The sequence below is a fragment of the Bufo gargarizans genome, chromosome 9 (genome assembly GCF_014858855.1).
Source record: "Bufo gargarizans isolate SCDJY-AF-19 chromosome 9, ASM1485885v1, whole genome shotgun sequence".
Taxonomy (NCBI): domain Eukaryota; kingdom Metazoa; phylum Chordata; class Amphibia; order Anura; family Bufonidae; genus Bufo; species Bufo gargarizans.
In genome coordinates, this window is record NC_058088.1 from 149,767,367 (window position 1) to 149,839,455 (window position 72,089).

Consider the following 72,089-nt stretch of genomic DNA (forward strand, 5'->3'; position numbering starts at 1 on the left):
CTTTCACAGGTCCTAAAGATAGAACAGGAGACCGGCAGCTGCGCGAACAATTGGAGGAGGTGAGTTAATTTTTTATTTATTTTTTTAACCCTCATTGGCACTTCCCACTGCGCCACCAATGTATATTATACTGGGGGGGTCCGCACTGAATGTATATTATACTGGGGGGGGGTGGCCGCACTGAATGTATATTATACTGGGGGGGGTGGCCGCACTGAATGTATATTATACTGGGGGGGGGGGGTGGCCGCACTGAATGTATATTATACTGGGGGGGGGGGGGGGTGGCCGCACTGAATGTATATTATACTGGGGGGGGGGGGCGCACTGCGCCACCAATGTTAATACAAATGCAGGAGGTGGGTGCCGGAGTGAAATAGCCGGCACCCGACCTCTATGATAGGGGGCTGCGATCAGCGGCAGTTAACCCCTAAGGTCCCGCTCCCTGTCATAGAGGTCGGGTGCCGGCTATTTGATTCCGGCACCCGCCTGCTGTATTTGCGCATGCGCGGGCGTGCGCGTACTTGTAGGAATGGAGAGGCGGCCCGAGTACTTGTTCAGCCGTTGTGCGCAGGCGCGGCACAGCGATGCGGCCGGACGAAAGAGGCCGTATCCATGGGATACAGAAAACAACAAAGGAATCGCTTTACATGATTTTTTGAATGAAAGGTAGCTTTTGGATAATAACATGGATAGGAAGATATGTTGTGTGGGGGTAAATAGATTAGATAAAACCTATTTTATGAAGTGGGACAACCCCTTTAATGAGAAGGAATGGGACAGCCTTAGCTAGAACTATAATTAGAAGATGCTTGAAGTGTGGTGGAACTTCCATCAAGCAACTCATTTCTCATTTCTAGTCTCATCTGCAGTGAGATCCGATGGCTGCAACCGATTGACAAATATCAGCTTTTCTACAGAAATCTCAGAATAGGATGTAAAGAAATCTGCTCACAGCCAGTAACAGCTGAGACTTACAATGAACAGGAGGGGAGGGACTATCCTTTAAATACCAAATGAACAGCACCCTAACCAACTACAGGTTCTGTATTTTATGATAGCCACAACATTGTGTGTCCCCTTTCTCACTCTAACCACCATCAGTGTGTCTAACATGTTATCATAGATCTGGATGTTATTCACCATATATATGGTATAAGGGTAAGACCAGATGTCTACAGCCGACCACAACGTGGCTTAAAACCAGCACTTGTTTTCTATTAGTCATCCAAAATTGATTGCTGCTAAGAACTTATCACTTACCTATAACATAGCTGATAAGTATTTGATTGGTGGGAGTTCCAACCCGCAGATCCCCACCGATCGGGAGAAACAGGGCGTCCCTGGAGTATTTGGCAGTCACATACAGATGAATGAAGTGGAGTGCACAAGAGTGCCCATACTCAATTTGCTCTGGGACTACAGACCCTGTTCTTAAGATTGATGGGGGTCCTTTAAATAGGTGAAAAGTTCTTATAGCGAGTCAAAGCCTGGCTGTAAAACCAAACTGCCATTCACAACTCATTTTCAAAGAATAATAGAAAACTGCGTCTGCCTGTCGCACTGCAACAGCATCCTCACCGCCCCCTTGCTGCCACGTTTGGTCCTACACTAAAACAGCTAAAATAAGGAAAGTGGTGATGGTGGCCTCTTACTGATCAAAGGATGAAGGCTGAGCTTGGCCCATGAAAGCAATCAATTAAAACTATGGGATAGGAAACATTGAAATTGTAGGGGACAGATGGACACTTGCTTCTCAGAAAAACGACCAGTAGATAAAAGTTAGAATACCACATACACCCTCAAATCTTATTCACATTATGCAAAATACAGTAATAAAATTGTCAAATAAGGCTTCAATAGTAATGAACACTTCCAGAGAAGGCAATTACAGATCCTTGTGACTTTACTTTCCAATCTGAATGCTGCAATGATACAATATTTTGGATGCTGTGTAATCAAATTTAAAAGGTAACAGTGTACCTCATTTATCAAAAAACTGGTGTTGTTGCTTAAAACCACCAGTCGGTGCTGTTTAAAGGGTCCTCTGATAAGCTGATCACTCAGTGTCTCGTTGCTCAGACCCCCAGAAATCCACTACAATCTCTGAAGGAACATGGTAGAAGTGCTGCAGGGATGCTGAACATTGCACTGTACATGTAAAGCTGCCACAGGCGCTCATGGGATCAGTTTTCTGCTTTGGCTAATAGAAGGGGGTCCATCGTCTCAAGAATTCTCTAAGAATTCACATGCTCAGGACACCTGCGGATCCGCAACACATCAAACTGCACATCTGCAGCAGAATCCAACAAGTGTGAACTTAACCTTAGAGTATTTGAAAATGTGTTTTTGAAATGACAACTTTAGGGTACCTTCACAGTCACTTTTTCTAAGATTCCCTTCATTTGAACAGAACTAGCAGAAATCCATGCAATAATAACCTCATATAGATGTACACAACTGATTTGCAGTTATTTACATGATATGTGGGTCATTCCTTAGACTGCACTGATCATTGAAAGCTGCACTGTGCTTTGATGCTATAGGCAGCAATGCAAATAATGTACTGAAGATGTGACTTATTACAGTAGGTGTTCCAGCCAACATCGCCTGCAAGGAACAACTCTGGTTAAAACGTACAGGTAGGTGCCTTCAGGATTGCGCGGAGAACTGTGAATACAGTAAGGTGGTTCTCTTTCCCAGTTATAATCAGAATTCAACATAAGAGAGCAAGAGAACACAGTAGGTCGCTCATTTATGTGTCTCCATCACACATCGGTCTCTACTCCTTCAACACGTATGTGTTTTGGCGTTCTTCTTCTTAGGCAAACGCACAAAATAAAGTCTGAAACATTGTGGCTGAAAAGAGATCGGCAAGGATGAAAGTACTGGTAGAACAGGAGCATGAATGAAACTGAAGCACAGTAGCCGACCAACAGCTGGACCACAAGTAACGGGGAACAAAAATACTCAAACCCGTCCTCTTTGAAAAAATACCATAATAAAATAAGGGCTGCATTCTCAAGCAGTCTTAAGGTATAATGTATGCTCAGTCTTCCCCAGTTCTGAGACTGATCTATTAAGTCCCTTTCACTTAAGTTGAGCTGGACTGCGGACCAGCAAAACATGTTGATTGCAGAGTATAGCAAAGTGACGGTGCCCAAAACAGTCACTGTGCCAAACCAGCTAAAATTCTTTTCCACATTCTCTGGAAGGCTGGACCCACTCTTCCAAAAGCAGACCCATGGTAACAGGAAGAGGGCAATCAAGTTCACCAATGCCACAGCTGCCACCCAGGCCTTGAGTGCTGAACAGAACAACACCAGCACAGTAACGCGAGTGGCAATCTCCAGGCACCTCCACACGATGACGCAGATGAAGGCAGGTACACTCAGAAGCACCTTATAGTCATCATATTTGATCTGGATGGCTAAAACATTCAGAACCAAGGCACCATAGGTGGTTGACATCAGAGACATGGCCATGAGGACTGCTAAAACAAAACAAGAAAAAAAAAAAGTTTAAGTCTATATGTAATTCATAAGCATAATTACCACAATACCATTCAGTTCAGTGTAATGTACTTCAAACAACCACACGTTTAACAACCTCACACTTCCCCAGCAGTAAAGACTGTTGGTGACCTGGCCATGTTAGGCCGCATACACACGACCGTGGTGTGTTTTGCGGTCCGCAAAACACGGATGGCGTCCGTGCGCGTTCCGCAATTTGCGGAACGGCACAGACAGCTTTCAATATAAATGCCTATTCTTGTTCGCAAAGCGCGGACAAAAATAGGACATGTTATATTTTTTTTAGCGGGGTCACGGAACGGAGCAACGGATGCGGACAGCACACGGAGTGCTGTCCACATCTTTTGCGGGCCCCGTTGAAGGGAATGGGTCCGCATCCGAGCTGCCGTGGACTAAAACAACGGCCGTGTGCATGAGGCCTAAGAGTAAGGACCAGATGTGTCTAGCATAGTGGTTAGTTGGGCCACACAATGGCATAGAACAGTGATGGCTAACCTTGGCACTCCAGCTGTGATGAAACTACGACTCCCAGCATGCTCCATTTATTTCTATATAGTTCTGAGAGCAGCCAAGCAAGGGGGGCATCTTGGGAGTTGTAGTTTTACAACAGCTGGAGTGCCAAGGTTAGCCATCACTGGCATAGAGGTTTGCATTGCTCCCTAGCAGTGCATACAACCAAGGGCAATATTGAAGGTACTGTGCATGAAGTTTTGCCCTTGCCATGTTGATGTGTTATCTCTGAGTACACCAACCTCATACCACACTCTAAAAACAAGCTTATAGGTTAACTGGCTTCCTATGAAATTGGCTTTAGTATGTTGTTTCTTTTTAGATTATACTGGGGACGGGGACAGTTGTGAATGGTTACAATCTGTGCAGTATATCATTTAAAGGGAATCAGTCACCAGCCAACTCCCTATTAAACTGTATATAGATAGACAGCTGTAGTTCACCTGATTAAAACGTTTTTTTCTTTTGTCGATCCAAAGCTCAATTCAAGAGTTGTAATACTTTTTCTTAAGATGCAAATGACGCATTTGGTGCAATGAGGGTGTCACGATTGCTCTTGTTCCACACAAGCTCCACTCATTTCTGTGGCCAGCCCCTCCCTTGCCGCTTTGTCACTGCCTGGCACAGTCAATAAAAGCACAGAAAGGAGTGGAGCTGGAGTGCAACAACAATGGAGACACCCTGATTGCACCAAAGACCTAACTTGCATATTAAGAAAAAGAAACGGAACCTCAGAAAAGAAAAACAGCACTTTAATAAGGTCTATGCAAACAGTTGGATAGGGGGGGGTGGGGTGGTCGCAACAGGATATAAGCTTATAATGTAAGACCTTATTAGTGATGTCAATTACTACAAATACGTACAGTACAAATAAGAAGGCAATTTAACCCCTTTACACACATTGACGTACATATAAATCACAGAAGCCATTTACCATACAAAAATGTAAAAAAAGGTTAATTAGTTTTGCCCATCATAAAAATTTAAATGTCACACTGTTTATTCCAGAACTACTGTGTTTTTGGTCACTTTGCCTCTCCCAAAAAAAAAAAATCATAGAAAGGGATCAAAAACAATAACAACTACAGTTCATCCTGCAAAACCTAGCAATTTTGAGGAAGGGGTGTGGACCCATTGATTTTCAATAGGGCCGCACAAGATGTGGACAGCACACCATGGGCTGTCCGCATCCGCACTATCGTTCCGCGGCCTCGCAAAAAAATAAAACATGTCCTATTCTTGTCCGCAGCCACGGACAAGAAAAGGCATTTCTATCATAGTCCCGGCCATATGTGGTCCGCAAAACAGTTGCGGATGTGTGAATGGACCCTAAAAAGAGGAATGAGTGCCCTGCTCGCAAGAGCTTACTCTCTATGAGAAGATAGGTGTGACACATAAGGTGAACATTTTGGGAAGTATCGCTAAAGCTGCATGAGCCAGTCACCAGCCAATATCTATAGTGCTTCTTAGTAAATGGGGTGTGGTGGAAACAGTTGGATGATTGATCAGCCTCTGAAAGATAAGGTTGGTAAGAGGGGTTGAATAGAGAATAGTTAGATCAGGGAATGTGATAGACCACCATAAAAAGATGTGCTTTTAGGGAGAGTCTTAAACTGTGGACGTTGGAAATTGCTTGGGGGCAGAGCATTCCAGAGAACTGGTGCACCTCTAGAGAAGTCTTGGAGACAGGAGTGAGAGGTTCAGATTATGTTAGACTTAAATCACTGAGATGTAGGAGGGGAGCAGCACCATGGAGGGCATTGTGGAAGAGAATGAGGAGTTAAAATGGAATCCTATACTGTATGGGCAACCACTGAAATGACTGACACACGGTGGATGCATCGGAGTAGCGGTTAGAAAAATAGATAAACCTGGCTACTGCATTCATGCTAGATTGGAGAGGGAGAGTTTAGTGAGGGGAACCAATTAATGAGTTACAGTAATGAAGACGAGGGTGAATTCTACAGATGTTTTTGAGGTACAAACAGCATAAGCAGGTGAGTGATTGAATATAGGTTATACAGGAAAGATCAGTGTTGAACATGACACCGAGGCAGCGAGCATGCTGCCCAGTAGTTAGGGTGGCACAAAGAGAGATATCAGGTTTAGGTAGGTTAGTAGATGGAGAAAACACAATGAGTTCAGTTTTTGAAAGATCCAGAGAGAAGACATTAGGTTAGAGACAGCGGGCAAACAATCACTAATGTTTTGTAGTAGTGCAGGGGTGCTGTCATGTATAGCTGGGTGTCAGCATAGAGATGATACTGAAAACCAAATCTACAGACTTAGGTCAATGAGGGAGTTAAAGATAGTTGATAAGGGAACAGTAGACCAGGCATTTCAGAAGTTTAGAGATGAAGGGGAGATTAGAGACAAGTCAGCAGTTTAGTTTTGCATGATGGGTCAAGAGATGTTTTGATGGGGTTATGAAGATGTTTGACAAAAGAAGGGTAAGATCCCAGGTGAGAGAGAAGTTGAAGATGTTATTAATTAAGTAGTTACAGCTTGGGGAGAGACTGGAGGAGGTGTGAGGGAATAGGGTCAGTAGTGCACATGGTAGGTCGAGAAGAGGAGAAAAGCCTTCTTTTGTGACTGTATCAAATGTAGAAAGTGAACCAGAGGAGGTACAGGAAGAAAAGGGGATCAATAATGCTTGGAGGCCAGAGCAATAATGTCATACTGGATGTTTTCAATTCTCTCTTTGAAATAGGTGGCCAGATATTCAGCACGGAAGTCATGGATGTGCATCTGCACTATAAAACTGAGGAGGGAGTAGATTACTGGATAGTGAGGAGATGAGAGGTGAAATAGGTTTGTTTGGCAAGGTGGAGGGCAAAGTTATGGGTTCTTTGCATAAACTTATAAGAGGGGAAATATTCTGGTGTTACGTACTGCTAAGGTTGCTTTCTTCCGTGTTGGGAGGCCCTGCGTGTAGAGGAAACTAATTTATCCAGGGTGCTTCTGAGGGTATTATTGTAGTATTTTGCAACCAGATCAGGACTGGAGAGGAAAGAGATTGGGCATAATGACTGTGACAACTGTGATGTCCATAAGTTTCTTAGGGTCAATGGCATGTACATTTTTAAGTGTGCGATAAGTAGAAGTGTGCGGGGATGAATTAGGATTTGGGACAGTGAAGGAGAGAAAGTTTGGTCATAGAGTAAGAGGAGAGTTAGTGAAGTCAGAAACAGAGCAGAAAGTATGAAGGCCAGGTCAAATGTGACAGCATCTTTATGTGCTAAAGAATTAGAAAAGGTGTAAAAGGCCAAAAAAAAGGAGGTTAGAAATAGAAACTGGGAGCCAGATGGGCACATAGGTCTGTCTATGGGGATTTTAAAATCCTCCAAAATTAGAGATGGAAATTCACAAGACAGGAAATAGGGAAGCCGGGCAGCAAAGTGATCTTGAAACTCATCTTGAGTCAGGGGGTCGGTAGCTAACCACCACTCTCAGGGAAAGTGGGTGGAAGATTTTGAGGTTGTGGATTTCAAAACATGGGAATGCGTGTGTTTGTACTGGGGGGAATGCGTGTGTTTGTACTGGGGCAAACACCTAGATCAGGGATCAGCAACCTCCGGCACTCCAAATGTTCTGAAACTACAACTCCCAGAATGCTCCATTCACTTATATGAGTTGTGAGAACAGCCGAGAATGTTTGCATGCTGGGAGTTGTAGTTTCACAGCAGCTGGAGTGCCGAAGATTGCTGATCCCTGAACTAGATGGTGCATTGTGGGGAAAGAAGTATGCCGATCCCACCACCATACCTATTTTCAGGTGTAGGGTATGAGAAAAATGTAAGTCACCATAAGATAGAGCAGAAAGGGAAGCAGTGTCAGATTGTTGAATCCAAGTTTCGGCGAGGGCCAGCAGGTTTAGAAAAGTAGAAAGAAAATAGTCATGAAGGGGAGTTTGTTGCACACAGTGGGAATCAGAGCAAACAGTTAAAAGATAGAAGCGAAAACAAGGCATGTTAATGAGGTTAGCAGGATTTCTATGTGTGATGGAAAAGGGGTTAAAATTAGCAGAAACACGGTCATGTGAAATGCCAAAGTCACGTGGGTTTGGAACAGCCGCATGATGTACCAGCAGGGTAATAATTACATCATACGTGAGGTGGTAATAAAGATTAGTAATATAACATGAATAAATATAAAATATAAATAACTAACCATAATCATGCTGTTTACATTGAGTTGCATGATGAATTTGGGATTGAGGCTTCGAAAAATACATGATCCTGTGATGTCACAAGGTCCTTATAGTGCATAGGATTTAGACACTGAGTTGAGTGAAACAGATCTCCAGGAGAGACACCGAAGAGACTGCTGCAGCTAAATAGGAAGTTTATATTTCAGCCCTAGTGCTTTATTCACAACCATATAGGTGAGTAACAGTTTGTAAGGACATCCGTCCATCCAGTTATCCTGCAAGTTGATCCAGAGAAAGGAAAACACCCCTCCCCATGAGGTAGAAGGCAATTTTCCTCATTTTAGGGGGAAAAACTCCTTCCCGACTCCAGTTAGGCAAGCTGAATAACTTCCTGGGTCAACAACCTTTTTAGAGAAATCTAATAACTATAACCCGTACTGATATTAGGGAACTTTCACACTTGCGTTAAACCTTTCCGGTATTGAGTTCCGTCCTAGGGGCTCAATACTGGAAAAAACTGATCAGTTTTATCCTAATGCATTCTAATTGGAGAGCAATCCGTTCAGTATGCATCAGGATGTCTTCAGTTCAGTCACTGTACGGTTCTTGGACGGAGAAAATACTGCAGCATACTGCGGTATTTTCTCCATCCAAAATTCCAGGACACTTCCGGACCCGGCCTTATTTTACATTGAAATGCATTAATGCTGGATCCGGCCCCAAGTGTTCCGGAAAAGCGGATCTGGCTTTGCGGCCTGCGCAATACTGGATCCGTTTTACCGGATAACAACCGGAGAGATGGATCCGGTATTGCAATACATCCGGATCTGTCTACAAATGGTATCCGTTTGCATACAGATTGTCGAATCCGGCAGGCGGTTCCGTCACTGGTACTGCCTGACGGAATCCAGCAAGTGTGAAAGTACCCTTACAGTTCAGAAATACATCCAGGTTCCCTCTTGTACTCGGTTAGTGAGTTCACCATGGTCACCTTCTCTGGCAGAGAATGCTATACTCCATACTCCTCAATGTTTGTGTAGATGCCTTCTTTCCTCTAGACGTAGAGAATGTCCCCTCGTCACAGTCCTGGGTATAAATAGATGATGGGAGAGATCTTTGTACTGACCCCTCATATATTTATACATAGTAATTAGATCTCCCCTCAGTCGTCTTTTTTCTAAAGTGAATAACCCTTTAGCAAACAGGGCCTCCTCCGCTTTCTTTGTGTAGTGGATGGGAGACGGTCTCCACCCAGCTGCAAACTGCAACTAGAGAACTGCAAACTAGACATTCAGCATTCACAGGGCAAAACCGGTAAAATAAAATGCCCGATACAAGTCTTATAGTGGCCAGGACGTGTTATTCTTCATGCACATGCACATGCACTGTACTATCGATGAATGCAAAGTTTTTAAAAGGTTTGGTAGGCTTTAACGCCAGAGAAGCAAATGCTAAGCAGAGACAAACAAGCATATTGGCCCAGCTGTAACATGAAAATCAAAGGATCAAACACTTTGGCAAGAAAATATAACAGCAGCTACGAGAACTGCAGGTCATATGTACTATGAATGTTTACATTTGCAGGGATGACAGAGGATGTTCACAAGTATGCGACTTTGTGGCTTGAAGCTGGCCTTGGTCTAGATAATATAAGCTTCTTCATTGGCTGCATGTGAAGGACACATCTCTTATGTCTATCTTGTAACCCGCCATTTATCGAGGGCTAACAGTTGTATGAATAAAATAAACAAAGTGGTCATGCTATGACTGATGTAAAAATGAAAATCAGCTGTTATATAGTACATGACAAGGGCTCATGCACACAAACGTATTTTCTGTCCGTTCCGTTTTTTTTTTTTTTTTTGCAGCTCCTATGTGGAACCATAGGGGGCCACAAAAAAACAGAAGTGACTCAGACGTGTGCATTCTGTAGCTGTGCGTCCGCAAGTCCGTTACGCAAAAAAATAGAACGTCATATTCATAGTCTGTTTTGTGGACAAGGACAGGCATTGTTACAATGGATCCACAAAAAAAATTTACAAGAAAAGAGATGCAAGACGGACATCATACGATTTTTTTTTGGGGGGGGGGGGGGGGTCGGAAAATACATACGTCATGAGCATGAGCCCTAAAAGCTAGAACCAGTCCCATACCTAACATGGAACCAGAGATATTCCCATTCATTACTCCAATTGTTCTGCTAGATTTATTTTTAGCTGGCAACTCAGGGGGCGTGTCCTTTCTGCTACAGCGCACTCCCTGAAACTGCCTCAGCTTCTAACAGAAGACATTGCTGGTGGCAGTTGAGGATTTAACCTAAGCATGTGCAACCACCTCAGTGAGGGTGAGAAAAATGAGGAATATTCAGTTCCAGGTGCTGGTTTGAAATATTCAGAATAACCCTGGGTTTCATAGAAGAATTTTTTAACATTAGGCAGTGAAAATAGTTTTTTTCCCAATAGTATGTTACGCTAGCCCTATTCTGCCAGATGATATATATAAACAACTTTATTCTGCGGGTTGATACAAATATACCAAATATATCTTTTTTTTATGTTTTACTACTTTTGCATAATGAAATCCCCTTTTTTTAAACGTAGCTTTTTTTTGAGCGCCATAAGTCCACTTTTTTATTTTTCGTCAATGCAGCTTGGATGGGCTGTATTTTCTTCTGGTACCATTTTGAGATACATATCACTTTTCGATCCCTTTTTATCATCTTTTGGAACGGCAATTATGTCATTCTTTAAAAAAATGATTTTAATTATTTTATAAAAAGGTGTTCAATGTGGGGGGAAAATTAATGATTTTTATTTTTTTTGTAGATTAGGTTGTTACAGATGTGACGATACCAATTATACATAGTTTATTAGATTTTTTTTTTTATTACTTTTTCCCACTAAGTCCCACCAGACTGCTGGTGAAGTACACTGCAATAGTTAACTACTGCAGTGTATTGCACTTGTTAGTACTGAATGAAGATTATTATTATTATTATTTATTATTAAAGCGCCATTCATTCCATAGCGCTGTACATATGATAAGCGGTGCACATACATAACACAGACAATTGCACTAATCATAAACAAGATGAGTGACAAACTGATACAGAAGGAGAGAGGGCCCTGCCCGTGAGGGCTTACAATCTACATGGTGTGGGAGAAAGACACAGTAGGTGCAGGGGAAGCTGGTCATGGCGGTATAGAGGCAGCAGGGTCACTGGTTGTAGAGGTGGGTTTTCAGGTTTCTTTTGAAGTATTCCACTGTAGGTGAGAGTCTGATATGTTGGGGTAGCGAGTTCCAGAGTATGGGGGATGCACGGGAGAAATCTTGGAGTCGATTGTGGGAAGAGGCGATAAGAGGAGAGGAGAGAAGGAGGTCTTGTGAGGATCGGAGAGTGCGTGTGGGGATGTATCGGGAAAGTAGCTCAGAGATGTAGGGAGGGGACAGGTTATGGACGGCCTTGTATGTGTTTGTTAGTACTTTGAAGTGGATTCGTTGGGCAATGGGGAGCCAGTGAAGGGATTGGCAGAGGGGAGAGGCAGAGGAGTAATAAGGTGAGAGGTGGATTAGTCGGGCAGCAGAGTTGAGGATAGATTGGAGGGGTGCGAGAGTGCTAGATGGAAGGCCACAGAGGAGAGTGTTGCAGTAGTCTAGGCGGGAGATAATGAGGGCATGTACGAGCATTTTCGCAGATTCAAAGTTAAGGAAAGCACGGATGCGGGAGATGTTTTTGAGTTGGAGGCGGCAGGTGGTGGAAAGGGCTTGGATGTGCGGTCGGAAGGAAAGGGCAGAATCTAAGGTCACTCCGAGGCAGCGGGTTTTGTTGACTGGGGATAATGTGCAGCCATTGATCGTGATAGATAGGTCTGTTGGGGGGGGTTGAACAAGATGGGGGAAAGATTATGAATTCTGTCTTATCCATGTTAAGTTTAAGAAAGCGAGAGGCGAAGAAGGAGGATATAGAAGATAGACATTGTGGGATTCTTGATAGTAAGGTGGTGATGTCTGGTAGATTTGTGTGTCATCAGCATAGGAGTGATACTGGAAGCCATGGGACTCTATGAGCTGTCCCAGGCCAAAAGTGTAGATTGAGAAGAGCAGGGGTCCTAGGACAGAGCCTTGCGGGACACCAACAGAGAGGGCATGAGACGAGGAGGTGGTGCGGGAGTGGGAGATGCTAAACGTCCGGTCTGTGAGGTATGATGTGATCCAGAAGAGAGCCAGGTCAGTGATGCCAAGAAATGAGAGTGTTTGCAACAGAAGGGAGTGGTCAACAGTATCGAAGGCAGAGGACAGGTCAAGGAGAAGGAGGACACAGTATTGTTTCTTGGTTTTGGCTGTCAGTAGGTCATTGGTGACTTTGGTAAGGGCAGTCTCGGTCGAGTGGTGGGTTCGGAAGCCAGATTGGAAGATAATTTCATTCCAATAGGATAGAAGATAGGAAGATAATTTCTATCTTCATTCAGCAGGACCTGCGCTGACGTCACCATGTGGTGAGCGCAATTACGTCACCAAAGGTCCTTTGGCAGGTCCTGAAAGAAGAAGAAAGAAGACAATGCTGGCTGCACAAACAACAGGATGAGGTGAGGTAATTTATTTTTTATTTTTTAACCCCTCAAGCCACATTTTAGAAAGCATTCTGTATTAAGAATGCTATTATTTTCCTTTATAACCATATTATAAAGGGAAAATAATAAAATATCCAGAACACCTAACCCAAACCCGAACTTCAATGAAGAAGTCCAGGTTCGAGTATGGGTACCACAGTCAGACACGCTCGTCTGCAAGGGGCCTTAGTTCATCAGATTCTTAGATACAATGGTTGCTACTGACTTCTAAACAGCAGGATCGGCGCTAGCACCTATATCGGCTGTTGCTGCTGATGGCACCGACCTGGTGCAGGAATGTAATACTTCCCATGCTGTTCATTTACGGATTGGTGTGGGAAGGGGTTAATTAGATCTCCGCTTCTTTCAAATTAAGCAAATATAAGCTCAGCAGTCAAATGCCATTGTTTACAGGTCACCACAGAGGCCGTCAGCAGTGACATGCACATGGATGGTAGGGCTGTTGCGATACCATAAAAAAGTATTGTGATACTCGATACCACGCGAAAAAAATAAAATACCCAAAAAAGCTGCGTGCATTCCGCATTTATAAAAATGGCAAATCTCATAGTTTTTTTTTTCTGTTCCGGTGTTCAACGCATAGATTTTTAAAATATTTTAATAGTTTGGACTTTTTGGACATGGCGATATGTGATGTTTATTTATTTATTGTTTATATATTTTATATGTAAAATTGGGAAAGGGACTGAGTTATACTTAATATTTATATTTTTTTTTTATAACTATTTCCCCCCTTTTGGGCTAGAACCTGGGATCTTTTAATCCCTTGTCCTAGTCACCCTAATAGGGCTCTATTAGGGTGAATAGGACTTCACACTCTCCCTGCTGCCCTGTGCACACAGCAGCAGGGAGGTTACCATGGCAGCCAGGGCTTCAGTAGCGTCCTGGCCATAGGCATGCGCACGGGGGGTGTCGGGAGTGCCTGGGAACACCCTAATCAAGCCTGCTGGCCGGTGAATACTTATGAAGCGCTTCCATTTTGGAAGTGCTCATTAGTACCGGATGACCAGGAAGCAGTGAACGCTCTGTACTTACCACTTCCTGGTCCTCGGCAGTGCACAGCATGAGGCGCTTTGTGACGTCACGCTGTGCGAGCCAGTTCAGAACGCACAGCCGAGAGTAGACATCAGGGGGAAGAAAATTGCAGGCGGCGAGGGACGGCGGCGTCCAGGAGCAGAGAGGTAAGTGTTTTTTTTATTTTATAAAAAATGAGGCTGTTGGGGGCATAATGGAGGCTAATGAGAGGCATAAGGGCTGATAATGGGGGCTAATGGCATAAAGGCTATAATATATATACACACACACACACACACACACACACACACACGTGCTTCTCAAAAAATTAGCATATTGTGATAAAGTTCATTATTTTCTGTAATGTACTGATAAACATTAGACTTTCATATATTTTTGATTCATTACACACAACTGAAGTAGTTCAAGCCTTTTATTGTTTTAATATTGATGATTTTGGCATACAGCTCATGAAAACCCAAAATTCCTATCTCAAAAAATTTGCATATTTCATCCGACCAATAAAAGAAAAGTGTTTTTAATACAAAAAAAGTCAACCTTCAAATAATTATGTTCAGTTATGCACTCAATACTTGGTCGGGAATCCTTATGCAGAAATGACTGCTTCAATGCGGCGTGGCATGGAGGCAATCAGCCTGTGGCACTGCTGAGGTGTTATGGAGGCCCAGGATGCTTCGATAGCGGCCTTAAGCTCATCCAGAGTGTTGGGTCTTGCGTCTCTCAACTTTCTCTTCCCAATATCTCACAGATTCTCTATGGGGTTCAGGTCAGGACAGTTGGCAGGCCAATTGAGCACAGTAATACCATGGTCAGTAAACCATTTACCAGTGGTTTTGGCACTGTGAGCAGGTGCCAGGTCGTGCTGAAAAATGAAATCTTCATCTCCATAAAGCTTTTCAGCAGATGGAAGCATGAAGTGCTCCAAAATCTCCTGATAGCTAGCTGCATTGACCCTGCCCTTGATAAAACACAGTGGACCAACATCAGCAGCTGACATGGCACCCCAGACCATCACTGACTGTGGGTACTTGAAACTGGACTTTAGGCATTTTGGCATTTCCCTCTCCCCAGTCTTCCTCCAGACTCTGGCACCTTGATTTCCGAATGACCTGCAAAATTTGCTTTCATCCGAAAAAAGTACTTTGGACCACTGAGCAACAGTCCAGTGCTGCTTCTCTGTAGCCCAGGTCAGGTGCTTCTGCCGCTGTTTCTGGTTCAAAAGTGGCTTGACCTGGGGAATGCGGCACCTGTAGCCCATTTCCTGCACACGCCTGTACACGGTGGCTCTGGATGTTTTTACTCCAGACTGAGTCCACTGCTTCCGCAGATCCCCCAAGGTCTGGAATCGGTCCTTCTCCACAATCTTCCTCAGGGTCCGGTCACTTCTTCTCGTTGTGCAGCATTTTCTGCCACACTTTTTCCTTCCCACAGACTTCCCACTGAGGTGCCTTGATACAGCACTCTGGGAACAGCCTATTCGTTCAGAAATTTCTTTCTGTGTCTTACCCTCTTGCTTGAGGGTGTCAATGATGGCCTTCTGGACAGCAGTCAGGTCAGCAGTCTTACCCATGATTGCGGTTTTGAGTAATGAACCAGGCTGGGAGTTTTTAAAAGCCTCAGGAATCTTTTGCAGGTGTTCAGAGTTAATTAGTTGAGTCAGATGATTAGGTTGATAGCTCGTTTAGAGAACCTTTTCATGAAATGCTAATTTTTTCAGATAGGAATTTTGGGTTTTCATGAGCTGTATGCCAAAATCATCAATATTAAAACAATAAAAGGCTTGAACTACTTCAGTTGTGTGTAATGAATCTAAAATATATGAAAGTCTGTTTATCAGTACATTACAGAAAATAATGAACTTTATCACAATATGCTATTTTTTTTAGGAGGACATATATATATATATATATATATATATATATATATACACACACACACACACACATATATACACACACACACACATACAGTACAGACCAAAAGTACACACCTTCTCATTCAAAGAGTTTTCTTTATTTTCATGACTATGAAAATTGTAGATTCACACTGAAGGCATCAAAACTATGAATTAACACATGTGGAATTATATACATAACAAAAAAGTGTGAAACAACTGAAAATATGTCATATTCTAAGTTCTTCAAAGTAGCCACCTTTTGCTTTGATTACTGCTTTGCACACTCTTGATGAGCTTCAAGAGGTAGTCACCTGAAATGGTTTTCACTTCACAGGTGTGCCCTGTCAGGTTTAATAAGTGGGATTTCTTGCCTTATAAATGGGGTTGGGACCATCAGTTGCGTTGTGGAGAAGTCAGGTGGATACACAGCTGATAGTCCTACTGAATAGACTGTTAGAATTTGTATTATGGCAAATAAAAAGCAGCCAAGTAAAGAAAAACGAGTGGCCATCATTACTTTAAGAAATGAAGGTCAGTCAGTCCGAAAAAATGGGAAAACTTTGAAAGTGTCCCCAAGTGCAGTCACAAAAACCATCAAGCGCTACAAAGAAACTGGCTCACATGCGGTCTGCCCCAGGAAAGGAAGACCAAGAGTCACCTCTGCCGTGGAGGATAAGTTCATCCGAGTCACCAGCCTCAGAAATCGCAGGTTAACAGCAGCTCAGATTAGAGACCAGGTCAATGCCACACAGAGTTTTAGCAGCAGACACATCTCTAGAACAACTGTTAAGAAGAGACTGTGTGAATCAGGCCTTCATGGCAGAATATCTGCTAGGAAACCGCTGCTAAGGACAGGCAACAAGCAGAAGAGACTTGTTTGGGCTAAAGAACACAAGGAATGGACATTAGACCAGTGGAAATCTGTGCTTTGGTCTGATGAGTCCAAATTTGAGATGTTTGGTTCCAACCAACGTGTCTTTGTGCGAAGCAGAAAAGGTGAACGGATGGACTCTACATGCCTGGTTCCCACCGTGAAGCATGGAGGAGGTGTGATGGTGTGGGGGTGCTTTGCTGGTGACACTGTTGGGATTTATTCAAAATTGAAGGCATACTGAACCAGCATGGCTACCACAGCATCTTGCAGCGGCATGCTATTCCATCCGGTTTGTGTTTAGTTGGACCATCATTTATTTTTCAACAGGACAATGACCCCAAACACACCTCCAGGCTGTGTGAGGGCTATTTGACCATGAAGGAGAGTGATGGGGTGCTGCACCAGATGACCTGGCCTCCACAGTCACCAGACCTGAACCCAATCGAGATGGTTTGGGGTGAGCTGGACCGCAGAGTGAAGGCAAAAGGGCCAACAAGTGCTAAGCATCTCTGGGAACTCCTTCAAGACTGTTGGAAGACCATTTCAGGTGACTACCTCTTGAAGCTCATCAAGAGAATGCCAAGAGTGTGCAAAGCAGTAATCAAAGCAAAAGATGGCTACTTTGAAGAACCTAGAATGACATATTTTCAGTTGTTTCACACTTTTTTGTTATGTATATAATTCCACGTGTTAATTTATAGTTTTGATGCCTTCAGTGTGAATCTACAATTTTCATAGTCATGAAAATAAAGAAAACTCTTTGAATGAGAAGGTGTGTCCAAACTTTTGGTCTGTACTGTAATATATAGGGGTGCACCGAAATTCCGGCGGCCGAAAATGGGCCTAATCCATTTCGGCCGATATTGGTACATATCGGCAGAAAATATGGTTGGTTATATACAGGGCTTTTTTTCTGGTGGAACGCACCGTAACGGCGTTCCGCCACCTTTTGACATCGCAGCCTGCCATGCTCCAGCATCGCAGGCTGCGATGTATCAGCAGGGAGGGACTGGGAGGAGGAGCTGGGGGCCGGTGCGTTCACTGTGCTCCGGCCCCCAGCTCCAGTAGTTATAAAATGTGTACAATTAATAAGGATTCTATTCATGAGGCCCCCTCTGCAGTAGAACATTCAATATAGCCACATCCTACTCACAGGGCTGTTATCTTAATGCTGGCCGGCCGGGCAGACGAGCGGCAGCGTCACGACTGACGTCATGTGCCCGGCCTACTTTCTGAATGGAGGCGGCGCAGGCATGTGACATCAGTCGTGACGCTGCCGCTCGTCTGCCCGGCCGGCCAGCATTAAGATAACAGCCCTGTGAGTAGGATGTGGCTATATTGAATGTTCTACTGCAGAGGGGGCCTCATGAATAGAATCCTTATTAATTGTACACATTTTATAACTAGTCTGTACTGGAGCGGCAATGGGGGGCACTGTTATGGGGTGGGGGGGGTCTGTGGATGGCACTGTTATGAGGTGGGGGGTCTGTGGATGGCACTGTTATGAGGTGGGGGGTCTGTGGATGGCACTGTTATGGGGTGGGTGGGGGTCTGTGGATGGCACGGTTATGGGGTGGGTGGGGGTCTGTGGATGGCTCTGTTATGGGGTGGGTGGGGGTCTGTGGATGGCACTGTTATGAGGTGGGGGGTCTGTGGATGGCACTGTTATGGGGTGGGTGGGGGTCTGTGGATGGCACTGTTATGGGGTGGGTGGGGGTCTGTGGATGGCACTGTTATGGGGTGGGTGGGGGTCTGTGGATGGCACTGTTATGGGGTGGGTGGGGGTCTGTGGATGGCACTGTTATGGGGTGGGTGGGGGTCTGTGGATGGCACTGTTATGGGGTGGGTGGGGGTCTGTGGATGGCACTGTTATGGGGTGGGTGGGGGTCTGTGGATGGCACTGTTATGAGGTGGGTGGGGGTCTGTGGATGGCACTGTTATGAGGTGGGGGGGTCTGTGGATGGCACTGTTATAAATATCATTAAAAAAAAAAAGTATTTTAAAAGTATTTGGGCAAAAAGGCAGTTTCGGTCTCGGTCAAGGGCATCCTGAATTTTCGGTTTCGGTTCAGAATTTTCATTTCGGTGCACCCCTAGTAAAATATAAATATATATATATATATATATATATATATATATATATATATATATATATATATATATATATATACACACATACACACATACACACATATAGGAGAATTGCAAAGGCTCTACTGACTTGTAAAACACGGCTAGGTGCTCTCTCCAAATAAGGCAGTACCAATTGCCAAATGATTGATAGAATGTAGTATGTAGAAGATGGAGGGCACTCAGATGTCTGTATATATATAGAGAAGGCAACAATTATAGTAAGGTATATCACGTTTCTTTATTGTTTCTAAAAATATACCCTTCTGTAAAATTATCAATATATCAAAAAATAAAATAAATACTTTTCAAGGATGTGGAGGAGTAAAAACTTAGTCACAACGATACAAATTTCTCAGATTGTATCAGGAACGCTATGGTCCTTCCTATTATGACAGAGTATATCAAATGATTGAAATGCTTGAAATAAATAAAATAGAATAAAATAGAATAGATAAAAGTCCTTATATGACTAAAATCCTACTTCTGCAGATGATCAGTCTGCATGTAGGAGTCATATATCCTATGTTGCAATCCTGGGGTAATAGGTTCACTTATATATCCTATGTTGCAATCCTGGGGTGATAGGTTCACTTAAGTCCTGAGAATGTATTTAGTATAAAACCGGAACAGTCTTACCCCATATGCGTCAGTTCCAAGGTACAGCTGTAGGGAGATCTCCTTACTATATTGTCCGGTCCTCTGTGGTGTGTAGCGGTGGTGCGCACGTGTTCTCCGGCGTCTTCTTCTCTGATCGCTCTGTTCCTCTTCGCTGGGCCAGAAATGATGTTCCTATAGCCGGAAATGACGATCTGTTACTCCGACCAGCTGACCGATTTAAAACAGCTGAGTACGGACGCAGTTCACCTTTATATTTTAGGATGGACTTTTTTGTTTAAAAAGTCAAAGTACTATTCTTATATAAAACCCAAACGCGTTTCGGTGCACTCTTGCGTCCTAAAATATAAAGGTGAACTGCGTCCGTACTCAGCTGTTTTAAATCGGTCAGCTGGTCGGAGTAACAGATCGTCATTTCCGGCTATAGGAACATCATTTCTGGCCCAGCGAAGAGGAACAGAGCGATCAGAGAAGAAGACGCCGGAGAACACGTGCGCACCACCGCTACACACCACAGAGGACCGGACAATATAGTAAGGAGATCTCCCTACAGCTGTACCTTGGAACTGACGCATATGGGGTAAGACTGTTCCGGTTTTATACTAAATACATTCCCAGGACTTAAGTGAACCTATCACCCCAGGATTGCAACATAGGATATATGACTCCTACATGCAGACTGATCATCTGCAGAAGTAGGATTTTAGTCATATAAGGACTTTTATCTATACTATTTTATTCTATTTTATTTATTTCAAGCATTTCAATCATTTGATATACTCTGTCATAATATGAAGGACCATAGCGTTCCTGATACAATCTGAGAAATTTGTATCGTTGTGACTAAGTTTTTACTCCTCCACATCCTTGAAAAGTATTTATTTTATTTTTTGATATATTGATAATTTTACAGAAGGGTATATTTTTAGAAACAATAAAGAAACGTGATATACCTTACTATAATTGTTGCCTTCTCTATATATACAGACATCTGAGTGCCCTCCATCTTCTACATTATATATATATATATATATATATATATATATATATATATAATATATATATTACACACACACAAAAACTGCAGCACTTCCAATGTAGTGAAAAGAAAATTAAGTCCTTTATTCGCCCATGCAACGTTTCAGTCCGCTTACTGGGACAGTTATGCTTGATAACAGTCCCAGTAAGTGGACTGAAACGTTGCGCAGGTGAATAAAGGACCTCATTTTCTTTTCACTACATTGGAAGTGCTGCAATGGGGAGGAGACTGCCCCTTTTCTCAATGGGCGTTCCTTCTCCCTGGCTGTAGCGCTGTCCAATCAAAGCGCAGAGAAGGTGATTTTTTATTTTTTTTTCCTCCCTGACTGTGACGCTCTGCGCTTTGAATGGATAGCGCTACAGCCAGTGAGAAGGAACCCCCATTGAGAAAAAGGGCAGTCTCCTCCCCATTGCCCTGATGCTATCAATTAGCATACAGAGCTGGAGAATATACCGGGCGCCACAGCGGGCGAATGGAACGGCGCCCAGGAATAATAGAAAGTTCAGTGAGATCCCTGGGCACCGATCTACATATCCTGTTAGTTTACAATGTTTGGACCCATGAAGGGTCCTCTACAATCATTGGTGGCGCAGTGCGACCGACCCTCCTCCTCTCGTCTCTCTTCTCATTGGCAGCAGCGGCAGCTTGGGGGGGGGGGGGGGGGGGGTGAGAGGGAGAGAGTGGCTCCTTCGCTCCTGAGGGAACATGAGCGCACTGACAGCAGCGCGCTCATGTTCTGTAATGCTAGGCTGCGCAGTAGCGCATCCTAGCATTGATAAAAGGCAAATCCCAGTATCTGGACAAAAGCAGGGCTGTGGAGTCGGTAGATAAATGCTCCGACTCTGACTCCTCAGTTTTTGGTACTTCCGACTCCAACTCCTCTGTATTCAATATGCAAATGTATTTTATACATTCCTTGAAGGAAAGAAAGGCAACATACATGTCCTTACTACAGAACTACTGGCTAGGAAGCCAACAGTCTACTGTATTGAACAGTTTAAGCAAAAGACCAACACAATGAAAACAACAAAGTGTTTTTTTTATTTTTTATCATCAAGTGGCTGGATAGTAGCAGGAGGCATAAACATCAGGAACAGGAACTTTACCAGTTCAAAAATGGTGCTGCTGCTGCTGCCTTCGCCTTTGTGTGCGGATCTTCTGCTGATGATAGGGCAGTGGGAGGATCCGGGAAGGGGCATTTATTGTAAAACATGATTTCCCTAGTACAATCCCATGGTCATGTTTAAGCTAACAATCTGAGTTTACAAGTTTTTATAGCCTTAGGCTATTTTCACACTTGCGGATCTGGCGGGCAGTTCAGTCGGCAGAACTGCCTGCTGGATCCACCGATCTGGATGTGACAAAGCATTTTTGAGACAGATCCTGATGCGGATCCGTCTCAAGTGCATTGCAAGAATGGATCCGTCTCTCCACTTGTCATGCAGACAGACAGATCCGGCATTCCGGTATTTTTAATGCCGGATCCGGCACTAATACATTGCTATGGGGGGGAAACAAAATTAGCCGGAGATAAAACCATAGCATGCTACGGTTTTATCTTTTGCCTGTTCAGTCAAAATGACTGAACTGAAGACATCCTGAACGGATTGCTCTCCATTCAGAATGCATGGGGATATGCCTGATCAGTTCTTTTCCAGTATAGAGCCCCTAGAACAGAACTCTATGCCGGAAAAGAAAAACGCTAGTGTGAAAGTACCCTTAGCTGAATGACAGCAGTTTTTCAAATGCTTTACAGCTTCAGTCTTGAACTATTGACTATCCATTCCCTTCACTTATACAAGTGTCTAGTCCTGCAAAAAAACATATTTACTTAATCAGTTAGGCTACTTTCACACTTGCGTTCAGAGCGGATCCGTCTCAGATGGATCCGCTCATATAATGCAGACGGTGGCTCCGTTCAGAACGGATCCGTCTGCATTATATTGTTAAAAAATTTCTAAGTGTGAAAGTAGCCTGAACGGATCCGTCCAGACTTTTACATTGAAAGTCAATGGGGGACGGATCCGTTTGAAGATTGAGCCATAGTGTGTCATCTTCAAACGGATCTGTCCCCATTGACTTACATTGTAAGTCTGGATGGATCCGCACGGCCAGGCGGACACCCGAACGCTGCAAGCAGCGTTCAGGTGTCCGCCTGCTGAGCGGAGCGGAGCGGAGGCTGAACGCCGCCAGACTGATGCATTCTGAGCGGATCCGCATCCACTCAGAATGCATTAGGGCTGGACGGATGCGTTCGCGGCCGCTTGTGAGCCCCTTCAAACGGAGCTCACAAGCGGACACCCGAACGCTAGTGTGAAAGTAGCCTAAGAGGACTAGGTTAACCATGGGCGTTGCGTTCCCTGTAACAGCGGAACACAGCACAATGGAAAGTATAAGTATTGCCGCTCCTTAACTGTGCGTTGCGTGCCATATAGTGAAGCATATGAAAAGCATGCTTCTTCACAGTCACTTAACGTGTTCGTTTTGCGGTGACGGGACGCACTGCATGCATTGGCCTTTATTCTTACAGTAGAGAAGTAATTAATTCTAACTTTTTGTGAATTGGAACATTTAAACGTGCTTTTTTTAATTTTTTATTCCAATTTAATTTAGTAGGAGTCGGTTTATTTTTGCCGACTCCGCCTCCAGGTACCCAAAATTGCCTCCGACTCCACAGCCCTGGTCAAAAGTATTGATACCCGCAACAACCCTACGTGGATGGCACATCATACTTCTGGCATCGGCATGATGAGAGGTGGACTGATAACGCTTGTGACCCGCTGATCAGTTCTCTAGTCTTGGAGAACTCCTTTAATACAGACAGAAGGAAACACATACATACACACTCTACGGCCCACTTCTACTCAGATTTTATTCATTGATACCTCACAACAAACATGTAGGCAATTCTGTCATCAGTGTTCATGCAGAAGGATCCATTTTCAAGGTTTCCTTGGATAAAGTATGAATGACACTGGTATTGTGGTTTGAATGAAGGATAAATCTCTCAAAATCATTCAGACTGAGGATTGACTATCTCGAGCTACAAGAATCCCAAGATTAAACTTGCTGTCCACGTTGGAAATATCATTGAGGTAACCTACAAAAGTAAGTTTTTCATTTGGCATCCTATTGGTGGGACCCCCAATAATCAGCTCTAGGCTGTGGGGGAACCTATCAAAAAGGGTCATATGGGAAAGGAGGCATTATGTTGTACCCACTGAAATGCACATGTAGCAGTCCTAAACATCTCATCGTGAACTAATGGCACAGAAGCCACTGAAAAATGTCAATTAGAAGTTTCTTGCCATTCTTTACTTAACGCATGAATCAACATGAGGATTGCTACATCTGTACAAGGTCAGTCTATGTATTGCATGGACATTCCAGATCCTCCAGAGTAAGTGCTAGTTCACATGGTAGATTTTGCAAAGGCAAATATCTGCCAAATATTGTGCAGCAGAGACTGCTGTGGTCTCTGCTTCAATTTTTCAATCTGAATGCTGTAGATTCACTCATGGTTTCCCCTACTGAATGGAGCTATACCACGAGCAGACACCCATAGGATTTCCAGCTGCACTGGTCTGGACACCAGGCCAAGAAAGGACATGTCCTTCGTTGGCACAGTCATGGCTATAAACTTCAGCAGAAATAAGTGCAGCACAGGCTCCCACTGAGAACAATGGTAGACAGATTTAGCTCTGCTGCAGGCGGCTTTTTAGTGTGGGTTCCATACCAAATTCCAACGGCTATCCTCTGCTCTGGTTAGAGGGGTTTTTCTGGGGCTTTATTATTGACCTATACTTAGGCCTTAATCACACGTCCGTGATTTCCATCAAGGATTGTGAGCCAAACCCAGGTGTGGCTCTAAACACAGAACAGGAGCAGATCTCTCCATTATACCTTATGTCTGTGGAGGCTCCAGTCCTGGTTTTGACTCACAATCACTGATGGAAATCACTGACCAAAACACTGACGTGTGAGTAAGGCCTTAGGAGAGGTCATCAATATTAGACCGGTGAAGCTCTGACTCCCAGCATTTCTGCTCATCAGCGGTTTACTTGAATGGGAGCAAGGTAGCAGTAAAACAGTATGGCCTCTTCAGTGTGTAGAGCTGTGTATTTCCAATGCCTGGTTCTGGCACACAATGGTCCTTCAAACAGCATGGGTGGTGGGAACTGGACCTCCACTGAACTTATACTGATTACCTATCCAGTCAATCGTAAATTGACTGCTTTTATTTACGCTGCACTTTTTGATGGGAAATATAACGGAAGGATTTCATTCATTCACTTCTGTCCACCAGCTCCTCAGGTTGGATAAAAAGACTGCAGGCAGAATTGCATATGTGAATCTAGCTTAGAATTTTCTGTTTTAGTTAAAATATGGTTTGAATACAATAATTGCAAAAATTGCTTTGTCTAACTCAATCGCCAGGGTGTCATTGTATGTTGGGGGTTGTAGTTTTTCCAAAGCTGGGACGTCATGGATTAGCGACCACTGTTACAAAGCAATTATCAATTAAGGGTTGTACCTTACCTCGTGCTACTGGGACATGTCTCTGCAAGACACAGACGTAGAGCTGAAGTGTCAGCTGTGGGGTCGAGCCAAGGAAAGCCTGAATTACAGCTGTGCGCTTAAAAGCATTACGATGTGTAGCCAATCTTCTCAATGAATGTCCTACTTCTCGTTCTTCTTCTTCGGACTCCCCCCAGCCACGTAAATGTTTTTTGCGAGAGATGCTTACATATGGCTCTTCCTCACGGCCCACCCGGCAGTATATTATTAGGGCTTCCACGCATCTACGGGACAGTGTAGTTGGACATTTTAGGAGTTTAAATGGTTTTCCACATTAACAGACATACAAACTATAGATGCTGAATACATTTACATTGTACACTGCAATTTTTTTTTACCAAACGCGTGCTGTCAAAGTGCAAGCTACGTGACCAAGCGACATACCACCCGCCAGTGAAAGGTTATCGTGCATTTAGAATTTAAAGGGAAACTGCGCTATGCTGTCCTCGCTGATGTGATGGCATGACCAGGGGCTAGCAACAGCCGGAAACAACATTCCTGTTAGACCGGTTCGGTCACCTGCATTTATAACGTGTTGGAATTTTTAAACAGTGTGTCACTCCTGTGCTGGCATGCGGTACTAAGGCTAGCTGCACACTAGCGCTATACTGTACACCCAGCAGGCTGTTCCAGCATCGCTGGAGGTTTGTAAATCTCGGTCTGGCCCTATTAACTAGAATGGGGACCGGCAGAGATCCAGCTACATCCAGAAAATATCCTGAGAATCGACTGGAAGAAATGGACTATATATTTGACTCCAGAAAAAGCGACAATGTTGTTAATGTGACCTGTTTACTTAAATGTTTGACATCTTTCATTGTCTACTCAAGGAGGTCTGTATTTTGACCAACCACTAAATTATCTTGACTGGTAACCAATTTTTCTCGTTTACCGGCTTCCCTTTTATCCTTTCCTTGTTTGTCTTATTTTATTTATTACATTTTTTATTTGAAAAAAAAAATAAAAATATATTATATATATATATATATATATATATATATATATATATATATATATATATATATATATATTTTTTTTTTTTCTTTTATGTAACAAATTGGCTAGAATTTGTCCTATTTAGAGTGATGTACCAGTAACTCCATAATATATATATATATCCTTAAAACACCTTTATAAATAAAAAGTGTATATATATATATATACACACACATACATATACACACATACATATATACACACACACACACACACACACACACACTTTATATTTGTGCAGGAAGGGGGGGAAGGTAATACTGCGTTTTGCTATGGGGTGGGGCCCTATGATTTCATGTATGCCCCTGCTATTTGTGTATTTAAAAACAATTTAAAATAGGAATCTGAAGTGGGCTTTGGTACTGAGGTACCAGTCATTACCAAAGCCCACTTCAGATTCCTATTTTTAAATACGCAGATAGGAATACTGAAGTCATTCCCCAAACTTCAAGCTCGATTCGCTGAAGCCTAATGGTGTTTGAGGCAGATCTGTGGATACAGAGTAATGTACACAAGTGCTCTATCCCGTACTGATCCCCGATAACGCCGTACACATACTGCCTCATGTCTTGGTTAGGGCGGACACTCCTCTTATTTATAACTGACACAATAAGGATTTAGTGTTTTATTTTAGCAGTGATACATACTATGTGAATGTCACCTAAGGTTAATAATTGTACAGAGGATTCAAAACCATTCTGCTCCATTTAACCAGCGAGAAGACTAATGTGAAAAAGCTTCATCTCATGTCCTGCTGACAGAAATGTTCATATTGGGAAATATTGACTGCTCCAGTATCTGCATATTACAGCTGAGCAAACACCAGGAAAAACATCCAGCAGGACGAGTCTAACACATGGAAGGGGTCAGCGTGCAGGCTGCAAACTCCCACAGACAGCTGGCCTCAGGACAATTTATTTTAACCGCTTCATTACCAGAGTCTCTCACCAGGCCAATTTTTCCATTTCAGCTCTTTTTCGGTCCTATCTACGTAACTGCAAGTAACAAAAAATTTCAAGACAAACCTTTCTAAAACCATTACTGTATGTATATACTGTGTGAATGGATGCTGTGTAATGTATCTACTGGCTGGGCCCACCGCAAGACTTTAAAAGGACAATTTTTTTATTGGTGGCTCTATAAAACAGTACTGCTGGAATAGATGTTGTACAGCGCCAAAACCTTAGCTTTCTGGTAATTTTAAAAAGGAAACTGTCACCGGGATTTTGGCCATAGAGCTGGGGACATGGGCTGCTAGATGGCCGCTAGCACATCTGCAGTACCCAGGTCCCATAGCTCTCTGTGCTTTTATTGTGCTAAAAAACCGTTTTGATCAATATGCAAATGAACCTCATATGTGTCCTGTATCCGGAAATATGAGTCCAGCGGAAAGGAGCCCAGCACCGCCCCGCGTCCTCCGAATCTCCTCCTTGCTGGCTGACGTCACAGAGCTGGAGCGCCGAAATCTCGCGATGCATGAGCTAGCGCATGCGTAGTTTGTTCCCTGTGCTGATGCCAGCACAGGGAATGAACATGATGCCGACACTGCACAGCGAGATTTCGGCGCTCCAGCTCTGTGACGTCAGCCAGCAAGGAGGAGATTCGGAGGACGCGGGGCGGTGCTGGGCTGGGCTCCTTTCCGCTGGACTTCTCTCCGGATACAGGACACATATGAGGTTCATTTGCATATCAAAACAGTTTTTTAACACAATAAAAGCACACAGAGCTATGGGGACTGGGTATTGCAGATGTGCTAGCGGCCATCTAGCAGCCCATGTCCCCAGCTCTATGGTCAAAATAAAATCCCGGTGACAGGTTCCCTTTAACAGCAAGAATGGCACAGTCTGAAGTGCTATAATGAGAACCAGGGACAGGTTTGAGACGTGTAAAGCCTTTCCACTTCAGATATAATTTGGAATATTTTGATGAAAATAAAGTAATCCACCTGCCTGTGCAAAGCCGGCCATACTCTGAGATAACAGTCTGCTGAACATTTGTTTGGCTGACATCTAAGGGCTTTTTCCCACGAGAGGATGCTGTGCGTGGAACCCGTTGCATGAAAGAGTGCCAAGCCCTGCTCCGGCCAGCAGAGACATGGAGCATTAACATGATTGATAATGCTCTGATCTTTTCACTACAAAAATCACAGTGAGATAAAAATTTTCACTCCGATTTTGTAGTAAAAAAGGTCACAGAGAGGCAATGTCACGGTATTGTTGTTGTTTGCCGTGACACGTTAGCCATGCATGCTGGTTGCCAGGGGCAATGTGTTAATGCAGCATGTTTTTACCTTTCTCCTGGTTCTTTCCCTGTCTGGTGCTGGTGGGGTTAACTTCCTGGCTGGGTGTGGCCACTATGGTGTTTATATTGCCTGTGGCTTTCAGGGTGGAGTCATTTGTACTCCAGCCTTTGTTGGAGCTGGAGCTTTGCTCCTTTCCTGGGTGTTCCATCTTCCCAGTCGTTGAGGGCCACCTAGTGGGACATTGATGTCTCCCCGTTGTCACCTTCCCTTCACGATCAGTCTAGTTTATGGTGTTGTTTATGTCTAGTTTGGTGTTCCATGTCTGGTCTGTCTATGGTGTATGCCCAGTCCTGCATGGATGCTAGAAATGTCCCTGTGTATGTGTGCCTTTGGTGAGAGGGCCCCAGGGTTCCCCGGAGGGGGAACTACAAATCAGTGAGCCGCTCTGCCTGGTGCCTTCATGCATCCTGTCCGCTCAGGGATCCAGGCAGTTACTGGTGTGCTGGTTCCTATGTTTAGTGTGTAGGCTCCAGTACATATGCACAGGTCCCAGTCGTGTGGCTGTGGCAGGTGTGTTGTTCTGGTTCTTACCTGCCGATCCAGTAGCTGTTCACAGTCTCCTCTTTTCCCTGCATCTAGGCCGGGTGACACTCCTGTTCTTCTGCATCTTGGAGAAACAGGTTGTCTCACGCCCTTTCATTATCTATAGGGCTGTTCAGGGATTCCAGGGTCCGAGGTTCCTGGGTATGAGTCGTCCCACCATCAGCGTCCGCTCATACGGTGTGAGGAGTCAGGGCCAGGATTAGAGTGGCTGTAGGAGGTGACCTGCTCCCTTTACCCTATGTCCAGGCCTAGTTGCTTTTCCCGTTTCCCATTGGTGTTCGGTGGGGAGTCGTCATCCCCAATCCCCACTGTGACAGGCAAAGAGCATTATCAATCATGTTAATGCTCAGTGTCTCTGCTGTCCGAAACAAGGCTTGGCAGTTTTACACAGCTGATTACCCACACGGCATCTGCTCGTGTGAAAGCCCTAAGTCTCCTGATCCTCCCCGCTGACCATGCATGTGTTGTGAAACAGAGGAGAAAGCTACTGCCCGACACCTCTGATGGACAGCTTACCTCCCGAGAATAAAATGAGAGACGGTGCTTCCAACTCACATAAGAAAGTCAGCTGATAGTGCCATGTGGGGCCATGAAGCAGCATATTGCAAACACAATGCAATTAAAAAGGACAAATAAAGAACATCATTTATTAACTGCACCATGGCCACACATCCATCTCCATGAAAGGCCCCTATTGTGAGAATCATACAGCCAAAAAGCTGTCACATCTTAGCATCCATACTGTGGCCCTAAGTTTTACGCCGATCTGTGATGCTAACTTCGCCACTGTCTAGAGCAGGGATCAGCAATCTCCAGCTTTTCAGAAACTACAACTCCCTGAATGCTTCATTCACTCCTATGGGAGTTAAAATAACACATTTGCATGCTGGGAGTTGTAGTTTCACAGCAGTAGATGTGCTGAAGGTTGGCGATTCCTGGTCTAGAGGAAGATATAGCTATATACTTCTATGAATTTAGAGGAGTAGGGGAGAATGAACAAACCGATGCCTGGGCCAATTCACTATGAGGTCACTGAAAGGAGGGCAGGACAGTGGAGGCTATTGAGCTTGTTAGTAGAGGAATGTAGAAGGTAGACCAGAATTTCAACCAGAAGCAGCAGGGGGCCCCCTCCCATCAGAGAGGACAATGTAATATACATATACAAGTAGGGGAAAAATACCCCTGCATCTTATAGGGCGAATACTAATGAGCGCTTCCATTATGGAAGCGCTCATTAGTACCAGATGACCAGGAAGTGGTGAAGGCTCTGTACTTACCACTTCCTGGTCCTCGGCTGTCAAGGCTGCGCACAGAGTGAGGGCGCTCTGACCTCACGCTGTGCACACCAGGTCACAGCACAGCTGGCACCAGGAGGCAGAGGATCGCAATGTGAGGAGCGGTGGCGTCCAGGAGCAGGATAGGTAAGTGGGTTTTTTATTTTGTGATCTGAGGCTGAATTATGGCTGGGGGCTATGAGGCATGGGGGTCTCATCTGAGGTCTAATTGGGGGGGGGGGGGGCTTCTTTATATTGGGCTATGAGCCGAGGTCTGATTAACATTGGGGGTTTGATTGCTGATCTGAGGTCTAATGAAAAAAAAAAAATATTCTAATTGTCCTCCTCTAAAACCTAGGTGCGTCTTATAGGGCAGAAAATACAGTGCATAAAACATAGAATATTTTATTGCATGCATTTTGCAATGATAATTTGAAAGGTTATTCATTGCATAGGATGTACTTCTATGGAATAACCCCTTTAATGACACACGCAAGCTTGTTTTTCTGAGAACATTTGGTCTATGCTCTTTTTTCCATCTCAATGAGGGTGTGCCAATAAAAAAAAGATAAGGTCACGCCCAGTCAGTCAACTGCAGCTAGGAAATTAGCATGGTCACTGTGTTGCAGGCTATTAAACTGAGCCAAATTTGTCACTTTAAATAAGTGTTCCAAAGTTATCACCACATAACCAAGTGATGCTGGTGAGTATTTTTATGGCACACTGGAGCAGATTTTTTTGGTGCATTTTATGTCAAACACCTGGTGTGAATGCTTTGCATCACATTTACCAACACTTTTCTAAGCATTTATGCCTCATCCGACAAAAGGTGTGTGGCTTCTCAGGAAAGGGGGCGTCCTCTAAGGCAGCTCCATCGGCCATTTAGGTGCATTTTTGGAGTAAAACTACGGCAACTTACATATGGCATAAATTTTGGCTATGCAGTTTTTTGGCACACAAATGGAAGTCTAGCGTAAATCTGGAGCAGGACTTATAATACTTCAACTTTATAAAGTGATAATGGAAATTTTACAAAATTAGCAATTTTCCTAATTTTAAATTTCTCTGCTTTTTATTAAATTTAGTAGCAATTTATCAAATTTAAGAAAAAAAAAATGATAATTCAGTTAGAGAGGTCTATACACTACTCACAAAAAGATTGGCATATTTGGCTTGTGGGCGAAATTTCAGGATTGACCTAAATGCACTCTAACCTTTACAGGTGAACTTAATGGGACCTTCTCTAAACTTTTGAATGCACATGTCCAACGGTTCAATGTTTCGGTACTTTTGGCACAACTTGCTGTTCTCTAACAAGGAGCTTAAAAGGGAGTCTGTCACCTCCATATGGCCATATACAGCGCTTACATGGCTCTGTAGCACACCTATACAGGATTGTAACAGTACCTTTGTTCTTTTCTTTAGACTTGCACCAGCAGTAAAAACGAAGTTATGAGCAGTCACAAGTGCCCAGGGGTGGCGTTCAGTGTGTAGGTGCCCAGGCTGCTCTGCCTTCTTTTCACTTCCTCCTCCCCAGCCTCTTCCTTAGCCTGCCCTCCAAGTTCAGACCTATCGATGAGGCAAGAGAATTGTACAGGTCAACGCATTTCAAGGGCAAACAGCCCCTTTCATCAGGACAATAGCACATATGCCCTTGAAACACGTTGACATGTACAATTAATAAATAAACTTTTATCTATACTTATCTGAGATCATGTTCCTGCTGACAGCAGCCGACTTAGCGGTTCTAATCTTTTACCTACTCATCTACGAATATTAGCAATAGTATAAGGGACTGTGTAAAAAACTAAAATTGTACACGTTTTTCCTTTCTTAAATACATAAATTTTGAAGTGTATTGTCTTGAAATCTTTTGTAACAATTACAAAAAATAAATAAAAAATGTAGAAGAAAAGAAATTATACCTCATAATTTTTCCTTAAATATTTTTAAAAAGCCCTGCAGTTTTATAATACACTAAGTGGCAGGCTGCAGTCGGATGGAGGAGATTTATCGGTGTATTTATACCAGTTGTACGCTGCTCAGAACGAGCGCCATATTAAGCAGCTGTTCCACAAAGTGTAACATATTAAGCGACTTATTGTCATTACAATTTTGCATTTCAAATTTTTGTTCTGTGTAGCCCAGGAGCGGGTGACACCTGAAAGCTTGGTAGTGGGCCCCTACTAAGATTTGCTATAGGGCCCTGTCAGATCTGTGGACGCACCCGATGGTGGGCCATTTAAGTGAATGGTCAACAACATGTAATGCTAAGCTTCCTCTGCAGTGGCTGCTTTAAGAAGGACTGGCCTTATATGATGGGGCCCTGTGTGATCCCTAGTTGGCTCTTACTGAATATGGAGCACTGCCATACAGTGTATCAATTACTATAACATACGGTGCCCATGCTGTTACCTAATGTGAATGCTATGCTACACTGCAAATAAAACACATACTGTACAGAGCCTAAGTAGCACTACCACACAATACCCAAGTACAGGTCCTTCTAAAAAAAATTAGCATATTGTGATAAAGTTCATTATTTTCTGTAATGTACTGATATACATTAGACTTTCATATATTTTAGATTCATTACACACAACTGAAGTAGTTCAAGCCTTTTATTGTTTTAATATTGATGATTTTGGCATACAGCTCATGAAAACCCAAATTCCTATCTAAAAAAATTAGCATATTTCATCCGACCAATAAAAGAAGAGAGTGTTTTTAATACAAAAAAAAAAAAAAAGTCAACCTTCAAATAATTCTGTTCAGTTATGCACTCAATACTTGGTCGGGAATCCTTTTGCAGAAATGACTGCTTCAATGCGGCGTGGCATGGAGGCAATCAGCCTGTGGCACTGCTGAGGTGTTATGGAGGCCCAGGATGCTTCGATAGCGGCCTTAAGCTCATCCAGAGTGTTGGGTCTTGCGTCTCTCAACTTTCTCTTCCCAATATCCCACAGATTCTCTATGGGGTTCAGGTCAGGAGAGTTGGCAGGCCAATTGAGCACAGTAATACCATGGTCAGTAAACCATTTACCAGTGGTTTTGGCACTGTGAGCAGGTGCCAGGTCGTGCTGAAAAATGAAATCTTCATCTCCATAAAGCTTTTCAGCAGATGGAAGCATGAAGTGCTCCAAAATCTCCTGATAGCTAGCTGCATTGACCCTGCCCTTGATAAAACACAGCGGACCAACACCAGCAGCTGACATGGCACCCCAGACCATCACTGACTGTGGGTACTTGACACCGGACTTCAGGCATTTTGGCATTTCCCTCTCCCCAGTCTTCCTCCAGACTCTGGCACCTTGATTTCCGAATTACATGCAAAATTTGTTTTATCCAAAAAAAGTACTTTGGACCACTGAGCAACAGTCCATTGCTGCTTCTCTGTAGCCCAGGTCAGGCGCTTCTGCCACTGTTTCTGGGGAATGCGGCACCTGTAGCCCATTTCCTGCACACGCCTGTACACGGTGGCTCTGGATGTTTCTACTCCAGACTCAGTCCACTGCTTCCGCAGGTCCCCCAAGGTCTGGAATCGGTCCTTCTCCACAATCTTCCTCAGGGTCCGGTCACCTCTTCTCGTTGTGCAACGTTTTCTGCCACACTTTTTCCTTCCCACAGACTTCCCACTGAGGTGCCTTGATACAGCACTCTGGGAACAGCCTATTCGTTCAGAAATTTCTTTCTGTGTCTTACCCTCTTGCTTGAGGGTGTCAATGATGGCCTTCTGGACAGCAGTCAGGTCGGCAGTCTTACCCATGATTGCGGTTTTGAGTAATGAACCAGGCTGGGAGTTTTTAAAAGCCTCAGGAATCTTTTGCAGGTGTTTAGAGTTAATTAGTTGATTCAGATGATTAGGTTAATAGCTCGTTTAGAGAACCTTTTCATGGATATGCTAATTTTTTTAGATAGGAATTTTTGGTTTTCATGAGCTGTATGCCAAAATCCTCAATATTAAAACAATAAAAGGCATGAACTACTTCAGTTGGTGTGTAATGAATCTAAAATATATGAAAGTCTAATGTTTATCAGTACATTACAGAAAATAATGAACTTTATCACAATATGCTAATTTTTTTTAGAAGGACCTGTATACAGTTGCCAAACACCAACAGTTAATACAAGACTACACAATGTCTTCAGCAGTCATGCACCCTGTGCCCTAATCGCTAAGGATGCTAAGAAAAAAATCCTAACAGAATCACAATGGGGCATTTTATACAGCGGAAAATTCTGCAAGAATATAAAACTTGTATTATATTATAAAAAAATATTTGTGTGGACTTCCAAAGAAAAATCACAAATTAGCCACAGTGCATTAACAATGGCCAATACAAGTGTGGATCCACTGGCATCCCTGGATTCTTTGAAAAATGCATAACAGATTTTCCATAGTTAAATAAAACATGCAAATTTAACCCAACCCTTGATTGCAGGAGAAGTGTACAGCTGGTGTCATTCAGGGTTTGTGACGTCCGGCCTGAGGTTGTCAGGTGCCACCTGCTTTAAATGTTTGGCAATAACACCATGTAATCCAAACAACTACATGATTGACGATTATAAAAACGTGGTCATCTACAGGAAAGCCGGTGAGATGCATCTATGTCACACAGTTCTTCACATACACACAAAATTATTGGTACCTGTCCGTTAAAGAAAGAAAAACCCATAATGATCACTAAAACAACCTGAAACGGAGGAATTATGAATAATTTGATTCTCATTAGCTGATTTTCAGCAGACATTGCTTTTGAATTGTGGTTCAACAGAATAAAAATTAAATAAAAAGTGAAAAGTTGCTGTTTGGTTGTCTTGTTAAGTACCACACTGAACATGGACCAAAGAGTTGTCTCCAGAGATTAGAAAGAAAATTATAGACAAAGAAGTTAAAGGTAAAGGCTATAAGACCATCTCCGAACAGCTTGAAGTTTGTGTTCCTACAGTTGCACATATTATTCAGAAGGTTAAGGCCTACGGGACTGTAGCCAGTTTCCCTGCACCTGGATGCAAAAGGAAAATTTATGACAGATTGAAGAGACAGATAATACAAATGGTAACCAAAGAGCCCAGAACAACTTCCAAAGAGATTAGAGGTGAACTCCAACGTCAAGGTACATCTGTTGCCGTCTTAGCCAAAGGGGACTTAATGGAGGACATTGGGGAGATTTATCAAACTGGTGTAAAGTAGAACAGGCTTAGTTGTGCATAGCAACCAATCAGATCCCACCTTTCATTTTCCAAAGGAGCTGTGAAAAATGAAAGGTGGAATCTGACTGGTTGCTATGGGCAAATAAGCCAGTTCTACTTTACCCCCCCCCCCCCCATTGTACCTACTGTGAAACATGTAGGAGGCTCGGTTATGTTTTTGGGCTGCTATGCTACATCTGGCACAGGGTACAATGAAATCTCATGACGATCAAGGCATTCTGGAGTGAAATGCGCAAACCAATGTCAGAAAGTTTGGTCTCAATGGCAGGTCCTAGACCTTCCAGCAGGATAACGACCCACAACACACATCTGAAAACATACAAGAATGGCTAGGAGCAAAGCATTGGACTAATCTGAAGTGGCCTTTTAGGAGCCGTGATCTAAATCTTAGTGAACACCTGTGGAAGGAGATGAAACATGGAAAAGGCACTGTTAAAACCCGAAACAGCTGGAGCAGTTTGCTCACGAAGAGTGAGTCAAAATACCTGTGGACAAAAGCAAAAGTCTCAAGAGAGTTACAGAAATTGCTTGATTCCAATGATTGCCTCAACAGGGTGTTCAAAAAAATATTAAGTTAAGAGTGCCATCATTTTTATCCAGGCCAGTTTCGATTTTTTTTTTTTTTTTAAACGACTGTTCAAAAGCAATGTCTAATTTTCATTAATTGATTTTCAGTAAATTTTTATTATTACTCATGTCAGTTTTAAGTTATTTCAGTGACCAATGTGGGATTTTCCTTTCTTTAAAAGTAAGGGTACCGGCATTACGGCCACGTGTGGATTATGTCCACTTACAGGATGAGAAGTCAAGGACATTCAAAGTCCTTTGGTGCAAGGAGGCATAAATTGAGATGGGACGTAATATTCTAATACAGGGAAACCTTTTTCTACAACTTGTAGGAGCTCTTTAAAATTTAGCATTTCATCACATTTATTTTTTAAGAAATGGAAGCCCCTCCAATACTACTGCCCTTGTGTTGTGTAACACTACAGTTGCCAGCTGTATATTTAGTGCCAAGTGTAAATATCTGGATCCATCAAGTCAGACAAAGCAAGCAGGGGAAATGTTTCTCAAACAAAACCCTTGGGAATGGTTTCCCTGCTTTGTTCTGACCAGATCCAGTTATGTTCTTGGCTCTGGATATAAGGCTTCTGTAAAAAGCCACATTTCTGCCATTTAAATGCAGCACCAGAATGTTACTGTTCATTTATCTACTACAAAAACACAGGGTAGCTGTAATAGGGATTAGGAAACACTCCTGTCTACACTGACCCATGCCCGCATGTATCCACAATCCAGTGGGACCCCGATACATTAATCTGTTGGGCAAAAAGTGTTGGGCAAGTTATAAATAGAGCCACAGAACATTTCACCTTCTGTGGTTGGAGAAGCTGTTCAGTCTCATTACAGGTTGATGAAATTAAAAGGCATCTGTCAGCAGATTTTTCCCCATGAATCTGGCTGACCTGTTGTATGTGAGCTTTTGGCAGCTGAAGGCATCTGTGTTGGTCCCATGTTCATATGTGCCTGCATTGCTGAGAAATCTAAAATTACTTACCGGTAATCACTTTTCCATGAGCCCATGATAGCACCCTGAGAGACCTACTCTCATCCATGACAGGAACTTCTATGGAGAGTTTAAGAGGAGGAGGAGGAGGAGGAGGAGCCTCTCCATATCACACCAGTTAATAGCAAGAAGCCTGACCTAATGTGTGTGTGTATATATATATATATATATATTATTTTTTTTTTTTTTATGTATATACATATGTACAGGAAAGCACCAAACCACATAAGGGTGGGAATAAATACGGGTGCTGTCATGGGCTCATGAAAAAGTGATTACCGTAAGTAATCTTAAAATTTCCCTTGAGCAGGGCGGGACTACTGTTTGCAGGACTTTTCTGCCAAAGGAGAAAAAGGTCGCTAGATCCCAGGTCTAGTCTATAACGTCTGAAAAAGGTGTCAGGAGAACTCCAAGTTGCGGCCCGACATATTGGCCGATAGAGGCATTAGCTCTCTGCCCAGGAGGCAGAAATCGACCAAGTCGAGTGAGCGCCAAACCCCAAAGGAGTAGTTTTTCCCACCGAGGAGTATGCTAAACAAATGGCTTTCACTATCCACCTGGTCAGAGTGCAAAAAGAAACCCGTTTTCCCTTATCTCTACCATGAAAAAGGACAAAAACAGTCTAGAAGAAGTCTTTCTCCAAGGTTGAGTCACTTCCAAGTCTAGATAAACATCTGTTAACATCAAGACAATGCAGCTTTCTTTCCTTATTGTTCTTAGGGTTTGGACATAAAGAAGGTAAAATAATCTCCTGAGAACGATGGAAGGGAGATACAACCTTGGGAAGGAAAGCCGGGTCTGTTCTAAGAACCACCCTATCAATTAGGAAATTAGTAAAAGGAGGGTTAGCGGAAAGGGCACTAATTTCTCCCACCCTTCTGGCTGAGGTGACGGCAATTAAAAAATACTGTTTTAAATCAATAGGATGTTAAGTCGGGATCTCATCCAAAGGTTCAAATGGGGTATTTATCAGGCGGATAAAGAATAAAATTAAAAATAATAATTAACCCCAGGATGTAAGGCCAGAGATCTTTGGCATAGGAGGGGGAAGTAACGGGTCTACAGAACTTTGACAACATTTTTAAAAGGTCGACCAAATCCCCAAATAAATTTTCGATTTGAACGGCTTCCTACTGGCCAACAGAGTAGAAACAACCTGGTTAGATAAGCCTTTTCTACTCAGGATCCCCCTCTCAAATTCCAGGCTGTCAGGTGCAATTTGTCTAGAAATGGAAGAAATATCAGACCCTGAAAGATCCTTCCGTAACGGCAGAACCCAAGGATGTGAGAAGGACATACTTCTTAACCAGGTGAACCAAGTCCTTCTCGGCCAAAAAGGTGCCATCATGATTAGTCTCATCTGCTTTAACCTTAGTTTTTGAACTAATCTGGGAATTAATCTTAGAGGAGGGAAGGCATAGAGCAGGAGTTTCAGCCAAGAAAGGGAAAAAGTGTCTATCCCTGTTGGGTTGTCCCTGGGGTTGAGGGAAAAGAAAAAATTACATTTCTTGGTTTCTCTGGAAGCAAAGAGGTCCAATTTCCTGCCTGTTCAGATATCCAACCACTGTGGAATTGTCTGAGAAATCTTGACGTTTCGACCCCTGAGCCTTGACAGGTAGCCCCTGATAGCAAACAGGATGGCCCTTAATTCCCTTCTGAGATTCCTGTGACCGACTCTGCGACCAACTGCCTTGGAGGACACCTAGTACAGAATGGGCCCCTCAACCCACTGGACTGGTATCTGTCATAATTACCAACAGATCCTGTAACACCCAAGGTAACCCCTGTTTTAGGTTTTCTAGGGACATCCACCAAGTCAAAGAGAAAAGCACCTGAGGATCTAACTGAAGGGGTTGGTCTAAAGTCTAGGGAGAACAGTCCCAGAGCTCCAGTATTTTCCACTGAAGTGGACAATAACGAAAGAGCGCCCAATTCACAGCAGGAATGGAAGAGGTAATTTTTCCAGACACTGCCATACCGATTCTGATTGTTGTAATCTCTATTCGACACAGATTCTGAACGAAAGAGTCTCTTTTTCTGAGGGAGAAGGGATTTCTGATTTACCGAATACAGAATAAAACCTAGAAAAAGACATTGAAGAGACGGAGTTAGGGATGATTTCTCCCAGTTTATCTGCCACCCCAGTTTCTGCAAAATGGCGATTGTCTGATGAAGATGTTCTAGGAGTATATCTGGGGGATCTTGCCATCAAAAGAAAATTGTCCAAGAAAGGTACTATTAGGCCTCTTTCACACGGGCGTCAGTTTTTTTTGCCCGGATAAGAGCCGGGTGCGTGGCGGGAAAATGCGAGATTTTTCCGCGCGAGTGCAAAACATTGTCATGCGTTGCACTCGCGTGAGAAAAATCACGCATGTTTGGTACCCAAACTTCTTCACAGAAGTTCGGGCTTGGGATTGATGTTCTGAAGATTGTATTATTTTCCCTTATAACATGAATACAGAATGCATAGTAAAACGGCGCTAGAGGGGTTAAATTTTTTTTAAAAAATAATTTAACTCACCTTAGTCCACTTGATCACGAAGCCCGGCATCTCCTTGTGTCTCCTCTGCTGAACAGGACCTGGGGTGAGCTGCTGCATTAAATAGAGGTTAAGGACCTTTGATGACATCACTCCGGTCATCACATGGTCTTTTACATGGTGAATCACCATGGTAAAAGATCATGTGACGTACCATGTGATGACCGGAGTGACGTCATCAAAGGTCCTTAACCTCTATTTAATGCAGCAGCTCACCCCAGGTCCTGTTCAGCAGAGGAGACACAAGGAGATGCCGGCTTCGCGATCAAGTGGACTAAGGAGAGTTAAATTATTATTTTTAACCCCTCTAGCGCTGTTTTACTATGCATTCTGTATTCAGAATGCTATTATTTTCCCTTATAACCATGTTATAAGGGAAAATAATAATGATCGGGTCTCCTCCCGATAGTCTCCTAGCAACCGTGCGTGAAAATCGCACCGCATCCGTACTTGCTTGCAGATGCTATGCGATTTTCACGCTTCCCATTCACTTCGATTTTCACGCGACGCAGGCCCCATAGGACAATATAGAGCATGCTGCGATTTTCACTCAACGCACAAGTGATGCGTGAAAATCACCGCTCATGTGCACAGCCCCATAGAAATGAATGGGTCAGGATTCAGTGCAGGTGCAATACGTTCACCGCACACATCGCACCCGCATGGAAAACTCGCCCGTGTGAAAGGGGCCTTAGAATGTCCCTTTCACTCACATAAGCCATCACCTCCGCCATGATATTTGAAAACAGCCTGGGGGCCAGTGAAAGTCCGAAAAGAAGGGTCTTGTACTGGAGATGAAGGATTTTTCCCCATTCGAACAGGTTTTGGGAACCTGGATAAATGGGTCTGTGATAATAGGCATCCTTTATGTCAATGGTACACATTACGCAGTTTGGAAACAGATACTTTATTGTAGACTGGATTGACTCCATTCGGAATTTTTCATAGGTTAGATACAGATTCAAATCCTTCAAACTGAAAATCATGCGAAATGTCCCTTTGGGATTTGGGACAAAAACAGACCGGAGTAGAAACCTTTTTCCCTTTCGCTTTGGGAAACCGGGATTAGGACCGGTTTGTCTAGTAGAGCAAAGATTTCTTGTTTTAAGAAATGTGTTTTTTCTGATGACCCAGTAACGGCTGTAATTTTTAATGTTTCCGGGCATCATTGCTGATTAGGTTTGTCCTTGGAGACAGATTTTTAGCTAAACAAGAAAGATTTTTTCCTCCTATTATTGTAGGACTGCTTCTACGACCTGTCTTGTCTGCCCCTACTGAACTGATTTTTTCTGTTAGTACGAAAATAAATGCCTTCGCGAGGAAGGAAAAGGTTTTTTGAAAGAGCATGACAAGGAAGGGGGCATAATTCATTTTTTGACCCAGAATCTGCAGACCAGTTCTTTAACCAAAGGGCCCTTCTTGCAGAATTAGAGAAACCTGCAGATCTTGCATTAAGCCTTAAAGAATCCGCCGAGGCATCCGATATAAAATCAACTGCTTTCATAATGGTAGGAAAGACCGACAAAAGCTGATCTGTAGGGGGTCTTATGAATATGCAACTAGCTCCTGGAGCCATAATTTTAGGGACCTAGCTGTAGAAGTAGCAGCAATGTTAGGATTGGGTGGAGGATTCCCAAGCTTTAAGATGTATTTCTGCTTTCCTATTTATTGGATCTTTTAATGCACAAACCATTGGGGCTCTATCCCAGCAGGAGCGTATTTATGCTCCACTACCCTGGGAATATAGAACTTTTTTTCCAGTCTTTTTTAATTAAAAACTTAAATGTTTTGATTAAGGGGAAATACTCAGTTTCCTATGGCCCAAATCTCCAAACATAATATCTTGAATAGATTTTTGATCTTTGCAATCATCTAATTTCATTGTAGCCCTAATCGCTTTAAGTAAAATGTCCGCTAGGGGTTTCCCTGTCGCCTCATCATCACAAGAAGAGGTAGAATCCTTAAATAATTCCCCTTCTTCCTCATCTTCTGAAAATTCAGTATCTGAATCTACAGGTGTCTACCCTGGGAATTAGAGGGAAGGTTCCTTTTAAAAACCTTCAATGATGAAGAAACTTCAGTTCTAATCATTTCTTTAATACTCTGCAGAAAGTATGGAGACTCCTTTTCTTCCATCTGTTTAATGCAATCATTAGATAAGAGTTTTAGCCAATCAGGGGATAGTTTCTGCTTACAAAATCACACAATTCCTTCTTTTAACCTTGGCCATGGCTAAAAGTGCAAAAAAATATTTGGAGGTTAAAAAAAACCTTACCCCTTCCAGGGTATACCAGTCTGTCATCTGTTCCTTCTGGAATATTAGCTCGCTGACCCACATCTTCTTCCATATTTCTCTTAGGAAAGGTGTTGTATAAATCAGGGTTCAGAAAAAAAAGCCACTATGTGCTGGCAGAACCAAATTGAGGCTGGCTGGGGGCCCCCTGGAGCGTGCTCCTGTCCTTCTGGATAGCATTTTTATAATGCCCATTGCCCCTGCTTTACACACTTTGTGTGCCGCACATCCACCCTTAGTGAGGAAACTAGTTACCTCAATTCCAGTTTCGCGCTCCACATGCATTAAGGAAGGAGGCTTGGCACGGTCCCGACGTCTCCTAGCACTGCCGGGGGGAATGGCCAGCAGCCTGAAAGAACCTCCAGGTTTTCCAGGGCAATATTGAAGAGGTGCATGAAGACTTTAGGGTCAGGGAGCATAGATGGACCCCAGACTTACCGGGCGGCTCCTAGTGAAGACTGATGCCCTCAATCAGGTAACCTCTGTTTTATTTTACCAAGAAGAGGCTCTGCAGCCTGAAACTCTCCACAGAAGAAAAAAACCAGTCCATTACGACAGGAACTAGTGGGATGTGCGGGGCTCCTCCTTTTAAACTCTCCATAGAAGTTCCTGTTTCCTGTCCTGGATGGGAGGAGGTCTCTCAGGGTGCCGTCATGGGCGTAAGGGAAAAGGAGGTTTTAATATATGCAAATGAGCCTCTAGGAGCAATGGAGGCGTTGCCATTACACCTAGAGGCTCAGCTCTCTGCAAGACCAGGCAGTGAAAACAGCATAGTGCCTGACCTCGTCAAAGTGCAGAGGGCACAGCCGTTGCAGAGAAAGGAGAGCCTATAGGTGTAATGCCAACGCCCCCATTGCTCCTAGAGGCTCTTTTGCATAGATTAAAACAATTTTTCTCAGCAAAGCGGGTACATATGAACATGGGACCAACACAGATGCCTTCAGCTGTCAAATGGACATGTAAGGCTACTTTTACACTAGCGTTTGTTGCGGATCGGTCATGGATCTGCACAGACGGATCCGTTCAGATAATACAAATGTCTGCATCTGTTCCGAACGGATCAGTTTGTATTATCTTTACCACACAAACGGATCAGTCTTGAACACCATTGAAAGTCAATGGAGGACGGATCAGTTTTCTATTGTGTCATAGAAAACGGATCCGTCCCCATTGACTTACATTGCAGGTTTCCAGACTTTTTAGTCTTGTCACCATTTGCGACTGGACCGCCGCTCTGCTGCGCAGCCTAGTATCAGTTAAAGAACATGGCACGCGATTTGTTCTCTTCACTAGCACAGTAGAGAAGGAGGGGGTCCCTCCCTCCCCACTGTGACGCGTCCGCCACCAATGGGGAGATAGCAGGGAGGAGGAGCTGTGGCCACTGCACCACCAATGAATGTAAACCATTCTAGTACAAGTCAGGGCATACGATACGCAGCAATTAACCCCTCAGGTGCCACATCTCAGGGGTTAATTGGTGCGGATCGCATGCCCTATTATTGAGGCCGGGTGCCGGGTCTGTGATACCGCTCCCGACACTTGTATAAATGAGTTAAAGAGGACCTTACATGGGTCCAAATTATATGAACTTAGTGGGCTACACAGAGCGGCGCCCAGGGACCCACATTCACTTACTATTAATCCTGGGCGCCGCTCCGTTCGCCCGCTGTGGCCCCCGGTATTTTCAACATTCAGAGCAAGGATGAAGCTCTCAGGGTCCCCTCCATTGGTGGCGGTGGCAGATTACACTGCTGGGGCTCCGATCGGTTACCATGGCAGCCAGGACACTACTGAAGCCCTGGCTGCCATGGTAAGCTCCCTGCTGCGGTGTGTACTATGCACAGGGCAGCAGGGAGAGTGTGAAGTCCTAGTCACCCTAATACAGCTCTATCGGGGTGAATAGGACAAGGGATGAAAAGATCCAGGTTATAGCCCCTAAGGGGGGGGGAAATGGTTATTAAATAAAAAGTTTTAAAACAAAAATAGGAGAAAAAAAAAAAGTTTAAAATCGCCCCCTTTCCCAATTTTCCATATAACATTTACAAACAATAAAAAAATAAACAAAAGTGTGAGCTATTAAAAGATTTAAAAATATTTTTGCTCTGGTGAAGGCCGTAACAGGAAAAATATATATTTTTTTTAATCAAAACTGCGCAATTCGCCATTTTTTTGTCACCTTGTCCCCCAAAAGATGTCACTGGATGTGAGAGGTATGTGGTGCTGTATTCTCCTATATGTAGTGCTGGCTCACTACTGTGACCTGCGTCTCATCTTCTCCAAGTCCTTTTTTATTTTTTATTATTATATGCATTTTAAATTTGGCTCCTAAATTTTTTAGTCTAGGAGCCAATGGCTCCTGGTTATTTTTTTTTAGTCTGGAGCACTGCATTGTGCGTCAGAACGGATCAGTTTCGTCAGACGGACACCAAAGCGGAATGGAGATGGAACGGAGGCAAAATGATGCATTCTGAGCGGATCCTTTTCCATTCTGAATGCATTAGGGCCAAATTGATCCATTTTGGACTGCTTGTGAGAGCCCTAAACGGATCTCACAAACTTAAAGCCAAAACGCGAGTGTGAAAGTAGCCTAACAGGTCAGCCAGTTTCATAGGTACAAATCTGACAGATGCCCTTTAAAAGCTATGGACCTTGGGATTGTTTTTTTCATTATTGCTTTGCACTTATTTTCAGTAGCTCTCATGTCTACTTTCCTGGCAGCTCATGTAAATGGGACAATGCACAGGCAATTATTAGGAATGAACCACCTGCCTGATCATTGATCCAATGGGAGAATACTTTTACATACAGCAACCATCCTGCTGTATGGGGATGAACAATCACTGCTGTGATCGCTCATCCCCATGCAGATTTGTTCCCAGCAGCAAATCCCTATTTATAGAGTACCATCTGCTCCCGGAGAATGATATTACATGCCGCGTAGAAAAAGGCAATCACTAACAAATAAGCTTTTGCCCGTTCCTTGGATGCGGATGAATGGCAGTACCATTTAGACAGTGTGACTCCCCTGAACCTCAGCCAGTGCAAAAGGACCTTTAGCTGAACTATTATCGGACTAATAAGGCTTCGGCTTGAAGGGGTTGTCCGACATATCCCCTTCTACACCCCGGCAGCCCCTCTGAGTTGAGCATTTCATGCCCTTGCCCTGTACTGGCGGAGGCTTCTGCCTAGCAGTGTTCCCAGTGACATCACTAGCACTAATGGGCAGGCTTTAGGGCTGCCCTAGCCAGATTTCAAGAAAAAGCCCTTGCCCTGCATGATTCAGCGCAGGGCAATGGAGAGCAGAACATGTAATGCTCCAATGCTCAACTCAGAGAGGCTGCCAGGGTGAAGAAGGGAAAATGTCCAGGTTCAGCTCTTAACCTGGACAACCCCTTTAAAAGCTACATGCTACAAATGTAAGGTTATGCACATGAGAAGGAATAATGAAAGTCACCCGTACATACTAAATGGTAAAACACTGGGTAACACTGACATGGAAAAGGACCTAAGAATTTTAGTGAACAGCAAACTAAGCTGTAGAAACCAGTGTCAGGCAGCTGCTGCCGCCAAGGCCAATAGGATAATGGGTTGCATCAAAAGGGGCATAGATGCCCGTGATGAGAACATAGTCCTGCCACTTTACAAATCACTAGTCAGACCGCACATGGAGTACTGTGTACAGTTCTGGGCTCCTGTGAACAAGGCAGACATAGCGGAGCTGGAGAGGGTCCAGAGGAGGGCAACTAAAGTAATAACTGGAATGGGGGGGGGGGACTACAGTACCCAGAGAGATTATCAAAATTAGGGTTACTCCCTTTAGAAAAAAAGACGACTGAGGGGAGATCTAATTACTATGTATAAATATAACAGGGGTCAGTACAGAGATCTCTCCCATCATCTATTTATCCCCAGGACTGACGAGGGGACATCCTCTGTATCTGGAGGAAGGAAGGTTTATACACAAACATAGAAGAGGATTCTTTATGGTAAGAGCAGTGAGACTATGGAACGCTCTGCCTGAGGAGGTGGTGATGGTGAGTACAATAAAGGAGTTCAAGAGGGGCCTGGATGTATTTCTGGAGTGTAATAATATTACAGGCTATAGCTACTAGAGAGGGGTTGGTGATCCAGGGAGTTATTCTGATTGGAGTCGGGAAGGAATCATTTCCCCTAAAGTGAGGAAAATTGGCTTCTACCTCAGCTTTGCCTTCCTCTGGATCAACTTGCAGGATGACAGGCTGAACTGGATGGACAGGTGTCTTTTTTCGGCCATGTGTACCATGTTACTTCCACACCCACGTTTAGCATTCTGTTACTGTGTTCCAGCGGAGTACCAGAGTTGCTGTATCCTGCATAGCTGCAAGCAGAATATTTTTTTGGGCACTGAGTCAGCATTCTGGCCGGACACTGTACGGATCCCATTATAATGAACTGGATCCGGCGGGCCCCTGCTACGCTGCATACAGCAATTCTGGCGCTCTGCATCTCTGCTGTAACAGTTCCTAAAATCTTGAATGCAGATGTGGATACAGCATCAATGTCACATTGGAAAAACCCACACTTTTTCTAGATTTTTCATACACGTTTGAAGTAAATCTTGCTGGCACACAACTTCGTGGCATGATAATTTTAGCCTTAGGTCAGTATCGCACCAACAGATTATCTGATTAATTATTGGTCACATGGCCGTTAACACACACAAATCTTTTGTTATACACACACCAACTATCGGTCTGATTGGACTGGCCTTGGTGTAATACAGGTCTTAGGGTCCATTCACACGTCCGTTGTTTCTTTCCTGATCTGTTCCGTTTTTTGCGGAACAGATCTGGACCCATTCATTTTCAATGGGTCCTGAAAAAAAAATCTGACATTGTGTTGTCCGATTTTTTTCAGGACCCATTGAAAATGAATGGGTCCAGATCTGTTCCGCAAAAAACGGAATAGATCAGGAAAGAAAAAACGGACGTGTGAATGGACCCTTAAGGACCAGTAACATTTCCCCCTCTGTGCTCCAGCAGTCAAGACTGTTAAAAAAATTAATGATTTTTTTCATTCCTCCCCTTATAAACAATACCAGAATCACAGCATTATCTCTACCACATCATAAGATATAGCTGTTAGAAGTCGGGTTGGCAGCTGAAAGTGAATGTAAAAGCAGGTTCTCCCGACTAATTCTAAGGCCCCTTTCACACGAGCGAGTTTTCCACGCGGGTGCAATGCGTGACGTGAATGCACAGCACCCGCACCGAATCCTGACCCATTCATTTCAATGGGTCTGTGTACATGAGCATTTTTTTTCACGTGTCAGTTCTGCGTTGCATGAAAAACGCAGCATGTTCGATATACTGCGTTTTTCACGCAGCCCTGGCCCCATAGAAGTGAATGGGCCTTTAGTGAAAAACGCATTGCATCCGGAAGCAAGTCCTTCAGATTTTTATCACGTGTGTGAAAAACGCATCAAAACGCATTACACCCGCGTGGAAAAAACTGAACGCGATCACAGACAATACTGACTGAACTTGCTTGCAAAATGGTGCGAGTTTCACTGAACGCATCCGGACCTAATCCGCCACGCTCCTGTGAAAGGGGCCTAACAGTTATATCTCTCAATGTGGTGGAGATAATGCTGTTGGGGCTGAACTGATGAAAAATCAGCTGAGCAGAGGGGGTGCCCGGAGTTGGACCCCCACCAATCTGATATTGATGACCTATTCTGAGGATAGGCCATCAATATGAACATCCTGGAAGACCCCTTTAATGAGTCATTAGGAGCCGTCAGGGAGGTAGGAATAAGGGCTACAAATCGAGCTGGAAGGGGACAGAACAGAACTGTTAGTAAAAACCTGAAGGATGTAGAAGACAATGGTAGAAGGTTTTTAGGAAGGACCTAGGAGTACCTCCAATAGAGGCTGACCAAGCCCAGTAAGCGATGAAATGGCCCGCACTCTAATCAGAAATACAAGGGCTCCCAAGTCCCTGCTTAGAGCTCGGGCCCTGCCTTCAAGCTCCCTACTGACTGCTTCCCCTGTGCCAATGCAGGCCGCCTACCCAGCACATCAGTGTCTCCATGCCGACGCAAGTCCATCGAGCGCTCTATGCTGGGCTCTAGGCCCGCCAATCAGCATCAGCCGTGCTGGCAGAGCCTGCTGCCGATTCTATGCTGGGCACTAAGCTAGCCAAACTTTACTGAGCCACACTGCCAATGCCACCCATGGAACTTCATTTTGTCCCTGCCTGTGACCTGACCGGGAACCAGCATCACCAGAGTAACTCCATGCCCCACCACAGTGAAGATCTGCCCCAGCCACTCTGGCACAGTGACAGGAAGCTCTACACAGCAATGGCACACCAAGTTTCCAGGAAAAACAAAAACAAAAAGTTCATGGGTTGGGGCTGGGAGCCTGCTTTGGGGCCCGGAGGCTGTGGATGGGACAAGACAATAAAAAATAAATAAAAAACAACATCCGTGGCATGTCCCAACCTCCATGAACTGTTGCTGCCACTTATTATACAGTGTACCATGACCATACCGCCCATGAAATGTGCCTGCTGACGTCACTGTAGTATACCACTGCCATACCCCCTCATGAACTGTGCCTGCTGCCACTTATTACATAGGGCGTCACTGCCATACGCCCTAAGAACTGTGCCTGCTCGTTATATAGCACACCACCACCATATCCATCTATGAACTGTGCTTGCTGACGTTTATTATTTAGTGTGCCCCCCCATAAACGGAGCATGCTGCATATTACATAGTGTACCACTTATTTGCACATGCTTCTCACATGTTATTGTGTCACTTCAGAAGTTTTGATGTGTGTGGAGTCTGGGCGCCAAAAGCCCAGATCACTAAAGCAAGTGGGCAGAAGTGCCAGAGCGCTGTGCCCCTTCCTCTGTTTGTCCAAGCGGAGAAGAGAAAGGATGCTTTCCGTAAATCCATACATTGCTTACTGCTGTCTCCAACGAAAGCTGAACAGAAATGAAGGGCACAGGAGTTGGCAGACATTGTGAGGGTCTCAGCACCCGGCCGCCCACCCCCAGCCAGGGCCACGTACGGCAGGCGCCCACCCCCAGCCAGGGCCACGTACGGCAGGCGCCCACCCCCAGCCAGGGCAGTACATGCAGCTCCCTAGTCTTGTGTACAGCGCTGGAGCTTCTGTGAATGTGCCATCATCATGCCACCCAAGCAGAGAGCCCGTGCTGACCTGTGCCCCCTCCCACACAGTCCCCATACCTGATGATCGGCCCGAGCTGCAGCAAGTGCATGAGAAGGATGAGGGGTCGGTCTCTACCCAGGTCCCGGTGGATGAAGGTCAGGGTCAGCTGGACCATGATGGACGGAACCAGCATGAAGACGATGGTGAGCGCCATCCACACGGTGTCCTCCGTGCGCCCGTACTCCGCGGCCAGGACGCAGGCGGCCACCGTCTCGGCGCAGAAGAGCAGCGTGGACGTCAGGATGCTGAGCGGCGGGTGAGTGCGGGACCGCACCGACACGTAGCCTCCATTTTCTGGTGCGGGGTGAGGAGCCTCGGAGAAAGCCTCCATCGCGGCTGAAAAGTGATGGGGAACTGTGCCCTCCTCCGTCACACGTCCGCGGCTCCTCCGTTAGAACTCTGCTGACGGCCACAAGTGTCTCGGCTGGGCTCATCACACACAGAAGTCTTCTGTGGAGACAGAGGAGTCGGTGAGACGCCTGCCCAGACCCGCTCCCTCCCTGCACAATCACCCGACCCGCCGGCTCTCACTCACACACGGCCCGGGCGCTGCCACTCGTCTACTTTCTGTGTTTCCCTGATCTGCAGCAGCAGGTGTGTCTCCCACTCCGCTGGGTCCTAGAGCCCTCCCTGTTCTCCGTGTAGACTCGCCTGTGTTCTCTGTTCACATGTGGAGACGTTACTTTCTGTCTCATGCGCTGAGGCTGCATTCACACACATTTATAGGAGACGGCTGCCCAGACCCGCCCGTCCCTCCGCACTCACCTGACCCGCCCGTCCCTCCGCACTCACCTGACCCGCGGGCTCTCACTCACCCGTCGTCTCGGGCGCTATCACTCGTCTACTTTCTGTGTTTCCCTGATATGTGGCAGCAGGTGTGTCTCCCACTCCGCTGGGTCCTAGGGCCCTCCCTGTTCTCTGTTCACATGTGGAGATTCTGTCCCATGCGCTGAGGCTGCTTTCACACACATTTTTATGGCGACTTTAGTGCGGATTTTGTAGTGAAAACGTCAGCTCCAGATATTAGCTGAAGGTCTATGAAAAATTTGAAATGCAGGCTTTTTTTGCTACTGACCTTTTTGTTAATTAGGTGGTTTTATCGTCTTTATGCCTCCTTTTCGAACAGGGAACCTTCTCTGTAGGGGGAAAACCTTCATGATAAGAGACTGTGACAGAATATGTCTCTAAAAATGCTGGTGCCATAAAACGCCAGAGAAAATTAATGTGAGAACCGTTAGAGCCGTTAGCCCCAGAACATTGGCTTACAGTGGGATAGATCCTGCTTGGTCTATTCATGGGCACTGCAAACAGGGCACAACCGCAGCAGAAACCACCACCGTTTGTGCCGTGGCATCATTAGTGTACATCCGCAGAAACCACCACCGTTTGTGCCGTGGCATCATTAGTGTACAGCCGCAGAAACCACCAGTTTGTGCCGTGGCATCATTAGTGTACAGCCGCAGCAGAAACCACCACAGTTTGTGCTGTGGCATCATTAGTGTACAGCCGCAGCAGAAACCACCACAGTTTGTGCCGTGGCATCATTAGTGTACAGCCGCAGCAGAAACCACCACAGTTTGTGCCGTGGCATCATTAGTGTACAGCCGCAGAAACCACCACAGTTTGTGCCGTGGCATGCATGGGAGGGAATGAAAAATAAGGAAGAACTCCTGCTTCCTGCAGGATCCACAAAAGCTGCGGGGGCACCAGCCATCAGCAATGTATAGATTTATATTTTAATAATTCGATTGTTTTGGGACATGCCATTTTCACCTTAAAGGGGTTGTCCGCCTTTTAATATCGGTGACCTATCAATATCTACCTATAGGCTAGGTCATCAATATCAGATTGCCAGGAGTCCGACTGCCGACACCCCCGCCATTCAGCTGGTTGAAGAGAAAGCAGTGCTTGTACAAGTGCTGCCTTTGCAGGTAAACAGTGAAGAGTAGGCAGCGCTCCTATGAGCAGCTGATCGGCGGGATGCCAGATGTTGGACCCCCACCAATCAGATATTGATGACCTATCCCGGGAGAGGTCATCAATATGTACTGGCTGCACAACCCCTTTAAGGACACAGACAGATTTTGCAACTCTGACGTGCCATTTAATGTGGGATTACTTCGGAACGCTTTTACTTATTCCAATGATTCAGAGATTTTTTTTCTCGTGAAAAATTGTACTTCATGTTATAGATAAATTTGAGTCGATAGCAGAATTTGTACCTCGCGCTTGACGGTAACTAATCAGTTTTTCCTAAAATGGCGTCTGCATAGATCACCCATAATGCCGTGCAGATAGCCAACCCTTGTGATGTCACAGCCCTATAAAATCCTCATCCCAAGCGGTCTCCACCATTGTCCTGTGATCTGAGCATAGGGAAAGACACTGAAAGCGTTCATGCGCTAGGGACAGTCTTGCTGAAAATGATTATGGGCACTTTCACACTGGCGTTTTTCTTTTCCGGCATAGAGTTCCGTCCTAGGGGCTCTGTACCGGAAAATAACTGATCAGTTTTATCCCCATGCATTCTGAATGGAGAGTAATCAGTTCAGGACGCCTTTAGTTCAGTCTTTTTGACGTTTTAGGACGGAGATAATACCGCTGCATGCTGCAGTTTTCTCTCCGGCCAAAAACACAGAACACTTGCCGGATTTACATTGAAATGTATTAGTGCCGTATCCGGCATTGAAATTACCGCAATGCTGGATCCATCCTTCCGGTCTGCGCATGCGCAGACCTTTAAAATGTGGAAAAAAAAATTGAAACGGATCAGTTTGTCCGTATGACAAACGGACAGACGGATCCGTTCTTGCAATGCATTTGTGAGACGGATCCATCTTCAAATGCTGTCCATTTGCATGCAGATTGCAGTTCCGGCAGCAGAACTGCTTGCCGGATCACTCTGCCGCAAGTGTGAAAGTAGCCTTATAGATGAATATTGGAGCGGGAGAGTGCAGGGAGACTTATTCTACGTCAGTTTTATTTATTCCTCCATTTACTTATTCCTTCAGCTGTAAACTGAGATATGTACTTCAATACCAATAAGATGGAAGCGTTGGCACAACCAATACCACCCATCCTGCACCCCTTGGGGGGCTGGGTCTTAATGATTTGGCCTAACTTCTTCCAAATCATCCTTCAACGTCTTCATGTCTTAGAAAAGTCAGCAAGATGCAGAGAAGAGGTGCTGGATGTTCCGTCTGACATATTCTCATCGATATTAGATGATGTGGGAAAGGAGGAAAAGCAGATGGCAGAAGAAGGGCTCCACCCTGTAGGGCAGAATAACACTGGTACAGCCCCTGTTTAAAGGTGCCACGCGGCCATTACCCTATTTTTCACCCTATATGGGGGGAAAAGGTTAGTGCGTCTTATGGCTGTGGAAACGAAAAATGACATTTTCTAATAAAATGTTGCATAAGCCCCAAAGTTTTCATTTTTACAAGGGTTAACAGGAGAAAATCACTCCACAATTTGTTACCTATTATGTCCTGAATACAACAGCCCATATGTCATCATATAATGCTGTATGGGCACACATACAGGCCTAGTTTGATGATTTTTACAGCACTGGCTGACAACTGCAAAGGCTCTGAGGTGAAATAAAAAGAAACCCCCAAGAATTGACCCCATTTCACAAACCACACCACTCACAGTATTTACCAAGGGGTAGCAGATTCAGTGCCTAATGTGCCCATCGTGTGCTAGAAGGAAAAGTCTGCCCCCTCATTCCGTTCCATTTTTTTTTGCGGACTGTATATGGAACCATTCATTTCAATGGGTCGGCAAAAAAAAAAAAGGTACTCCGTGTGCATTCCGTTTCTGTATGTCTGTATTTCCGTTCCACAAAAAAATAGAACATGTCCTATTACTGTTCTATTAGGGGCCAGCTGCTCCGTTCCACAAAATACGGAATGCACACGGATGTCATCTGTATTTTTTGCGGATCCATTTTTTGCGGACTGCTAAATACATACAGTTGTGTGCAAGAGGCCCTATTCTGTGTTTCCTGATTTTAGAAACCCCCTACATGTGGCCATAATCTTTCACCTGGACATAATGCAGGTTTCAGGATTAAAAAAGCATAATGTGCATTTGAGGCCCAAAGTGGTGATTTACGCAGCTTGTGTGAAGAACTCAGAGGCTCTGCATTGAAATAAATTAACCCCCCTATAGGTGACCCCATTTGGAATCTCCACCCTAATTGGCAGCACTCTATATGTACACCAAATGTCTGGAAGGGGAATAATATATGATCTGAATTTTTATAGTGTTATTTTTATTTTATTTTTTACACTTTTTTTTTTTTAAAGTCCTCTTAAAGATTTGGAAATGCGATCCTCAGGTCTCTTCTCCCCAAGACGGCAGTGAATTACCATTGCAACCCACTCTGACGAGTTTTGAACTTTTGACTTTCAGGCCCCATATCTAACCATTGAACGTGAGAAGACCATCATTTTATAGACAATCATCTTGGCTATTTCATACATAGATTGGACTTTAAACTATTTAGCATATGTTTAGTTATGCAGATTTTTGTCATGTAACTGCACTGTTATTGCTTTGCTCCTAAAATTCTAAAAAATATATATTTTGTTAGTATTTTGTAAATCCACCTTTGACATTCAACACTGCCTGAATCCCTCTGGGCATGCTCTTGATCAGATTCAAGAATGCCTCCACTGAAATCTGTTCCCAGGTCTCTTCTACACGTTCCCAATGTTGGTGCATACTGGTCGATTTATTTCGGTACGAATACAACTTTTTCTTCAACTCTACCCACAAGTGTTCGATTGGTTTGAGGTCTGGGGACTGTGGGGGCCAATCCAGCACCTCTACTTCATTGTCAATGAACCATTTCTTCGCCAATCTTGACATATGCAGGTCGTTGTCCTGCTTGAACACTATGTTGTTCTTTTCATACCCATAGTACTCGAGTGTACAAAGTAATTCGTCTTGTAGGATACTAACATATAGCTCAGCATTGAGACCACCATCGATCCTGGTCAAGTATCCAACACCTTTGGCTGTTAAGTAACCCCTATATCATCAGGCTTCCTCCACCGAACTTGACAGTTCCTTCAATTTCTCAATCCGTTAGCCACCTTTTCCCTTGTTTCCCATCAGAGCCCAGTCTATTAACTTTCATCCAAATCACCTGTTTCCAATCTTCCACTATTTGTATCTTTTTGCAAACTCGAGCCCACGCTTCTTATGATAATATTGAAGTCGAGTCCAGAACTTATAGAACTTGTGATGAGCCAGGTTGTTGACTCCGATTTTTTGCCTGGACGTCCACCTATTGGCTTGGGAATGGATGGACGGACTTCATTTCGTATTCTTCCATGTGTCATGGCACTCATATGATGCAGTTTGGCAATTTTCTTGGCCAAGATACCACTATCGATGAGCTGGATGATGCTGTTTCTCTTTTCTTGGGAAATCTTCTTCATGGCTGCTCCTCGATTCGAACCAGTGAGCTTTCACTTGGGAATGAACCTAATAACACACTGAGCGATTAGGGAACGTGAGAACAGGTAGTAATTTTTAGTATACAAGAAGAAAGAGAATGTGCCACCACCGGGATTAATACAGTACAGTTACATGACACGAATCTGCATAACTAATCATATGCTAAATAGTTGCAAGTCCAGTTATGTATGAGATAGCCAAGATGATTGTCTATGAAATGATGGTCTTCTCACGTGTAGTGGATGGTGGGATATGGAGCATAAAAGTCAAAAGAGATTCAATATGTTCCTATGGAGCATCTCCTTCAGAAGATATTGCTGTGTTAGACCCAAGCCTTCAGGCTCGAGGCTACCACAGCACTCCCGATTGCCACACAGCTCTCCCGATTGCCACACTGCCAGGGAAAAACCACCCAGGTGCCTTGGGTCACAAATGTTTGTGATTGATGGTATCACCAGACATTAGCTCTGGGTATCTACTGTGTCAAACAGCAGGCATCTGGCGGCTATGACATCCACTCAGCTCCAGAGCAGATGCCATGTTTAACCCTTTGAGGACATGGCAGTTTTCTGATTTTGCGTTACTGTATTTTTAGGGGCATTAGCATTCAAGTTTATAAGAAATTTGCTTTGTTCCTATGAAGCTGTGCCATGGGGCTGCAGCAGCCTCAGATCTTTTAGGGGGACCAAGGCTGCTGCAGGGAATGAATGGCTCCCCATCATAGTGTTTAATGATGCAGTCAGTCAGTTCAGGTCGGCCTGAGAAACATCTGATATATCCACTGGATGGTACATGAATGTGAGACGGCTGAGCCCTTCACCAGTCATAGAGGACAGGAAAACCTAAAGGTTTTTCAGCGCACAAGTCTCCTCGGTAGAAGATGTAAATACGGTATTTTATTCTTTATGCATCTTCTATACAAAAGTTTGTGATATGGAACGACATGAGCTGCAATATGTTTCCATAGTACACGTACATATAGCCGTACTAGTTCCTGGAGAAGAGGCCTCACATGCATCCTTGTGTTACAGATATGCTGTATGTATGTCATAGCAGCAGCTAAACATCAGTGGGAGGGTGTCACACCAAGGTGCATTCACACAACTGTTCAATCTGCAGGATCTGCAGGATCTCACGTGGAACCATTCATTTCTAGCACCCAGATGTCATCCGTGTTGTGTCCGGCCAGGCTGTAAATTATAGAACATGTCCTATTCTTGTCTGTTTTGCAGACTACTGTAGAATAGGCATTTTTTCAATGGACCCCACGAAAAGTGCAGGATGCACACAAACCACATCGGTATGTTGTGGAGCTGCGATTTAAACTCAGACCTAAAAACTTGAAAAATAAAAATAAAGAGTCAGTCCATCCAGTGGCGTAGTGTGGATTGCCAGCACCCGGGGCAAGCAAAGTATTGCGCCCCCCCAACCGGTGACCACGCCCCTTTTTACAAATAATGCAGTAGATGTCACCTGCAGTCCTACGTAACACCACAGATAACACAGTGATAACTATGAGTATAGATAATGCAGTAGATGTCACCTGCAGTCCTATGTAACACCACATAGAACACAATGATAACTCTCTGAGTACAGATAATGTAGTAGATGGGTGTGAGGCCCCAGAATTCAGAACACACACAGTGTGACCTGAAGTCTGGGGGCAGGCTTTGGCAGTGTGGACCAAATTCTATATCCCCCCCCCCCCCCCCCAAAAAAAACAGATATTTGGATGGACATTACATACATTGCTATGAAAAATACAGGAGAAGACCGCACCATACCTGTTACATCCAGTGACATCTCCTGTGATGTAGACTTTCTTCAGCATCTTCATTCAGAGATAAGACCGTCATGATACCTTCTTTCAGCCGCGTCTCGTCTCTGCAGAGTTTTACAGATTTTCTTTTAGATTCCTCACTTTACTATCATCCTCAGATAACAGACCCCCCCCCCCTCCCCCTGTAGTGCCTATAAGTATAATGCCTTCTGTATAATTATAATATATACTGGCCTCTCTGTATTATTATTAATATTATAATGCCTCCCTCTATAGTATTATAGTAATAATTATGCCCCCTCCAGCATACAGTCCCATGTAAGATACAACCTTCCCCCTGCCTTCAGCCCCTCCAGCATACAATCCCATGTAAGATACATCACTCTCCTGCCTTTAGCCCCTCCAGCATACAGCCCCATGTAAGAAACATCACACCCCTGCCTTCCAGCCCTTCTTGCAAACAGTCCCATGTAAAATTCATCACTCCCCTGCCTTCAGCCCCTCCAGCATATAGTCCCATGTAAGATTCATTACTCTCCTGCCTTCATCCCCTCCTTATGCGTTGAGAGCTGCAGATGGCAACACTATTATCAGCAGCTGACATTGAAAAAAAAAGCCCACACTGTTGCTACCTCCTCTTCCTCATCCAATGCCAAGAATGTCTGCGTATCGGTAAGTTCTGGGAATGGATGGGAAAATAATTCCTCTGACTTGAGTGGAGGGGCTATGGTGGTGGTGGTGTCTTTGAAGGTGCACACAGCAGAGAGTGAGGAGGGTGCAGAAGCGGTAGGCTGAGTGAGCCACTCAACCAACTCTGGTGCGCCCTTTGAAGTTATCGCACGTGCCTTCTCCAACTTCCCACTTAGGCTCCGGCCTGGTGCACCTGCCCGACCCCTACCATCCCTGCGGAATGGTCTGCCTCTTCCTCTGCCTGTCATTTTCTAAATGACCTTCTGCCTAAGTCCGTAGAGAAGAGCAGTTTTTGTGGAAGAAGGTATATCGCAGCCCTCAATCAATATTTAGTGGAAAAAGGTAGATAGCAATAGCACCCCTCAATCAGTATTTTGTGGAAGAAGGTATATGGCACCCCTTAATCAGTATTTGGCAGAAACAGGTATATGGCACCCCTTAATCAGTATTTTGTGGAAGCAGGTGTATCGCAGCCCTCAATTAGTATTTAGTGGAAGAAGGTATATGGCACCCCTCAATCAGTATTTGGCAGAAACAGGTATATGGCACCCCTCAATCAGTATTTGTCGGAAACAGGTATATGGCACCCCTCAATCAGTATTTAGCAGAAACAGATATATGGCATCCCTCAATCAGTATTATGTGGAAGAAGGTGACGTCACCAACATAGAAATGACATGAGAATGCAACAATGTAAACAATACCAAGCGCAGCAGCAGGGACCCGCTGGAGGATCGGAGGATAGCGAAAATGCTGGGAAAGCCATTCAGGGGAACCTTATATGAATGAGAATAGGTGATTGAGAAGAAAAATTACAATTCATGTGAACGCTGATAACCCCTGTAAAACGCAAGGAGCAAAAAAATAATTTTGTGTCCTGTATTTTATATTTCCCATAGACCTTCAGCTAACTTCTGGATCTGGCGTTTTTACCAAAACAAAAATGCGCGAAAGACAGCACACTATAGAGGGCACACTGGAGACGGCACACTATAGAGGGCACACTGGAGTCGGCACACTATAGAGGGCACACTGTAGACAGCACACTGGAGACGACACACACTAGAGAGGGCACACTGTAGACAGCACAATGGAGACGCCACACTATAGAGGGCACACTGTAGACGGCACACTATAGAGGGCACACTGTAGACAGCACACTATAGAGGGCACACTGGAGACGGCACACTGTAGACAGCACACTGGAGACGACACACACTAGAGAGGGCACACTGTAGACAGCACAATGGAGACGCCACACTATAGAGGGCACACTGTAGACGCCACACTATAGAGGGCACACTGTAGACAGCACACTATAGAGGGCACACTGGAGACAGCACACTAAAGACGGCACACTATAGAGGGCACACTGGAGACGGCACACTATAGACAGCACACTGGAGACGGCACACTATAGAGGGCACACTGTAGACAGCACACTGTAGACGGCACACTATAGACAGCACACTGGAGACGGCACACTATAGAGGGCACACTGGAGATGGCACATTATATACACTGTAGACAGTACACTGTAGAGGGCATACTGTAGACAGCACACTGGAGACGGCACACTATAGAGGGCACACTATAGAGGGCACACTGTGTGCTGTCCACATCTTTTGTGGCCCAATTGCAATGAATGAATCTTCAGAAAAAGCTAAATGCAGACTGTTCCTGAGGCCTCCCTTTGTGTGGTAAAAAAGGTGGCACATAAGTCATGCTTTATTCCTTTCTGTGAATCTTGGTAAACGCCCCTTGCCATTAATGCTCGTCAGATTGACTGCTGCTTACTTTCTCCGGTCTTGTTTCCCAGACACTCCAGATAGCTCCATTTCCTAATTTAGCCACAGGCCGGCTGCTTACACAGCTCGTCATACATAACTCTTTACAGCCCAGCTTGAGATTCCTCTGCTGCAAAGCTCACAGTCGAGCAGTGTTTGTGGACGTTCTTGGCTCTGTCACGATGAAGGCAGTTGTTTGTTCATGTGTGGTAGAAGATTTCTGCCAACTCCCAGGGCACATGACTTAACTTCATGATAAATCAAATGTGCTTTGTACAGAGGTAACTGAACTCTTGCTTAAAGGGGTTGTGTCATCTGAGACCAGAGTTTCACCTAGTCTTTCTGCTGCTTAAAGCAAAAATTGAAATCGCGAAGTCCAGCAGATTTGGGTGGAAATGATATACAGCGCAACAAAACCTACAGGAGATTGCAGCACCACATACAGTGGGGAAAATAAGTATTTGATATACGGACGATTTTGCAAGTTTTCTCACCTACAAAGAATGGAGAGGTCTGTAATTTTTATCGTAGGTTCACTTTGTTTGCAATTACAGAGGTCAAACGTTTCCTGTAGTTCTTGGCCAAGTTTGCACACACTGCAGCAGGGAGTTTGGCCCACTCCTCCACACAGATCTTCTCCAGATCTTTCAGGTTTCGTGGCTGTCACTGGGCTACATTGAGTTTCAGCTCCGTCTAAAGATTTTCAAATAGGTTCAGGTCTGGAGACTGGCTAGGCCTTTCCAGTACTTTGATATGCTTCTTACTGAGCCACTCCTTAGTTGCCCTGACTGTGTGTTTCAGGTCATTGTCATGTTGGAAGACCCAGCCACGACCCATCTTCAATGGTCTGACTGAGGGAAGGAGGTTGTTGGCCAAAATCTCGCGATACATGGACCCATCCATACTCCCTTGGAGTACTCATCCTTCTTACTCCAAACACGGCGAGTGGATTGATACCAAAAAGTTCTACTTTGGTCTCATGTGACCACAAGACTTTCTCCCATGCCTCCTCTTTATCACTGCTGTATGCGAAACAGTTGTTTCAGATGAGACAACAACATTAATATTGCATTTTTGAGAGAGTTTTTTGGGGTGCTTCTTTGGACACTATCTTTTTAGGTCACCAAATACCAGCTCCAGATGTTGCATGGAGGTCTATAAGAAATATTGAACCCTGCAGCACAAACTTTTATTCCTTTTTTGTACAGTAGCTGTCAATAGACACATGTGCAATGTTTGTTGGTATTTTATTTTGATATTTTTGCATGGCACTTTTTGTACCAATGTATTTCCCCATACTTCTCTACAGAGTAGGCATACAAAAACTGCTATAAAATAAATGACGCCTGCCGTGTGAAACAAGACTAACCCCACTTTCTACAGTACATGGAAGTGGCAAGATGGAGTATATGATGATATGCAAGTGCAATAACCGTCTGCTTATTTTATTGCTTCCCAATAGTCCAGCTTTTTTGTGGGTGATAAAGAGGTGTGCACCTAAGGGCCTCCTGCAAATGCTTATGGTTATTATCTCATTGTCTAGTTTATTTTGAACGGATAAAAAGAGAACAAAAAAATCACCCGATCATGGTGCGCTGAATGAATGTTTGCACATACACCAATTACCAGACCCCTCGTATGTTGCATACCTATTAGTCTGATAAACATGGTAACAGAAACAGGCAGTTTAGTCAGTATATTGTATACCGATCAAGCTACTGTTGCAAAGCAGTTTGGCCACTATGTTATGTGCTAATTAACTGCTGAACTCTTCAGGCTGCTCGTTATAGAGATCAGCGGTGGTCTCAGAGCTGGGACCCCCGCTAAAGCCCACCACAAAATCAGGAACCCCACTGCCCAGCAAGGCTGCTTACCCTGCCGGGGGTCTCTGGGTGAAGACCGCGTGCCGCTGCAGGAGCTTCCCTCTCCACATCTTGAAAGCGGGGTGCCAAATGCTCTTGCAGCCTGCTCAAAGCGACCAATAACAAAGCTCCTTTCTGTAAGAAGCTTTGTTATTGGTTGTTTCAGATAGCAGCATTGCTGCGCTGCCTGTCCCCTTCACAGTGCTTACCACTCTGATGAATGGCAGGAAGATTGGTGCACCTTAGACTTTTTCCAGGGCACATGCCCATAGAGAGGGCTCTTGGTGCCCCCTCATAGCATTATCTTTCCTCCACTAAACTTTACAGTTGGTACAGGAAACGTTCTCCTGGCATTCATCACACAGAGTCGTCCATCAGATTAGATGGACGAGTCTCGATTAGAGAAGCATGATTCTCCTTACTCCACTCTGACACTAGGCATTGTGCTTGGTGATGTAAGGCTTGCATGCAGCCGATCAGCTATGGAGACCCGTGCTTTGAAGCTCCCAGAGCAGTTTTTTCAGTTACTGAGCAGGGTTGTTTACAGCTTTTATCCACTATGGGTGTCAGCACTTGGTGACTCTACTCTGTAACTTTACATGCTCTGCTACTACATGGATGAGTTGCTATAGTTCCTAAATGCTTCCACTTTGCCGTAACACTGCTTGTGGAATTTTTTGAAAAGAAGAAATCTCACAAACAGACTAGTTGCAATAGCAGCATCCTATTACAGGACCACGCGGGAATTCAGTGAGCTCTTTATAACGAGCTATTCTTTCACAACAGCATATATATAGACTGGCAGTGCAGGGGTCGCTGCATATATATAGACTGGCAGTGCAGTGGTTACTGTATACACAGTACAGACCAAAAGTTCTTCTCATTCTCATTCAAAGTTTTTTTTCATTATTTTCATGACTATGAAAATTGTAGATTCACACTGAAGGCATCAAAACTATGAATTAACACATGTGGAATTATATACATAACAAAAAAGTGTGAAACAACTGAAAACATGTCATATTCTAGGTTCTTCAAAGTAGCCACCTTTTGCTTTGATTACTGCTTTGCACACTCTTGGCATTCTCTTGATGAGCTTCAACAGGTAGTCACCTGAAATGGTTTTTACTTCACAGGTGTGCCCTGTCAGGTTTAATAAGTGGGATTTCTTGCCTTATAAATGGGTTTGGGACCATCAGTTGCGTTGTGGAGAAGTCAGGTGGATACACAGCTGATAGTCCTACTGAATAGACTGTTAGAATTTGTATTATGGCAAGAAAAAAGCAGCTAAGTAAAGAAAAACGAGTGGCCATCATTACTTTAAGAAATGAAGGTCAGTCAGTCTGAAAAATTGGGAAAACTTTGAAAGTGTCCCCAAGTGCAGTCACAAAAACCATCAAGTGCTACAAAGAAACTGGCTCACGTGCGGACCGCCCCAGGAAAGGAAGACCAAGAGTCACCTCTGCTGCGGAGGATAAGTTCATCCAAGTCACCAGCCTCAGAAATCGCAGGTTAACAGCAGCTCAGATTAGAGACCAGGTCAATGCCACACAGAGTTCTAGCAGCAGACACATCTCTAGAACAACTGTTAAGAGGAGACTGTGTGAATCAGGCTTTCATGGTAGAATATCTGCTAGGAAACCACTGCTAAGGACAGGCAACAAGCAGAAGAGACTTGTTTGGGCTAAAGAACACAAGGAATGGACATTAGACCAGTGGAAATCTGTGCTTTGGTCTGATGAGTCAAAATTTTAGATCTTTGGTTCCAACCACCGTGTCTTTGTGCGACGCAGAAAAGGTGAACGGATGGACTCTACATGCCTGGTTCCCACCGTGAAGCATGGAGGAGGAGGTGTGATGGTGTGGGGGTGCTTTGCTGGTGACGCTGTTGGGGATTTATTCAAAATTGAAGGCATACTGAACCAGCATGGCTACCACAGCATCTTGCAGCGGCATGCTATTCTATCCGGTTTGCGTTTAGTTGGACCATCATTTATTTTTCAACAGGACCATGACCCCAAACACACCTCCAGGCTGTGTAAGGGCTATTTGACCATGAAGGAGAGTGATGGGGTGCTGCGCCAGATGACCTGGCCTCCACAGTCACCGGACCTGAACCCAATCGAGATGGTTTGGGGTGAGCTGGACCGCAGAGTGAAGGCAAAAGGGCCAACAAGTCCTAAGCATCTCTGGGAACTCCTTCAAGACTGTTGGAAAACCATTTCAGGTGACTACCTCTTGAAGCTCATCAAGAGAATACCAAGAGTGTGCAAAGCAGTAATCAAAGCAAAAGGTGGCTACTTTGAAGAACCTAGAATATGACATATTTTCAGTTGTTTTACACTTTTTTGTTCTGTATATAATTCCACATGTGTTAATTCATAGTTTTGATGCCTTCAGTGTGAATCTACAATTTTCATAGTCATGAAAATAAAGAAAACTCTTTGAATGAGAAGGTGTGTCCAAACTTTTGGTATGTACTGTGTGTATATATATATATATATATATATATATATATATACATACATACATACATACATACATACATTAGCAGGATGACTCAGCTTCGCACGGGTATATTTTACCTATTTAATTTAATGTTTGTGTGTGGGGTTAAAAAATATCGACAGTGTTCCCCATAACAGTAACCTCTACAGCATGCCTCCCCCTTAATAGTAAACTCCACAGCAGCCCGTCCTTTTAACAGAGACCTCTGCAGTGCCCCACCCTATTAAATGTGACCTTCACAGTCCCCCGACCCCATAACAGTGTGACCTACAGCAGCCCGTCCCCTTAACACTGACCCTTTACAGCACCCTGCCACTTAGCATTGACCTTCACAGCAGCCCACCCCCTTAACATTGACCTCCACAGTGGCCCACACTGTAAAGTGGCTTTACAGTGATTCTCAACAGCACCTCGACCCCTTAACAGTCACTTCCACAGCATTCCACCCCTTAACAGTGCCCTGCACACGGCCCCTCCTCTTTAACAGTGACCTTCCCTCACTGCCCCACACCCCCTTAATGTAAGACCTCCACAGCACCCCATCCCCTTGTTATAAGACTTCCAAAGCACCCTGCCTACTTAAAATGTGACACTTTTTTGCAGCCTAGGTGCGCAAAGGGGCCCAAATTCCAATGAGGGCATTTTTACGCATTTAGATTCCAGACTTCTTCTCACGCTTTAGGGCCCTTAAAATGCAAGGGCAGTATAAATACTCCACAAGTGACCCCATTTTGGAAAGAAGACACCTCAAGGTATTCCGTGAGGGGCATAGCGAGTTCATGTAAAATTTTATTTTTTGTCACAAGTTAGTGGAATATGAGACTTTGTAAGAAAAAAAAAATTTCCGCTAACTTGTGCAAAAAAAAAACACAAAAAAAAATATTCTATGAACTCGCCATGCCTTTCACGGAATACATTGGGGTGTCTTCTTTACAAAATGGGGTCACTTGTGGGGTATTTATACTGCCCTGGCATTCACTGAGGGGCATAGTGAGTCCGTGGGAGATTTCATTTTTTTCCCCAGAAGTTAGCAGAAATGGAAACTTTATTATTATTTTTTTCCTCAGAAAGTGTCATTTTCCGCTAACTTGTGAAAAAAAATTAAATCATACATGAACTCACCATGCCCCTCTGCGAATAACTTTGGGGTGTCTTCTTTCTAAAATGGGGTCATTTGGGGGGTATTCATACTATCCTGGCATTCTAGCACCTCAAGAAACATGACAGGTGCTCAGAAAGTCAAAGCTGCTTCAAAATGCGGAAATTCACATTTTTGTACCATAGTTTGTAAACGCTATAACTTTTGCGCAAACCAATAAAAATACACTTATTGGATTTTTTTTATCAAAGACATGTAGCACAATAAATTCTGACACAAACTTGTATAGAAATGTAATTATATTTGAACAATTTTACCAGAAAAATTTAAAAATACACCTTTTTGGGGAAAATTTCTGTCTATTTTGATTAATATCAGAAAAAGAAAAATCTCAGCTGCAATCAAATACCACCAAAAGAAAGCTGTATTTGTGAGAAGAAAAGGAGGTAAAATTCATTTAGGTCCCAAGTTGCATGACCGAGCAATAAACCATTAAAGTTGTGAAGTGCCGATTTGTGAAAAAAAGGGCCTGGTCACTAGGGGGGTTTAAACCTGTGGTCCTTAAGTGGTTAATCTCACACACAAACATTAAATGAAATAGTAAAAAAGACTTCCCCAGCACAATGCCCCCTTAAAATGTGACATCCATAGCACCTCGCCCCTGAACAGTGACCTCTAACGGAGAAGAAACATGGTTGTTATGGTAACCTTGTGTAACTGTGTATGTCAACAATGAAGGACCTGCAAGTTTATTGGATAATAAGGATCATGTAACTGTGTGAATGGCAGTTAGAATTTGAGTGAACCTGAAAGCTCCTATTGGCTAATATATTTTTTAGGAATTTCTCAGAAATGGTGTGCCAAATTTCGTGCAGATTGGTTGTCCCTAGGAGACCCACCAAAAGACATACCAGTTTTCCGTAAGTTGCAAACAATTGGATGATCTGCTAAAGAAGAGGGGGCTAATCAAGTGTCTCGCATCATTGGTACGTTTGGCAAAGCACACAGGGAGTTGAGACAGATCCAAACTTTGGTCATCTGGTTCCGGACCACCCAGCTGTCACCTACAGAAGGAGCAGTAATCTGTGGGATAATTGGTTCACAGCTTTTATCAAGCACCACAACAGGATACTTGGTTAGACTAAAACCCAAGGGTACGTGTATTTTATATAGGTGCATTAAGAGAGGCAGTGAGTTTACCAGTTCCACTTCAGGCTCACGCTACCAGTTCAGTTCATTTATCAACTGTAAAACGGTGGCGGTAGTTTATCTTATGACTTGTGTATGTGGCATGCAATATGTGAGCAAGACCACAAGGGAACTGAGGATTGGCGAACATGTCTCTGATGTGAGGAACAATAAGGATACCTCCATTGCATTAAACACCATATCTATGATACCCATGGGGGCAACACCAATGCCATGAAATTTCAGGGCACTGAGCATATACAAAGGTCACCACAGCGGGGTGACACAGATATACCCCTGCTACTTAGGAAGGAATCCTACTGGAGTTTTAAACTCGACACTGTGAAGCCTAATGCACAGAATGATACCATATGGTATGCCGGTTGCAGCGTGGTTCACTGTGACACAGGTTGCCGTGTTGCTCACGTTTGTGCTCTGGCATACTGGCGACATGTAGTAACGGCAGCCTGTGTGTGTTTGGTCTCTTCCTTGCTTTCCTCCTCTCTCCTGGTTTGTGTGGGGTTAATGTCTTGGTATGGGTGTGGTCACTCGGTGCTTTATATTCCTGTTTGCCGAGGTCAGTCTGTCTCCAGCTTTGCTGGGTGGAGGAGCTATGCACCTGACCTGGGGTTATTCTGTCTGCGTGGTCACCTAGTAAGAGATCAAGGTCTCCTTGTCTAGACTGTGACTGCCATGTGTCATTCCTCATCCGGTCCAGACTTCTGCGTGTCTGTGACCTGGGTGCAGCTCTGTCTGTACACCCATGGACTAACGCCACATGGGAAACAGACATCTGCTAGTCCTGCCACTGGTCCTTTACGTGCTGATCTGTTTTTTTGCCATGTCTGAATTTTGTTATTAAAGTATTTGGTTTTGCTCACTGTCATGTCTTTGTGTCTGCTTGCTTTGGCGTGTTTGCATGAGATGTTCTAGTAGTCGGTAGAGCATGACAGTAAAGTACAGTGATGGAGGTCCTATCCCTACCCCCCGGGGTCAGTTACCTAGAGGGGATCTGTTTTTTTTTCTCTTTTTTGGGGGGAGTGGGGGGGCATATAGTTCTCTCTATACATTCTGGTTTACACTGAATTCCCGAGGTTACCTGTAATACCAGCTTTTTCTTGTGGATATTAGTAAGTGGAGATCTCTATATATACACATACTGTGTGTATCCGTGTTCCAATATCTGACTGCCATTTCAGCGGCCCTTCTGATGCCCTATTGAGATCACAGACGTATTAGCACTAGTACTTGGTACCATGCATTAAATACAGTTAAGATAGGACTTCAGCTGATCATATCTTATTATAATCACTGATGTGTATAGGAATAATATGGTTACCTGGTGGGGAGATCTATACAGCACATCATGGCTAGCCCGTCATCATTTTTATATTCTGTATATCAACAGGCGGTGGTTTGCAATATACACTGTATTGGGCATGGGGGTTGGGTACCTTATGGTCATCTTATATGCTTATCTGCTTTAGTGATCTTCCAGTACATTGCCGATGGATAAGTGTGAATGGATAAGCACTTGACCTTAGAGTCACCTGGTAGAGGCTCCTCCTCTTACACTAGCGCTTTGAGTGCCTTCTATTCTGTTGTGGGACTGACCAGGGCTGCCAGTCTGATCAAGGGGTGTGGTCTGTTTCCACACTTCCCCGATTGGCGGAGCGGCGGATACTCACCTCAGTAGGTAAGGGTTGGCTTCCTGTCACGGACGGTGTACAGGAAATAAGACAAAGCAACATGCATATATGACTCACTGGATCCAAAGCTAAGGAACCAAAAGGGAGACCCCTGCACAAGACCTAGCACTTTCCCTGGCTGCTCAGCCTATGCAAAGATCCCAAAGGTGGATGGTTGCATATCCGCGTACCTCGACTATATAACCCCTGAGCACCCTACAATAGTGAGGGGACACGACCACCGGCTCCCTACACCAGACACGGAGGGAGTCAGGGTCACCTGGGATCCAGCAAACAGAAAAAAAACAGATATATGTACAGCACTTAACTTTGTAGAAGACTGGGAAACAGGATCAGCATGCACACACACTCCAGGAAGTATAAGCCGCCCAGTAAAGCATTATGGGGAGGAATTTAAAAGGAAGCAATCAGTCCAACTACATGACAGCTGAGAGAGGCTAACGAGATGAGGAACTGAATACCACAACAAAGAAAACTCAAGGAGGAGGTTCTGAAAGGCCTCTGTCAGAGCTTCTCAGCTGTCTGGTTGTGACAGTACCCCTCCCTCTACGAGTGGACTTCGGACACTCAGAACCCACCTTCTCAGGATGGGACCTATGGAAAGCCCTGATGAGACGAGAGGCCTTAATGTCCGTCACTGGGACCCACATCCTCTCCTCAGGACCATAACCCTCCCAATGAACAAGGTGCTGAAGAGAACCGCGGACAAGACGAGAATCCACAATCCTAGAAACCTGAAATTCAAGATTCCCATCAACCATAATCGGAGGAGGAGGCAAAGGCGAGGGTACAATGGGTTGAATATAAGGTTTCAATAAGGACTTATGAAAAACATTATGGATCTTCCAAGTCTGAGGAAGATCAAGACGGTAGGCAACAGGATTGATGACAGACAGGATTCTGTAAGGCCCAATAAATCTAGGACCCAACTTCCAGGAGGGAACCTTCAATTTGATATTCTTGGTAGACAACCACACCAGATCACCAACATTCAGGTCCGGACCAAGCACACGTCTCTTATCTGCCACATGCTTATATCTCTCACTCATGCTCTTTAGATTTTCCTGAATCTTTTGCCAAATAGATGACAAAGACGAGGATAATCTGTCCTCATCAGGTAAACCAGAAGACCCCTCTCCCGAGAAAGTCCCAAACTGCGGATGAAACCCATATGCACCAAAAAATGGTGACTTATCAGAGGACTCCTGACAACGGTTATTTAAAGCAAACTCAGCAAGGGACAGAAAAGAACACCAATCCTCTTGATTCTCCGCCACAAAACAGCGCAGATATGTCTCCAGATTCTGATTGACGTGCTCTGTCTAGCCATTCGACTGCGGGTGGAAAGCAGAAGAGAATGACAACCGAACCCCCAAGCGAGAACAGAAAGCCTTCCAGAATCTGGAAACAAACTGCGTGCCCCTATCAGAGACTATGTCTGAAGGAATACCGTGCAATTTGACAATGTGATCAATAAATGCCTGCGCCAGCGTCTTAGCATTGGGCAAACCAGGAAAAGGGATGAAATGCACCATTTTGCTAAAACGGTCCACCACCACCAGAATCACAGTCTTCCCCGAGGAACGAGGCAGGTCCGTTATGAAGTCCATGGACAGATGTGTCCAAGGACGGGAAGGAATGGGTAAGGGAAGGAGAGGACCTGATGGCCGTGAATGAGGGACTTTGGCACGAGCGCAAGTCTCGCAGGCTGCCACAAAACCCTCAACCGACTTACGAAGTGCAGGCCACCAGAATCTCCGAGCGATGAGATCCAGTGTGGCTCTTGCCCCCGGGTGCCCAGCAAGGACCGTATCGTGGTGTTCCTTAAAAATCTTGTGTCTTAAAGCGAGAGGCACAAACAACCTCCCAGGAGGACAAAGATCAGGAGCCTCTGACTGGGCTGCCTGCACCTCTGCCTCCAATTCAGAAAAAAGAGCAGAGACCACCACACCTTCAGCCAAAATGGGAACCGGGTCTTCAAAATTCCCGCCTCCCGGAAAACAACGTGGCAGGGCATCTGCCTTCACATTCTTAACTCCAGGGCAGAACGTGACAACAAAATTAAATCTTGAAAAGAACAAAGACCATCTGGCCTGTCTCGGGTTCAGACGCTTGGCTGACTCCAAGTAGGCCAAATTTTTATGGTCAGTAAACACGGTAATAGGGTGTCTGGCTCCCTCCAGCCAATGGCACCATTCCTCAAAAGCCAACTTGATGGCCAACAATTCCCTATCTCCCACATCGTAATTTCTCTCTGCGGAGTAGAGTTTTTTCGAGAAAAATGCACACGGTCGCCATTTGGCAGGAGAGGAACCCTGAGACAAGACCGCACCCACACCCACCTCAGAAGCATCAACCTCAACTATGAAGGGTAAAGAAATATCAGGTTGCACCAAGATGGGAGCGGAAGCAAAACTCTCCTTGATATTAGAAAAAGCCTTACGCGCCTCTACCGACCAAGAAGAAAAATCTACCCCCTTTCTGGTCATATCAGTGAGTGGTTTAACAACAGAGGGATAATTCAAAATAAACTTCCTGTAATAATTGGCAAAGCCCAAAAAACACATCAGCGCCTTCTGATTCTCAGGAAGCTCCCACTCAAGCACAGCGCGGACCTTCTCGGGGTCCATGCGAAAACCAGAAGCGGAGAGAAGAAACCCCAGAAATTGAATTTCTGGAACCGCAAACACACATTTTCCAGTTTCTCATATAATTTATTCTCCCGCAGAATGAGCAAGACCTGACGTAAATGTTCCTTATGAGTTTTGAAATCAGGAGAAAAAATCTAAATGTCATCCAAATACACTAATACAAATTTTCCCATCAAATGATAAAAAATGCTGTTCACGAAATGCTGAAAAACGGCTGGGGCATTCATCAAATCAAAAGGCATAACCAAATTTTCAAAATGGCCCTCAGGGGTATTGAAGGCCGTCTTCCATTCGTCTCCTTCTCTGACCCTGACCAGGTTGTATGCCCCTCTTAGATCTAATTTGGAAAAGACTTTAGCCCCAACAACCTGGTTAAACAGGTCCGGGATTAGAGGAAGCGGATAAGGGTCACGAATAGTGATACTGTTCAGCTCCCTGAAATCCAGACAAGGTCTTAAAGAACCATCTTTTTTCTTAACAAAGAAAAAACCAGCGGCAACAAGTGACTTCGAGGGTCGTATGTGTCCTTTTCTCAGACTCTCAGAGATATAAGCACGCATAGCGATCCTTTCAGGTTGGGAAAGATTGTATAAACGAGATTTAGGCAGCTTGGCGCCTGGGATGAGATTAATAGGGCAATCGTACTCCCTGTGCGGGGGCAAATCCTGAACTCCACTCTCAGAGAAGACATCCGAAAATTCAGAGAGAAAAGATGGTACAGTCTTAGTAGCAACCTCAGAAACAGATGTCGTGAGGCAATTCTCTCTGCAAAAGTCACTCCAACCATTTATTTGCCTCGCTTGCCAATCAATGGTGGGGTTATGTTTAGTGAGCCAGGGTAGCCCCAACACTAGAGGAGTAGGCAAACCGCTAAGGATGAAACATGACACATCCTCAACATGAGCATCACTCACAATTAAACGGATATTGTGAACTATGCCCTTTAATGATTTCTGAGAAAGTGGAGCGGAATCAATAGCAAAAACAGGAATATCCTTTCCCAAAGTGCACACCTGGAAACCATGAGTTATTGCAAATTGACTATCAATGAGATTGACCGCTGCTCCACTATCCACAAAAAATCTCACAAAAAATGTTCTTGCTCTCTAGCGCCACCCTAGCAGGCAGGACAAAACGGGAACTACAAGCAAACGGAAAACCTTCAATTTCCGCCTCAACCCTGCCAATAGTAACAGACGGAACATTTTTAAAAGATTTTTTCCTCTTTGTTTCTTTATTACTCCCAGAGAACTGCCTGAATCTCCTAGAGGGACAAACATTTGCCAAATGATTTATACCTCCACAACAAAAAGAAACTCTCCCATGCGGGCTGCATCTTCTATTGTCAGAAGCAATCAACCCCAGCTGCATGGGCTCCTGCTCAGAAGGGGCTGACAGCGACTGAGACCCCTGCACACAGAATGGGACCGCTGCACTGTTCTGGGACTGAGTATGACAGGAAGGAGAGATCTCTCCTCTCTAAGACGCCTGTCAATACGAACGGCCTGAGACATAGCAGAGTCCAAGGAAATAGGCCTTTCATGAAAGGCAAATGCATCTTTCAATCCCTCTGAAAGACCATGGCAAAATTGACTTCGGAGTGCAGCATCATTCCAACCAGTATCAGCTGCCCATCTCCGAAATTTTGAGCAGTAGATCTCTGCGGATTGTTTACCCTGGCATAATAGACGTAGTCTAGACTCAGCCAGAGCAATACGATCCGGATCATCATATATCTGACCCAGGGCTAAAAAGAATTCATCCACTGAACAGAGAGGCCGTGCCCCCTCCGGCAGCGAAAAGGCCCAGGACTGAGCGTTACTCCTGAGCAGCGATATAATGATCCCCACCCTCCGTTCCTCATCACCAGAGGAATGGGGAAGAAGGCGAAAATGAAGTTTGCAAGCCTCTCTAAAACGCACAAAATTCTCACTACCCCCGGAAAACGTATCCGGGAGCGAGATCTTAGGCTCAGAACAAACTCCATGAACGCAAGCTGAACCGGTCACTTGAAGTTGAGAAAAAGTCCTGCGGAGATCAGCTACCTCCAATGAAAGACCCTGAAGGCATTCAGCCAAAAGTGAAACCGGATCCATGCTTGAGACGGTTTTGGCGGCTTATAATGTCACGGACGGTGTACAGGAAACAAGACAAAGCAACATGCATATATGACTCACTGGATCCAAAGCTAAGGAACCAAAAGGGAGACCCCTGCACAAGACCTGAGACTTTCCCTGGCTGCTCAGCCTATGCAAAGATCCCAAAAGGTGGATGGTTGCATATCCGCGTACCTCGACTATATAACCCCTGAACACCCTACAATAGTGAGGGGACACGACCACCGGCTCCCTACACCAGACACGGAGGGAGTCAGGGTCACCTGGGATCCAGCAAACAG

At 44.4% G+C, this 72,089-nt stretch overlaps 1 protein-coding gene across 4 annotated transcripts; it reads right to left on the minus strand.

The window, feature by feature from the left end:
• Window positions 1-1,883: 1,883 nt before the first annotated feature.
• Window positions 1,884-49,975, minus strand: XKRX (XK related X-linked). Of its 4 annotated transcripts, none has more exons than XM_044305667.1 (4): window positions 49,738-49,975; window positions 48,963-49,395; window positions 24,956-25,218; window positions 1,884-3,493 (listed from the first exon to the last, which is right to left on the minus strand). In XM_044305667.1, exons 2-4 carry the CDS (start codon window positions 49,274-49,276, stop codon window positions 2,769-2,771), a joined length of 1,302 nt encoding a protein of 433 aa, XP_044161602.1. In that variant the 5' UTR covers window positions 49,277-49,395; window positions 49,738-49,975; the 3' UTR covers window positions 1,884-2,768. The 4 variants fall into 4 exon arrangements, with proteins under 4 accessions (XP_044161602.1, XP_044161603.1, XP_044161604.1 ...); XM_044305668.1 differs by lacking the exon at window positions 49,738-49,975 and adding an exon at window positions 49,481-49,663; XM_044305669.1 differs by lacking the exon at window positions 49,738-49,975 and having other exon boundaries at window positions 1,884-3,490; window positions 48,963-49,474.
• Window positions 49,976-72,089: the final 22,114 nt, after the last annotated feature.

Excerpts from the sequence above, each read along its gene's own strand:
- XKRX (XM_044305667.1), bottom strand. The coding sequence starts at position 49,276 with ATGGAGGCTTTCTCCGAGGCTCCTCACCCCGCACCAGAAAATGGAGGC. Across the intron at positions 25,219-48,962 it reads CAGCTCGGGCCGATCATCAG|ATGCGTGGAAGCCCTAATAA; the intron begins GTATGGGGACTG and ends ACTGTCCCGTAG. Across the intron at positions 3,494-24,955 it reads ACATGTCCCAGTAGCACGAG|CAGTCCTCATGGCCATGTCT; the intron begins GTAAGGTACAAC and ends GTTTTGTTTTAG.